Source organism: Triticum urartu, chromosome 3 (genome assembly GCF_003073215.2).
Source record: "Triticum urartu cultivar G1812 chromosome 3, Tu2.1, whole genome shotgun sequence".
Taxonomy (NCBI): Eukaryota; Viridiplantae; Streptophyta; class Magnoliopsida; order Poales; family Poaceae; genus Triticum; species Triticum urartu.
This window is the reverse complement of record NC_053024.1, coordinates 684470569-684542657: the sequence shown is the minus strand read 5'-3', so window position 1 is coordinate 684542657 and position 72089 is coordinate 684470569. Positions and strand designations below refer to the sequence as shown.

Below are 72089 nucleotides of genomic sequence, written 5' to 3'. Positions count from 1 at the left end.
TGTCAAGTGGCGATTGTAAGCCAACTATGTACCTCTTTTCTTATTCAGTACATGGGATGTGTAAAGATTACCCCTCTTGCGACATTGGCTACAATGCGGTTATGCCTCTAAGTCGTGCTCCGACACGTGGAAGATATAACCGCATTGTGGGTGTTACAAGTTGGTAATCAGAGCCTTCCCCGACTTAGGAGCCCCCTGCTTGATCGAATCGCTGGCGTTGTTGAGTCTAGAAAAATATTTTGAGTCTTTTAGGATTATATATATCGGAGAGTAGGATTCCTTTTACTCCTCGGTCCCTTCGTCGCTCTGGTGAGGCATCCTGACGTAGAGTTTTGACTCTTCTCTTCTCAAATTTCACTAAAAAAATTTAGGATCACGCGGTTATCTCGGAATTGTTTCGATGGTTTTGTGATGAGAACATTGTTCTTGGTGCCTCCTGACATTTAGGGGTTGTGGCAGTGTCCCGGGGAGTTGAGCTCCGAGGTGTTGTCATCACAATTTTATCGTTGCAGTTCTGGAATACCTAAGTTTCGCCGACATCGAAAATCTCTTTTATGCAGTTGTTGGTGACATAACCTCGACGCCACCCAGTACTGGGGCGGGAGTTCGGGAGTATTGCCAAAGCTCGTATAACGGATGCTTTTCGAAGGTTGAGGTAAATGATTTCCGAAGGTTTCTTGGTTATGTGTTGAAGGATGGATACAGCTGGATGTATGATTTGCAAGTTTTGGGTGAGATATTATGCTTCCCCTGTATCCCCAACACCTGATTGCATAACCGGAAAGGTTCAGAGTTTCATAGGTGGGAATTCATGTAGCTCTAGTATTTCTTCCGCAGATATTTGGGTTGTGATTGGGTAATCCTTACCAAGTATTTGTTCTTGTCCGTACCTTGTTGTTTTATTCATCTACCTCTATCTAAGTGGCTTCTCAATTTATGGAAGTGTGACCATTTAATTTGGAATTCATTCGTTCATTCTTGTTCGAATGTTAAGGCTATATGTTGCAATTTCGATCCATTTGATTCAGCTTGAATATATGTCTGTCAAGATGCTAACGGATGTCACCCTCTTCAGGATGGCTCCTCCAACGCGTCAGAATCCGGATCCGCCGCCACCACCTCCACCTCCGGAGGCATGACAAGCTGTGATGGCCGCTACCAACGCCAACACGCAGATGCTCATGCAACTCTTGCAAGAGCGCAACCAAGATAATCAAGGCCATGGCAACAATCAGAATCAGTTTGCTCCAGTCAACCAGTTCCTCGCAAACCAGCCAAAGACCTTCAGTAACTGTGTCGAGGCCACAAACGCTGATGATTGGCTCGTGGATATCTGCAGCAACGTCAGGCCTGAGGACTTTGTCAAGTTTGCCTCGTTCGAACTCAAAGACCAAGCTGCAGAGTGGTATCAGCAATACAAAGATTCCAGAGGAGGTCGTGTGATTACCTGGGATGAATTCCGCCAAGACTTCAAAGCTCACCACATTCCTCAGAGTGTTGTTGAGAGTAAGCGTGAGGAGTTCCACAATCTGAAGCAAGGCAGCTTGTCTGTTTACCAGTACAACATCATGTTCCAGAAGCTCGCTCGTTTCGCTAAGCAAGACGTCCCTGACGAGAAGAGCATGATTTATCAGTTCAGAGGTGGCCTCAGAGAAGATCTTCAACTAGCTCTTGTGCTTTTTGAGCCGAAAAAGTATGATGAATTCTACAATATGGCACTAAAGTAAGAGACTGCTCAGCTAAAGTGCGATGCTTCCGAGAAGAGAGTGAGGGATGCTACTCCTTCTTCCTCAACTCAAGTGGCAGCTAAGCAACAAAAGTATTGGTTGCCTCCTCCTCCGTTCCATCAGCCTTATCAGCAGAAGAGCAAAGGTGGCAATGGATCTTCCCACCCACCCAACCCAGGCTTTCAGAACAAGACTTCGTCTCATGCTCCAAGATCAAGTGCTCCGTATCACCGTCCGCTCTCGGAGGTTACGTGCAACAAGTGTCAACAGAAGGGTCACTATGCAAACAAATGCTTCAACCAGAGGCGTCTTCCTCCTCCTCCTGTGAGATCTGCCAGCACCACAGTGGTCAAGCATAATCCCAAGCATGCCAAGGTCAACTTGATGAACGCAGCTCAGGCAGAGGACTCGTCAGAAGTTATCATGGGTAACCTTCCTGTTAACGATGTTCCTGCAAAAGTCCTTTTTGATACTGGTGCATCGCATTGTTTCATTTCTAAACCTTTTGCATCAAAGTATGAGTGTGATTATCAACATTTGCCAAGATCTTTATCAATTGTGTCCCGAGCAAGCAAATGACAGCTAATATCTGCGTCCCGGATGTTACTATCACGTTGGGCGACTACAAATTTCTAGCTTCTCCTATTGTTCTTGGTGACTCGGATATTGATCTTATTCTCGGAATGGACTGGCTTTCTAAGCATAAGGCCCAGCTTGATTGTGTTGCCAGGCAGATTCAATTGACACATTCGTCTGAGGATGTAATCGTCTTTGCCGCTCATGATGATACCATTCGTCTGTTTTCTCTCAATGAGAAGGGTGAGTTGGATGCCATCTCCCAGATTTGAGTCGTTTGTGAATATCAAGACGTCTTTCCAAAAGAGCTTCCAGGAATGCCTCCTCACCGGCCAGTTGAATTCGTCATTGATCTTGAGCCTGGCACGGAACCTGTTTGCAAACGTCCTTACAAGCTTGGACCAGAAGAGTTGAAGGAGCTGAAGAAACAACTCGATATTCAAGAGCGTATGGGACTCATCCGACCAAGATCTTATCCTTGTGGTTGTGGTGTTCTTTTTGTCAAGAAGAAGGATGGGACAGACCGACTTTGTGTCGACTACCGTCCATTGAACAAGAAGACCATAAAGAACAAGTACCCACTTCCCAACATCAACGAGCTTTTCGAACAACTCAAAGGTGCTCAAGTATTCTCCAAGCTTGACCTCTGTATGTGTTGGAAATATGCCCTAGAGGCAATAATAAAATCATTATTATTATATTTCCTTGTTCATGATAATTGTCTTTATTCATGCTATAATTGTATTATCCAGAAATCGTAATACATGTGTGAATAATAGACACCAACATGTCCCTAGTAAGCCTCTAGTTGACTAGCTCGTTGATCAACGGATAGTCATGGTTTCCTGACTATGCACATTGGATGTCATTGATAACGAGATCACATCATTAGGAGAATGATGTGATGGACAAGACCCAATCCTAAACATAGCACAAGATCGTATAGTTCGTTTGCTAGAGTTTTCCAATGTCAAGTATCCTTTCCTTAGACCATGAGATCGTGTAACTCCCAGATACCGTAGGAGTGCTTTGGGTATACCAAACATCACAACGTAACTGGGTGACTATAAAGGTATACTACGGGTATCTCCGAAAGTGTCTGTTGGGTTGACACGGATCAAGACTGGGATTTGTCACTCCGTATGACGGAGAGGTATCACTGGGCCCACTCGGTAATGCATCATCATAATGAGCTCAGAGTAACCAAGTGTCTGGTCACGGGATCATGCATTACGGTACGAGTAAAGTGACTTGCCGGTAAGGAGATTGAACGAGGTATTGGGATACCGACGATCAGATCTCGGGCAAGTAACATACCGATTGACAAAGGGAATTGTATACGGGGTTGCTTGAATCCTCGACATCGTGGTTCATCCGATGAGATCATCGAGGAGCATGTGGGAGCCAACATGGGTATCCAGATCCCGCTGTTGGTTATTGGCCGGAGAGTCATCTCGGTCATGTCTACATGTCTCCCGAACATGTAGGGTCTACACACTTAAGGTTTGGTGACGCTAGGGTTGTAGGGATATGTATATGCAGTAACCCGAATGTTGTTCGGAGTCCCGGATGAGATCCCGGACGTCACAAGGAGTTCCGGAATGGTCCGGGAGTAAAGAATTATATATAGGAAGTGCTATTTCGGGCATCGGGACAAGTTTCGGGGTCACCGGTATTGTACCGGGTCCACCGGAAGGGTCCCGGGGGTCCACCGGGTGGGGCCACCTGCCCCCGGGGGCCACATGGGCTGTAGGGGGTGCGCATTGGCCTATATGGGCCAAGGGCACCAGCCCCAAGAGGCCCATGCGCCTAGGGTTCAAGGAAGGGAAGAGTCCCAAAAGGGGAAGGCACCTCCTAGGTGCCTTGGGGAGGAGGGATTCCTCCCCTTGGCCGTGCCCCCCTAGGAGATTGGATCTCCTAGGGCCGGCGCCCCCCCTTGGCCCTCCTATATATAGTGGGGAGATGGAGGACTTCTCACCCCACGCCTTTGGTGCCTCCCTCTCCCTCTCCAACACATCCTCCTCCTCCATAGTGCTTGGCGAAGCTCTGCCGGAGTACTGCAGCTCCACCACCACCACGCCGTCGTGCTGCTGCTGGAGCCATCTTCCTCAACCTCTCCTTCCTCCTTGCTGGATCAAGAAGAAGGAGACGTCACGCTGACCGTACGTGTGTTGAACGCGGAGGTGCCGTTCGTTCGGTGCTAGGATCTCCGGTGATTTGGATCACTCGAGTACGCCTTCCTCATCCCCGTTATTTGAACGCTTCTGCGTGTGATCTACAAAGGTATGTAGATGCAATCCGATCACTCGTTGCTAGATGAACTCATAGATGGATCTTGGTGAAACCGTAGGAAATTTTTTGTTTTCTGCAACGTTCCTCAACAGTGGCATCATGAGCTAGGTCTATGCGTAGTTCTCTTGCACGAGTAGAACACAATTTGTTGTGGGCGTTGATGTTGTCAACTTTCTTGCCGCTACTAGTCTTATCTTGCTTCAACGGTATTGTGGGATGAAGCGGCCCGAGAAGGGGTTCTTGCCTGTGTTGCAAGGTGTGAAATTGAGCTCAGCTCAATGTCCGACCACGGCAGAAGATATAGAAGAGATGAGTGTCATCCCCTATGCCTCAGCCATAGGTTCTATTATGTATGCCATGCTGTGTACCAGACCTGATGTAAACCTTGCCGTAAGTTTGGTAGGTAGGTACCAAAGTAATCCCGGCAAGGAACACTGGACAGCGGTCAAGAATATCCTGAAGTACCTGAAAAGGACTAAGGAAATGTTTCTCGTTTATGGAGGTGACGAAGAGCTCGTCGTACAAGGTTACGTCGACGCTAGCTTCGACACAGATCTGGATGACTCTAAGTCACAAACCGGATACGTGTATATTTTGAATGGTGGGGCAGTAAGCTGGTGCAGTTGCAAGCAAAGCATCGTGGTGGGATCTACATGTGAAGTGGAGTACATGGCAGCCTCGGAGGCAGCGCATGAAGCAATTTGGGTGAAGGAGTTCATCACCGACCTAGGAGTCATATCCAATGCGTCGGGGCCGATCAAGCTCTTCTGTGACAACACTGGAGCTATTGCACTTGCCAAGGAGCCCAGGTTTCACAAGAAGACAAGGCACATCAAGCGTCGCTTCAACTCCATTCGTGAAAATGTTCAAGATGGAGACATAGATATTTGTAAAGTACACACGGACCTGAATGTAGCAGATCCGTTGACTAAACCTCTCCCTAGAGCAAAACATGATCAACACCAGAATTCCATGGGTGTTCGATTCATCACAATGTAACTAGATTATTGACTCTAGTGCAAGTGGGAGACTATTGGAAATATGCCCTAGAGGCAATAATAAAATCATTATTATTATATTTCCTTGTTCATGATAATTGTCTTTATTCATGCTATAATTGTATTATCCAGAAATCGTAATACATGTGTGAATAATAGACACCAACATGTCCCTAGTAAGCCTCTAGTTGACTAGCTTGTTGATCAACGGATAGTCATGGTTTCCTGACTATGGACATTGGATGTCATTGATAACGAGATCACATCATTAGGAGAATGATGTGATGGACAAGACCCAATCCTAACATAGCACAAGATCGTATAGTTCGTTTGCTAGAGTTTTCCAATGTCAAGTATCCTTTCCTCAGACCATGAGATCGTGTAACTCCCGGATACCGTAGGAGTTCTTTGGGTATACCAAACGTCACAACGTAACTGGGTGACTATAAAGGTATACTACGGGTATCTCCGAAAGTGTCTGTTGGGTTGACACGAATCAAGACTGGGATTTGTCACTCCGTATGACGGAGAGGTATCACTGGGCCCACTCGGTAATGCATCATCATAATGAGCTCAGAGTGACCAAGTGTCTGGTCACGGGATCATGCATTACGGTACGAGTAAAGTGACTTGCCGGTAACAAGATTGAACAAGGTATTGGGATACCGACGATCAGATCTCGGGCAAGTAACATACCGATTGACAAAGGGAATTGTATACGGGGTTGCTTGAATCCTCGACATCGTGGTTCATCCGATGAGATCATCGAGGAGCATGTGGGAGCCAACATGGGTATCCAGATCCCGCTGTTGGTTATTGGCCGGAGAGTCGTCTCGGTCATGTCTACATGTCTCCCGAACCCGTAGGGTCTACACACTTAAGGTTCGGGGACGCTAGGGTTGTAGGGATATGTATATGCAGTAACCCGAATGTTGTTCGGAGTCCCGGATGAGATCCCGGACGTCACGAGGAGTTCCGGAATGGTCCAGGGGTAAAGAATTATATATAGGAAGTGCTATTTCGGGCATCAGGACAAGTTTCGGGGTCACCGGTATTGTACCGGGTCCACCTGAAGGGTCCCGGGGGTCCACCGGGTGGGGCCACCTGCCCCCGGGGGCCACATGGGCTTTAGGGGGTGCGCCTTGGCCTATATGGGCCAAGGGCACCAGCCCCAAGAGGCCCATGCTCCTAGGGTTCAAGGAAGGGAAGAGTCCCAAAAGGGGAAGGCACCTCCTAGGTGCCTTGGGGAGGAGGGATTCCTCCCCTTGGCCGTGCCCCCTAGGAGATTGGATCTCCTAGGGCCGGCGCCCCCCCCTTGGCCCTCCTATATATAGTGGGGAGATGGAGGACTTCTCACCCCACACCTTTGGTGCCTCCCTCTCCCTCTCCAACACATCCTCCTCCTCCATAGTGCTTGGCGAAGCCCTGCCGGAGTACTGCAACTCCACCACCACCACGCCGTCATGCTGCTGCTGGAGCCATCTTCCTCAACCTCTCCTTCCTCCTTGCTGGATCAAGAAGAAGGAGACGTCACGCTGACCGTACGTGTGTTCAACGCGAAGGTGCCGTCCGTTCGGCGCTAGGATCTCCGGTGATTTGGATCACGTCGAGTACGCCTTCCTCATCCCCGTTCTTTGAACGCTTCCGCGCGTGATCTACAAAGGTATGTAGATGCAATCCGATCACTCGTTGTTAGATGAACTCATAGATGGATCTTGGTGAAACCGTAGGAAATTTTTTTTTTCTGCAACGTTCCCCAACAGTATGGGCTATCATCAGATTCACATACGTGAACAAGATATCCCCAAGACAGCATCCAGAACAAGCTATGGTTCATATGAATACACTGTCATGTCTTTCAGCCTTGTCAATGCTCCTCCAAAATTCTCTCGCATGATGAACTTCATCTTCAACCCCTACACAAATGACTTCGTCTTGGTCTATCTCGATGACATTTTGGTATTTTCTAAGAACAAGGAGGATCATGCCAAGCACTTGAGATTGGTGCTGGACAAACTCAGAGAACATCAGTTCTATGCGAAGTTTTCAAAGTGTGAGTTTTGGCTCGATGAGGTTCTCTACCTTGGGCATATCATCTCCGCCAAGGGCATAGCTGTTAATCCTGAGAAGGTGTCTACAATTGTGAATTGGGAACCGCCTCAGAATGTGAAGCAACTCCACAGCTTCCTTGGGCTCGCAAGCTATTGCCGAAGGTTCCTTGAGAATTTTCTAAGATCGCGAAGCCTCTTTCCAACCTTCTCTAGAAGCATGTGAAGTATGTCTGGTCACCTGAGTGTGACGTCGCGTTCAACACCCTCAAAGAGAAGTTAGTCACAGCTCCAGTTCTGACCCCTCCTGATGAATCCAAACCATTCAAGGTTTTCTGTGATGCTTCCCTTCAAGGTCTCGGTGTTGTGTTAATGCAAGAGAAGAAAGTTGTGGCCTATACCTCTCGCCAATTGAAGCCCAACGAAGAGAGCTACCCCACTCATGACCTCGAGTTGGCGGTAGTTGTCCATGCTCTTTTAACATGGAGACATCTCTTGTTGGGAAGGAAAGTTGACACCTTCACTGATCATAAGAGCCTCAAGTACATCTTCACTCAGCCCAACCTCAACCTCAGGCAGACTCGTTGGGTCGAAATGATTCAAGAGTATAATCCGAGTATCGAATATACTCCAGGCAAGGCCAATGTAATTGCTGACGCATTGAGTAGGAAGGCTTACTGCAAGAGTTTGATTCTCAAGCCCTACCAAATTGAGCTTTGTGAAGCTTTCCGCAAACTTAATCTCCAAGTTGTTCCTCAAGGATTCCTTGCCAACCTCCAAGTCTCTCCTACTTTGGAAGATCAGATTCGCGAGGCTCAACTTCTTGATGCTATGGTGAAGAAGGTGAAGATTGGGATTGCCAAGAGTCAACCCAAGTACACGTGATATCGCCTTGATAACAAGGATACTCTTTTCTTCGAGGATCGAATTGTTGTTCCTAAGGGTGACCTTCGTAAAGTCATTATGAACGAGGCTCACAATTCACTCCTCTTTATTGACCCTGGAAGTACAAAGATGTACCATGACCTCAAGCAGGCGTATTGGTGGACTCGAATGAAGCGCGAGATTGCTCAGTTCGTGAATGAATGTGATGTCTGCAGAAGAGTGAAAGTAGAACACCAACGACCAGCTGGTCTCCTCCAACATCTTGCCATTCCAGAATGGAAGTTTGACCATATTGAGATGGACTTCGTGACTGGATTTCCAAAGTCCAAGCGTGGCAATGATGCTATCTTCGTTGTCATCGACAAGCTCACCAAAGTGGCTCATTTTCTTCCTATCAAAGAATCTATCATAGCAGCTCAGTTGGCAGAGCTATATACCTCCAGGATTGTCTCCTTGCACGGCATTCTGCAGTTGATATCTTCAGATCATGGAAGCATCTTTACCTCTAAGTTCTGGGAATCCTTTCAGAAGGCCATGGGCACCAACATTCGCTTCAGCACAGCTTTTCATCCTCAAACTAGTGGCCAAGTCGAGCGAGTCAATCAAATTCTTGAAGATATGCTCAGGGCTTGTGTCATTTCTTTCGGTATGAAGTGGGAAGATTGTCTTCCATATGCCAAGTTGTCCTACAACAACAGCTTCCAAGCGAGTTCGGGCAAGGCCCCATTCGAGATTCTCTACGGCAGGAAGTGTCGTACTCCTCTTAATTGGTCAGAGACTGGTGAACACCAACTTCTTGGCAATGACTTGATCACAGAGGCTGAAGAAATGGGCAAAGTCATTCTTGAAAATCTCAAAGCCGTGCAATCGTGCTAGAAGAGTTACTATAATAGAAAGCATCGTGACTTGGCTTTCGAGATCGGAGACCATGTCTACCTCCGCGTCTCTCCAATGAAAGGTACTCGTCGCTTCGGTATCAAAGGGAAGATTGCCCCTAGATACGTGGGTCCTTTCAAGATCATTGGCAAAAGAGGCGATCTCGCCTAAGAACTTGAGCTTCCATCCAACTTTGCAAATGTGCACGACGTGTTTCACGTGTCTCAGCTTCGCAAGTGTTTTAAGACTCCTAGCCGCACCATCAACTTTGAAGAGATTGATCTCCAAGAAGACCTGTTGGGGATATTACTACCAGTATGACCCGCCCAGGAGGGGCCGGGTCAGCCCTAATGGCGGCTTACAGAAGAAGCCCGATAAACATTCAAGATGATAGTTTACTAAATGTATAGAAGGCCCAAAGGCCTGGGGCCGGCTTAAGGCCTGATATTGTAAACCTCTATATGTAAGGAAAGACTTGTAAAGATAGGCATGTAAGGGAAGCCACCGAGCCGGACACGATTATGAGCCGGCTGGGACTCTGTAGGCCACCAGGCGTCAACCCGTGTATATAAGGGGACGACCCGGTGGCGCTTTAGGGCAAGAAACAACCAAGTCGATAGCCAAGCCGGCGAGTTAAGCCTCTTGGAGATCGAAACCTCCGCAATACCAATCCCAACTAGACGTAGGCTTTTACCTTCATCATAAGGGGCCGAACTAGTATAAAAAATCTCTCGTGTGTCCTTTGTCCCGATCAACCCCTTTAAGCTTCCTAGTGCGATGGCCCTATGACTAAGTCCTTGCTCTAGGACATCTGCCGTGTCAACTCCACGACAGTTGGCGCCCACCATGGGACCAGCGCACGGTGGATTTGAGTTCTTGAAGGGCAACTTTGAAGGGCTCAAGGGATACGCTGTGGGCCGGATGACCAAGCGTCGTCGCGGCAAACTCTACATCGACAATGAAGGCTGGGGCCCGAGGTCGGCTCGATCAAGTACGGGTACCGGGTCCCCTTCGGTGGAATTCACGTCTTCATCGGCCGGATCGGCGAGTCAGGTCCTGAGCCGGACGTCCACACCAACCTCATCGAAACAGCTTAGCTCGCCGGGTCCACCCGTGTTCAATCTGTCATGAAACATGCCTTCGTAGGCTGCATCCATGGCGGTGAATACTCCGAAGGATCGATGGAAGGCGGGGAGACGGCCATCTGCTCTGATACGGCATCATCAACAGGTGAGACGGACTCGTTGTACCAACTGCAACACAGCATGCTCGGGGGCTGTTCCGATGGCAGCAGTATTCCGGACCCCCTTCAGCCGCCGAATTGGGCCGGAGTCTTCATGGCGGGGACGCAGCCCAGGCAGAACTCCACCGCAGCGGCAGCAACGGCTACTGGGTCGGCAGCAGCCGGGTCAGGAGACCCCGCGCGCCCCCCGGCTCAGGTTCTAATAGACCTCATGGATAAGCTGATGACTCTGTTGACCGCTATGGTAGAACCGGCGGATAAAGCCCAGCACGACGCAGAAGTGGCACGTGCGCGGGAGGAGATGGTGCAAGCTAAAGGAAATCTAGCTGCGGAGGAGACCCGGATGGCAGCAGAACGAGCAGCTCTGGATGCTCGTGCTCAGCAGTTTCAAGCAGAAACTTTCCGGCTCTTGGTGGATCTTAATGCATCGAACGAGGTCATGAGGAGGAGGCATCAGAAGACCCAGTCGCGTCTGCCTCTAACGCTGGATCCAAGGAACCTGTTCCATACACCCAGAGCTGGGGGAGCAACCCGCCAGAGGCAAACCGGGTCACGACACCCGGTGCGCCAGTTCAGCCACGCACCATGGAGCCGCCTCGCATGAATACAACTCCTAATTGTTATGTATCAACACCCTCGGTCACTTCTCTATCCCTATGGAAAATCTCATCGCGGCATCGGCTCGTTTGGCAGCTCTCCCAATGGAAGGCGACTCACTAGCAGCAATTGAAACCCGGAGGGTAAGAGAACTACTTCAGACAGCTTTGGCCCAGCAAGATGCATAATCCTACAATCGAGACAGGATTCATTCAACTCCTCGCCCAAGCCGGAGCCCGAGTTACAATAGGCACATGGAGTCTGCAGAGATGTCAAGTAATGCTCAACGCCACAACCGGCCATATAGGCATGAGCCGGTGCGGGCTAGAGCCCTTAACTTGGCGGATCAGGAGAGCATTCGTCAAGAGGCGGAACGGGCGGCTCAGATAGCAGCAGAGCAGGCGGCTCACCAAACCTTTCCGGCTTATCCAGCAACCTCAGCTGAGGCAGGAGTGGCCACAAGAACCGGAGGCGTACCTTGCCTGGTCCCAGCCATACCCAATGAGCGGTTGCCCAAGGATTTCAAGGGGCCTCGTAAGGTGCCTAATTACACGGCTGACCTACAGCCAGGGGCTTGGATTGAGAGTTATGAGATGGCTATGGAGCTGTTGGAGGTTAGCGATGCTGCAATGGCCAAGTATTTTACCATGATGTTGGATGGAACAGCTCGGACCTGGTTGAAAGGATTGCCACCCAATTCTATCGGCTAATGGGCAGAGTTGAAGGCACGGTTCATCCAGAACTTTAAGGACACGTGTAAGCAGCCAATGTCGATTGTGGACCTGACCAATTGCAAGCAAGAGGATGGAGAATCTACAACCCATTGGGTGCACCAGGTCAAGGAGATAATACATTCATCTGATAAGATGGATGCCGGCTCAGCAGTTTTGATGTTGGAGAAAAATTGCCGCTTTGAACCTCTGAAGCAGAAGTTGGGGCGGCTGAAACATGACTGTAATGACATGGGGACGTTGATGGCAGCTCTTGTCAAGTATGCCGATTCTGATACCACCAAGGACCCGGTGTCTGATGAAGAAAAGGCAACAAAGGGAAATAAGAACGGCAATGGCAAGGGTCACCAGCATAACCTGGCGAATCAAGGAGGTAATAAACGTAAGGCTGATGAGTTTGTTGCTAATACTAATGCGCAGGGTGGTAATCAGCGGCGCAAGGGCAGGCAACCTCCTCGATCGGGCGGGTCAGGCCCCACCCTTGAGCAGTTGTTGAATGAACCTTGTCCAAAACACGGCACCCGGGAGAAACTAGCCACCCACTTGTGGAAGGATTGCACAATCATGAAGGCATTTAAAAATTCAAATGCATTTGATGGGGGTCACGGCCTAGGTGGCGGCTCAGGTGGAGGCGGCTTTCAGGGCCCGGGCGCCGGTTCAAGCGGAGGAGGTTTTCACGGTCAGGGTTATCCTTGTCATCAAGGAGGATATAATCAACAACACGACCAAGGGAATCAGCAGCAGCAATCCGGCTATTCAATGCAACCCGAAGCAGTTGAGTAGCGGACAGTACCATGTCTTTACTACCAGTTTATGCAAGAGGGACCAGAAACTCCACAAGAGGGTCATCAATGCCGTTGAGCCGGCAATTCCACGTTATTTACGTTGGTCAGAGCAGCCTATTGTGTGGAGCAGAGAGGATCACCTACCCCGGGTTGATAATCCGGGTCACTTGGCTTTGGTGGTAGCACCTCAGGTTGGTGGGTACAAGTTTACTAAGGTGCTCATGGTGTTGTGGAACGTAGTAATTTAAAAAAACATTCCTACGCACACGCAAGATCATGGTGATGCATAGCAAAGAGAGGGGAGAGTGTTGTCTATGTACCCTCGTAGACCGGCAACGGAAGCGTTGACACAACGTAGAGGAAGTAGTCGTACGTCTTCCCAATCCGACCGATCCAAGTACCAAACATATGGCACCTCCGAGTTCTACACACGTTCAACTCGGTGACGTCCCTCGAGCTCCGATCCAGCAAAACGTTGAGGGAGAGTTTCGTCAGCACGACGGCGTGATGAAGGTGATGATGTTCTACCGACGCAGGGCTTCGCCTAAGCACCGCTACGATATGACCGAGGTGGAATATGGTGGAAGGGGGCACCGCACACGGCTAAGGAACGATCACGAAGATCAACTTGTGTGTCCTGGGGTGCCCCCTTGCCCCCGTATATAAAGGAGGAAGAGGGGGAGGTGCGGCCGGCCCTAGGGGTGCGCCTGGAGGAGTCCTACTCCCACCGGGAGTAGGACTCCTCCCTCTTGCCTTGTTGGAAAAGGAAGGGGGAAGGGAGAAAGAGGAAAGGGGGGCGCTGCCCCTCCCTTCCTTGTCCTATTCGGACTAGGGGGAGGGGGCGCGCGGCCTGCCCTGGCCGGCCCTCCTCTTCTCCCTTATGGCCCATGTAGGCCCAATAACCCCCCCCCCAGGGGGGGGGTTCCGGTAACCCCCCGGTACTCCGGTAAAATCCCGATTTTACCCGGAACGTTTCCGATATCCAAATATAGGCTTCCAATATATCAATCTTTATGTCTCGACCATTTCGAGACTCCTCGTCATGTCCGTGATCACATCCGGGACTCCGAACAACCTTCAGTACATCAAAACACAAAAACCCTAATTTTATCGTCACCGAACTTTAAGCGTGCGGACCCTACGGGTTTGAGAACTATGTAGACATGACTGAGACACGTCTCCGGTCAACAACCAATAGCGGAACCTGGATGCTCATATTGGCTCCTACATATTCTACGAAGATCTTTATCGGTCAGACCCATAACAATATACGTTGTTCCCTTTGTCATCGGTATGTTACTTGCCCGAGATTCGATCGTCGGTATCTTAATACCTAGTTCAATCTCGTTACTGGCAAGTCTCTTTACTCGTTCCGTAATACATCATCCCGCAACTAACTTATTAGTTGCAATTCTTGCAAGGCTTGAGTGATGTGCATTACCGAGAGGGCCCAGAGATACCTCTTCGACAATCGGAGTGAAAAATCCTAATCTCGAATACGCCAACCCAACAAGTACCTTCGGAGACACCTGTCGAGCACCTTTATAATCACCCAGTTACGTTCTGACGTTTGGTAGCACACAAAGTGTTCCTCCGGTAAACGGGAGTTGCATAATCTCATAATCATAGGAACATGTATAAGTTACACTACTAGGAAAAGGCATGCTAGTGGCGCACCGAATTTGCCTTCTAATGGCGCACTACCGGTGCGCCACTGGCATCACGCCATTAGAATTAAATTCTAATGGCGCACCACCGGTGCGCCATTAGTATCTGGTGTTCTAATGGCGCACCACGTAGTGCGCCATTAGTATAGCCTGCAATGCGCCATTAGAATGCCTGCCAGGGGGGCCATATGTACCCATGTGCTTTGGCATTCTAATGGCGCACCAGCAGTTAATGCGCCATTAGTGTGATGATCACAGGGCGCCATTAGTGTCTTCTGTGGTGCGCCATTAGTATGAATATTAGGTTTTTTTTTGCTTTTCTGATTTTTGCACAGGTTACAAAATATATTATTGGACAGAATATAGACAGCAGCACACAGCAACATCAGATTCATCGAATACAATAGAAGATTAGTCTCCGAATACAATTCATCATATTAGTCTCTGAATTCAAAAGACCGAAAAAAGATAAAACATTACAAGTCTCAAGACCGCGAGTATCGAGTTTGCCTTCACATTACAAGTCGATATCGATCATCTAAACTACCATCACATAGAAGAGAGTTGTGGTCATCACGATGAGCATCATCGCGATCAAACTGGTCTTCATCCGGTTCCTCCAACGCTCCCTCCTCTCTCCCACTAGATAGCGGGCGTATCTACATTCGGCCTCCGCCCTAGTGGTGTACCCTTTGTAACTGTTACCGCTGAAATGGTGAACCTGTCTCCGACACTCCTCCCAGTCGTCGTAGACTCCGGGAACCTTACCCTTGTACACGACATACGACGGCATCTCTATGCACAAGCCAAACAACAGACAATACATAAGCAATATGTAAGTATGCAACAAAAGGATCGGAAGAGAAAAGCAAGACATTAATAGCACGATTCATGGTCCTACTAATAAATAGCATCGATTACATCTAAGTTGAACGACTGTCCAAACCAAAGAGACATACGAATTCATTAAAGTATAATTACAACATGAGCCAATCAATGTTTCAGAACTACACATCACTACTTTCAACTCGACTCATCGGACAGGAACGTGGATGAAGCCGCCGTCTGTCATGATGGTCATGAAATCGCGGTCATTGTCACCCTGCATTTGTAGCATTTCATCTATCTCACTGTTGGACGGTTGATATCTGAGGAAGAACTGCCCCGAGGTATGAAGGACATCTTGATGGATGATGTCCGCAAACTCCGACTGGATGCGAAAGAATTCTTGTCTGAGGTCCGCGTCCTGGACTGCCGACAAGCTCGCGGCCCAATCTTTGAGATTATCTGGTAGCAGAAGTTGATGATGGTCCCTTACGATCGCCCGCATGTGATGGAGGGCGTAGTAGGCATCCTTCTGACCGCCAGAAGGCTGCTTGATGCAGCAGAACTTCGTATTGTGTGAGAACATGTGCTTGCCGTACTTACGAACTGCCCTGGTGAAGGTGCCTCCAGATTTGGTGTAGCCGGGGAGAACATCATCAAGAACTTTCTTGACATTTGTGTAGTCTATGTTGGAGTTACGGTTCGGGTCGAAATACATGGCCATGGAATATTTCGGGCTTAAGAGGATGAGTGTGCAATGTGTGTCACTGCACAGAACACGGAATGTTAGAAAAAAAAGAACGATCGAAATCTAAGAAATCATATGTTACGGGGCGGTTAAGGGATGACTTACTCGGGAAAGTAAGCCACAAGGAAGTTATCCTTATCTGGGTTTGCCAGAATGACGCCTTCGAGGTGTGAACTCGCAACTTGGCGGTCCCCAGCGCTGCTCAAGTGCTTGGCACGCATGTAGAAGGGGTCGACTATCACGATGTCCGGGGTCGTGTCTCTAATGATCCGCATCTCCATACTAAGTGAAAACAGCTGAACGAAGGTGTAGTGCAGCTGATGAAGGTTAAACATAGCAAAGATGTCATCAAACCGCAGGACGATCGTACCCCCGATGTCGCCATCCACAAAGCCCTTGCCCCCTGGCACCTTGGCCACGAAAACCGGGTATGCCACATCCTTCTCTCTGAGACGCCGCTTCTCCAAAGAAAGAACACTATCGTGCAGACTCCGCATAGCACCGGTTGCAGCATTCAGCATATTTGGCGGTAGCATCGCCCTACCCGCCACATGCACCCTCCTCGAGATATCCTTAGGTGAAGGTGGCCCGTCCTGAGCACGGATCGAACTCGGTGCCGGCTGGCTCGCACCGGCGCCCTTGTTAGTCTTTCGTTTCCGTCCCTTCTTCTTGATCTCCTGTAATGGGACCGAGTTCTGCTCACAGACCGCCTTCTTGAGCGTGTTGGGGCTGATAATATTTCACACCTCAGCTATCTGAGGCTCGGTGAAGGCGGGAGCTGGAGGCGTGTCCTGAGAACTGAACGCCAGACGACGCCTGTTGCAATTGGATTTCTCCGCCGTACCAGCTAGATCGCGGTCGTCTTGGTTGGGTTCTTGAGAAAGAGGCCCGCAGAACTCGTCAGCGTACCCATGTTCGGCAAAGTACTTATCAACTTTGGTAAATGTACCGTCGTCGTTGTCGTCGCCGTGCGGATCCTATGCCATAGGGCTGTCCGGATCCTATGCGATAGGGATGTCCGGCAGGTCCGGTAGCGTTGCGGCGTTCTTGCCATGGGTTGGCGCCGGCACGACTGGCGGTCTTGTCTGTGGGGTGGTGTCCCCCGCCCCCAAACGAATCTGGCTCTTCGGCCAAAGCAGGGGCCAGTTTACGCAGGCGCTGAGGGTCATCTCATCTTCTTCGTCGGCCCCAGCGGGTCGAATCAGAGGTAACAGCTCATCGCAGCCTGGCAGCACCCGAACCACTTCAACCCTATACATTGTGGGGGGCATCGGATTACCGTGGAACAGGGGATTGCCCGGTTGAACGATTCTGCCCTTGGCGACATCGACCAACTCGGCGCCCACGAAGTGCAGAAGAGTGCAAGGAACGTCGGCGGTGCCCTGCGAAAACATGTACAGGGCGTGAGGGATGCCCAGTCAAAGGCAAGGAGATGAAGTCATCGGCCGAGAGGCTTAGTTACCGTGATGCCGTCGAGCTCGGCTAATGTCGAGGCACCGTCAACGGTGGGCGTGCAACTGACGGAGGGGGCGCTTGTTGGCGATGTGCCGGCCGGCGTACACCCGGGTGCATTAAGCTCCAATGCCCGTGCTGGCGCCGGAGACACGAATACCGCCTCCGCCGGAGACACCAATGGCGCCGCCGCCGGAGACACCAATGGCGCCGCCTCCACGCTGTGCGAGTTGCTAGCCGTGAAGCTGGGAACCGGGGGAGGCCCATGTTGGCCGCCCGCAATCCACGTCGTCAGCCCATGAATCAACGTAGGCACCATGGCGTTGAGCGTCGTTCCAAGTTGTTGTTGCACTTGCTCTTGGACAAGCTCCGGAATCTGCGCCACTTGTGCCTTGAGTTCTTCAACCTCGCGCGTCTGGCTTTCCGAGCTGGTCTTTTTCTCCTTCTGCACACCAGCAGTATAGTATGACCCCCATTTTGTGGACAAGCCTTTGCCGGCCACACGACCAGCTGACGTCGGCTTAGTGAGCTTATCCTTGTTTTTCATTATGTTCAACGCCCTATTTAAAGGGGTGTCGAAAGGGGAGCTCTTAGACGACCCCGCGCTACTGCTTTCAGTGTCCTGCGAAAGGAACGTGAACCATTTAGAAATATTGGGGATTAATTAGAGTGCAACCATATGGAGCTAATTACGCGGGGGTGTATTCCTTACCAGAAGAAGCTCAAGCGCCCTGGTCTTCGGATCCGTGGTAAGCTCCTTTGTTATCGGGTCCTCCTTGTACCGGGCCCTGACATAGTTCCTGGTCTGCTTGTCACCGCTGTATTTCTTGAAGCGGGGCGGTAGGCCTTGCTTGGCACGCTCCGCGTCCTCCTTGTCCCATATAGGCTCCGCCACTCTGTAACCGTCGGGACCGAGTTTGTGTTCCCCTAAGTTCAACTCCCGCATTTCTTTCCCCCACTGACTTGATTCGGAGGTTGCACTGCTCTCGCACTTGATCTTGAACTCCTTGTACTCGTCTTTGCTCATCAAAGGATATTTTGCCTTGATCTTCTCATAACTATCACCTTTATCAATCATTCTCTTCACCGCACTTTTCCAAGTAGACAGGGCCGTGCTCATATTCGTGAGGGCGGCACTGTTCACTTTATTCCCTGAGAGGCGTGTGTTTTCAAATTCCGCGAGGAACTTGTATCGTTCGTGCAGCTTCGTGAAGAGGAGGTTGCGCAAATTCCCTCGGTCCTTATGCCTAAGGTTCTCGGTGTTGATCGAGACGGTGCTCCGGAGAATGCACCCGAGCTGAACTGAGTACCCCTTGACTATATGTTTGGGCTCCGTTGGATTCCCGTCGGAGTCCACTTGAGTGAATTCCTCCTTGAGGGTGCGGAGCGCATTCGGGCGCCGGTCCTTCCTTTGCTTCTTTGGTTGGCTGCCATCTGTGTGTGCACCGCCATCATCAGTGGTGGCATCCTCGGCGGCACCATCAGTGGTGTCATCCCCGACGCCACTAGGGGTTGTGTAATCAGGATCGGTGTCTTCCGCGGCGTCCTCATAGCGGTGAGGTTGTTCCTCCATCTCCTGGGACAGCTCTCAGAATTGCTTGCCGCCCGAACCACCGGCCTCATCGTTGTGGGCCATGTTTCGCTCTAAATAGGAAAAAAGTTGGTCAAAAAGTTGGTTATTGTCAAGGAACAAGATCATGGTCTCATCATTTAGGGTTTGTCGACACCGAGGCACCCTAAAAGCCTAAGCTTTCATCATTTAGGGTTTGTCGACGCCGAGGCACCCTAAAAGCCTAAGCGTACATCATTTAGGTTCTCATCGACACCGAGGCATCCGGGGCAGCCAAGTTAAGTTTTCATCATTTAGGGTTTATCGATGCCGAGGCACCCTAGGTTGGGCCTAATCACTTGGCACTAATCACTTGGCTCTATTGCCACCTATGTTGGGTTTATCATCTAGGGTTTATCGATGCTAAGGAGAATTCTAAGTTGGGCCTAATAACTTGGCTCTATTGCCACCTATGGTTTAATGCAGCAAGAATGGCAGGGCAGTTGATCCTACTTAACTAAGTACTAAGATACCCCGGCCCATGCATTAGTCGCAAGTACCCCATATGTCCTATTGTAGGATCGAAAGTATGTCTAGAGGGGGGGTGATTAGACTACTTGACCAAATAAAAACTTAACCTTTTCCCAATTTTAGTTCTTGGCAGATTTTAGCTATTGTAGGACAAGTCAAGTAATCATCACACAATTCAAGCAAGCATGCAAAGAGTATATTGGCAGCGGAAAGTAAAGCATGCAACTTGCAAGAATGTAAAGGGAAGGGTTTGGAGAATTCAAACGCAATTGGAGACACAGATGTTTTTCCCGTGGTTCGAATAGGTGGTGCTATCCTACATCCACGTTGATGGAGACTTCAACCCACGAAGGGTAACGGTCGCGCGAGTCCACGGAGGGCTCCACCCACGAAGGGTCCACGAAGTAGCAACCTTGTCTATCCCACCATGGCCATCGCCCACGAAGGACTTGCCTCACTAGCGGTAGATCTTCACGAAGTAGGCGATCTCCTTGCCCTTACAAACTCCTTGGTTCAACTCCACAATCTTGTCGGAGGCTCCCAAGTGACACCTAGCCAATCTAGGAGACACCACTCTCCAAGAAGTAACAAATGGTGTGTTGATGATGAACTCCTTGCTCTTGTGCTTCAAATGATAGTCTCCCCAACACTCAACTCTCTCTCATAGGATTTGGATTTTGTGGAAAGAAGATTTGAGTGGAAAGCAACTTGGGGAAGGGCTAGAGATCAAGATTCATATGGTAGGAATGGAATATCTTGGTCTCAACACATGAGTAGGTGGTTCTCTCTCAGAACATATGAGTTGGAATTGTGTATGTGTTCTGATGGCTCTCTCCACGAATGAAGAGGAGGTGGAGGGGTATATATAGCCTCCACACAAAATCCAACCGTTACACACAGTTTTCCAATCTCGGTGGGACCGAATCAACAAACTCGGTCGGACCGAAAAGGTAAACCTAGTGACCGTTAGAGATTTTCGGTGGGACTGACATGCAACTCGGTAGGACCGATATGGTTAGGGTTTGGGCATAACGTAATCTCGGTGAGACCGATTACACAAACTCGGTGAGACCGAGTTTGGTAATAAGCTAACCAGAGAGTTGGTCAGGTAAACTCGGTGGGACCGATTTGCTCTTTCGGTGAGACCGAAAAGTTACAAAAGGGAAACAGAGAGTTTACATTGCAATCTCGGTGGGACCGATTCGCTCTTTCGGTGAGACCGAAAAGTTACGAAAGGGAAACAGAGAGTTTGCAATCCCATCTCGGTGAGACCGAGATCCCTATCGGTAGAACCGAATTGCTAGGGTTTGGCAGTGGCTTATGACAAGTGAAACTCGGTGGCGCGGATAGAAAGAATCGGTATGACCGAGTTTGGCTTAGGGTTTAGGTCATTTGTGGAAGTGGGAAAGTAGCTGAGGATTTTGGAGCATATCATTAAGCACATGAAGCAAGAGGCTCATTAAGCAACACCTCATCCCTCCTTGATAGTATTGGCTTTTCCTATGGACTCAATGTGATCTTGGATCACTAAAATGTAAAATGAAGAGTCTTGAGCTTTAAGCTTTAGCCAATCCTTTGTCCTTAGCATCTTGAAGGAGTTCCCACAACCTTTAGTCCATGCCACTCCATTGTTGAACTTATCTGAAACATACTAGATAGAAACATTAGTCCAACAAGAGATATGTTGTCATCAATTACCAAAACTACCTAGGGAGCACTTGTGCTTTCAATCTCCCCCTTTTTGGTAATTGATGGCAACATACATCAATGCTTTAGATAAGGATATAAAGAACAGAAAGTAAAGCTTTGGAAGGACATGCAACAAGCATAGGCTCCCCTTACATGAATGCAATCATATGAATATAAAATATAGAAGCATGTGAGAGCACAATCATGACAGAGTAGGCAAAGTGTTACATGTATCTTGGCCATATGCATTAGAGTAAAAGATTATCAAGGAAAATACCTTCATGCTCATGAGTCCTTCTTGCAAATAGTATGTACATAAGCAAGAAATATATCATCGCTTTGAGAAGTATGTGACAAGTAAGAGCTCCCCCTAAATTTGTGCATATTTAAAATTTGCTTTGGACTGCAAATGCACAAAGAGTTAGAGTCATGGGTTACTCTTCCATGTCACATACATCTTGGTGGAGCGCTTAAAATGATAAGAATGAAATACATGCACTCATCACCAAGAATAGTGAATGATCACATAAGATAGATAAGATGATAATATTAAGCAAACATTAAGTGTAGCTTATGATCAAACACACAAAGTTCAAAAAACCACCAAATAAAACAAGAGAGAATAAAAGCAACACTCTCTCTCGAAGCCTATGATCTATACATTTTCTCCCCCTTGGCAACAAGTTACCAAAAAGTTCCTAGAAAATGCATAGTGCTAAGTCGACACTCAGGCTTGATCTTCAGGTGGTGGTGGAGTCCAGAGCACTCCAAGGACGAAGCCTTCTGTAGACGTGGTCGGAGTAGAGGCTGAAGTGGACGTTGGAGCTGGTGGAACTGAGGCTGTAGCTGGTGCAGATGTGGTGGCTCTGGGGTCAGCAACTGGCACTGCAGACGACCTCGGACCTCGTGGCACTCTGGCAAAGGCATCAGTTGTAGTCTTGCCTCTCCTCTCCTGCATGTCATCCTGGAGCTGCTCCACTGCAGTCTGAATCTCTGTCACTTGGACATCCAAGTCATAGAACTTTTGTTCCATGATCCTCTCTAAGCTTGCCTGGTTCTGAGTTAGGGTGGCTAGTCCTTGCTCAATCCGCAGGGTGGATGCAATCAAGTAACCAAGCTGCTCTTGTTTGGTTTTCAGGAAATATTCAGATGCCTCCTCTTGAGTAGGTATCTTGGCAGCTTTCTCCTTCCTCGCCTTCTCCTTCTTGGCTTGTGCTTGGGCAGATGATGGCTCATTCTCAGTCATGACCACTTGATTATCTTCAAAGTCTGGACGGAAGGGTAGGTGTTCCTTGTCCAATAAGTATATGCCCGTGCCCATCTTAGAGTTGATGAGCTCCTGAATCTGTGGGGCATATCCACAGCTCCTCTTCTGGTCTGCTGCTGTCCTCTTGATTGTTTCAATCATAAGGCTCATGACTTTGAATTTCTGTGGCACGTCAAATATATGAAGCAAGTTGATCGCGTGGCCCCTGATCATCTTGTGATCTCCAGACTTGGGCAATAGGGTGTGCCTAAGAATCCAGTTGATGGTTGGCAGCCCTGACAGAAGATAGTGTACTGAGCCAAACTTGAACGTATCAAGTGCTTCATTTGGAATCTCCTTGTACATGTTTGACATTGAGTTATGGTCCATCTTCTTCTTGGCATAAATGTCCAAGTCATCATCATGCTCTTCTGGGGCATTAATCAGCTGAGCCCATTCAGCAACTATAGACTGGTACCTCGTACCCTCTGACATCCATACAATCCTGCCATCTGGATAGAAATGGGATGTGGAGTAGAACTGCATGATGAGTTCCTCGTTCCACTTTGTGAGCTTCTGCCCAACAAAGTCCTCTACTCCACATGCCTTGAAGCTGTCCTGCACTCCAGGGTAGTAGTCTTCGTTGTCCTTTATGTATTGCCAATCAACCCATCTCATATCACAGACAATTGGCTTCTTGTCTAGCAGCACTGTCTCATAAAAGTCTTGCTGCTCCTTGGTGTGAAACCTGTAGTCAACTTCAGTACTTCTCCTTGAAGCATACGGGTCTGCTTCTCTCCACTTCCGGAGCCCTAAATCTCTCCTGAGTTTCATATCCTCAGCCACAGGATGAGCATCGTTGTGGTCTGGGATCTTGGGCTTGAGCTTTCTAAGAACATTCTCTTCTTCTTCTTCTTCTGCAGCTTCAGGCACTGGGGCCTTGTGTTGGGTTTCGTAGTAATTTCAAAAAAATTCCTACGCACACGCAAGATCATGTGATGCATAGCAACGAGAGGGGAGAGTTTTGTCTACGTACCCACGCAGACCGACTGCGGAAGCGCTGACACAACGTAGAGGAAGTAGTCGTACGTCTTCACGATTCAACCGATCAAGCACCGAATCTACGGCACCTCCGAGTTCGAGCACACGTTCAGCTCGATGACGATCCCCGGACTCCGATCCAGCAAAGTGTGGGGAAGAGTTCCGTCAGCACGACGGCGTGGTGACGATCTTGATGTACTACAGCAGCAGGGCTTCGCCTAAACTCCGCTACAGTATTATCGAGGACTATGGTGGCTGGGGGCACCGCACACGGCTAAGGAATAGATCACGTGGATCAACTTGTGTGTTTCTGGGGTGCCCCTGCCTCCGTATATAAAGGACTAGAGGGGGGAAGGCTGGCCGGCCAAGGGTGGCGCGCCAGGAGAGTCCTACTCCCTGTGGGAGTAGGATTCCCCCCCCCCCAATCCTAGTTGGAATAGGACTCCTTGAGGGGGGAAAGAGAGAGAGGGGGGCCGGCCACCTCTCCTAGTCCTAATAGGACTAGGGGAGGGGGGAGGCACGCGGCCACCTTGGGCTGCTCCTTTCTCCTTTCCACTAAAGCCCACTAAGGCCCATATAGCTCCCGGGGGGTTCCGGTAACCTCCCGGTACTCTGGTAAAATCCCGATTTCACCCGGAACACTTCCGATATCCAAACATAGGCTTCCAATATATCACTCTTTATGTCTCGACCATTTCGAGACTCCTCGTCATGTCCGTGATCACATCCGGGACTCCGAACAACCTTCGGTATATCAAAATGCATAAACTCATAATATAACTGTCATCGTAACCTTAAGCGTGCGGACCCTACGGGTTCGAGAACAATGTAGACATGACCGAGACACGTCTCTGGTCAATAACCAATAGCGGGACCTGGATGCCCATATTGGCTCCTACATATTCTACGAAGATCTTTATCGGTCAGACCGCATAACAACATACGTTGTTCCCTTTGTCATCGGTATGTTACTTGCCCGAGATTCGATCGTCGGTATCCAATACCTAGTTAAATCTCGTTACCGGCAAGTCTCTTTACTCGTTCTGTAATACATCATCCTGCAACTAACTCATTAGTTGCAATGCTTGCAAGGCTTATGTGATGTGCATTACCGAGAGGGCCCAGAGATACCTCTTTGACAATCGGAGTGACAAAACCTAATCTCGAAATACGCCAACCCAACATGTACCTTTGGAGACACCTGTAGTACTCCTTTATAATCACCCAGTTACGTTGTGACGTTTGGTAGTACCCAAAGTGTTCCTCCGATAAACGGGAGTTGCATAATCTCATAGTTATAGGAACATGTATAAGTCATGAAGAAAGCAATAGCAACATACTAAACGATCGGGTGCTAAGCTAATGGAATGGGTCATGTCAATCAGATCATTCTCTTAATGATGTGATCCCGTTAATCAAATAACAACTCATTGTTCATGGTTAGGAAACATAACCATCTTTGATTAACGAGCTAGTCAAGTAGAGGCATACTAGTGACACTTTGTTTGTCTATGTATTCACACATGTATTATGTTTCCGATTAATACAATTCTAGCATGAATAATAAACCTTTATCACGATTATAAGGAAATAAATAATAACTTTATTATTGCCTCTAGGGCATATTTCCTTCCGTCTCCCACTTGCACTAAAGTCAATAATCTAGATTACACCGTAATGATTCTAACACCCATGGAGCCTTGGTGCTGATCATGTTTTGCTCGTGGAAGAGGCTTAGTCAACGGGTCTGCAACATTCAGATCCGTATGTATCTTGCAAATCTCTATGTCTCCCACCTGGACTAGATCCCGGATGGAATTGAAGCGTCTCTTGATGTGCTTGGTTCTCTTGTGAAATCTGGATTCCTTTGCCAAGGCAATTGCACCAGTATTGTCACAAAAGATTTTCATTGGACCCGATGCACTAGGTATGACACCTAGATCGGATATGAACTCCTTCGTCCAGACTCCTTCGTTCGCTGCTTCCGAAGCAGCTATGTACTCCGCTTCACATGTAGATCCCGCCACGACGCTTTGTTTAGAACTGCACCAACTGACAGCTCCACCGTTTAATGTAAACACATATCCGGTTTGCGATTTAGAATCGTCCGGATCAGTGTCAAAGCTTGCATCAACGTAACCTTTTACGATGAGCTCTTTGTCACCTCCATATATGAGAAACATATCCTTAGTCCTTTTCAGGTATTTCAGGATGTTCTTGACCGCTGTCCAGTGATCCACTCCTGGATTACTTTGGTACCTCCCCGCTAGACTTATAGCAGGCACACATCGGGTTTGGTACACAGCATTGCATACATGATAGATCCTATGGCTGATGCATAGGGAACATCTTTCATATTCTCTCTATCTTCTGCAGTGGTCGGGCATTGAGTCTTACTCAACTTCACACCTTGTAACACAGGCAAGAATCCTTTCTTTGCTTGATCCATTTTGAACTTCTTCAAAATCTTGTCAAGGTATGTTGTTTGTGAAAGTCCAATTAAGCGTCTTGATCTATCTCTATAGATCTTTATGCCTAATATGTAAGCAGCTTCACCGAGGTCTTTCATTGAAAAACTCTTATTCAAGTATCCGTTTATGCCATCCAGAAATTCTATATCATTTCCAATTAGTAATATGTCATCCACATATAATATCAGAAATGCTATAGAGCTCCCACTCACTTTCTTGTAAATACAGGCTTCTCCGAAAGTCTGTATAAAACCAAATGCTTTGTTCACATTATCAAAGCGTTTATTCCAACTCCGAGAGGCTTGCACCAGTCCATAAATGGATCGCTGGAGCTTGCACACTTTGTTAGCTCCCTTTGGATCGACAAAACCTTCTGGTTGCATCATATACAACCCTTCTTCCAGAAATCCATTCAGGAATGCAGTTTTGACATCCATTTGCCAAATTTCATAATCATAAAATGCGGCAATTGTTAACATGATTCGGACAGACTTAAGCATCGCTACGGGTGAGAAGGTCTCATCGTAGTCAACCCCTTGAACTTGTCGAAAACCTTTTGCGACAAGTCGAGCTTTGTAGACAGTAACATTACCGTCAGCGTCAGTCTTTTTATTGAAGATCCATTTATTCTCAATCGCTTGCCGATCATCGGGCAAGTCAACCAAAGTCAATACTTTGTTCTCATACATGGATCCCATCTCAGATTTCATGGCTTCAAGCCATTTTGCGGAATCTGGGCTCACCATCGCTTCTTCATAGTTCGTAGGTTCATCATGATCTAGTAGCATGATTTCCAGAACAGGATTACCGTACCACTCTGGTGCGGATCTCACTTTGGTTGATCTACGAGGTTCGGTAGTATCTTGATCTGAAGTTTCATGATCATTATCATTAGCTTCCTCACTAACTGGTGTAGGTGTCACTGAAACAGTTTTCTGTGATGTACTACTTTCCAGTAAGGGAGCAGGTACAGTTACCTCGTCAAGTTCTACTTTCCTCCCACTCACTTCTTTCGAGAGAAACTCCTTCTCTAGAAAGTTTCAGAATTTAGCAACAAAAGTCTTGCCTTTGGATCTGTGATAGAAGGTGTATCCAATAGTTTCCTTTGGATATCCTATGAAGACACATTTCTCCGATTTGGGTTCGAGCTTATCAGGTTGAAGATTTTTCACATAAGCATCGCAGCCCCAAACTTTCAGAAACGACAACTTTGGTTTCTTGCCAAACCATAGTTCATAAGGCGTCGTCTCAACGGATTTTGATGGTGCCCTATTTAACGTGAATGCGGCCGTCTCTAGAGCGTATCCCCAAAACGATAGCGGTAAATTAGTAAGAGACATCATAGATCACACCATATCTAGTAAAGTACGGTTACGACGTTCGGACACACCATTACGCTGTGGTGTTCCGGGTGGCGTGAGTTGCGAAACTATTCCACAATTTTTCAAATGTACACCAAACTCGTAACTCAAATATTCTCTTCCACGACCAGATCGTAGAAACTTTATTTTCTTGTTACGATGATTTTCAACTTCACTCTGAAATTCTTTGAACTTTTCAAATGTTTCAGACTTGTGTTTCATTAAGTAGATATATCCATATCTGCTTAAGTCATCTGTGAAGGTGAGAAAATAACGATATCCGCCACGAGCCTCAATATTCATCGGACCACATACATCTGTATGTATGATTTCCAACAAATCTGTTGCTCTCCCCATAGTACCGGAGAACGGCGTTTTGGTCATCTTGCCCATGAGGCACGGTTCGCAAGTACCAAGTGATTCATAATCAAGTGGTTCCAAAAGTCCATCAGAATGGAGTTTCTTCATGCGCTTTACACCGATATGACCTAAACGGCAGTGCCACAAATAAGTTGCACTCTCATTATCAACTCTGCATCTTTTGGCTTCAACATTATGAATATGTGTGTTACTACTATCGAGATTCAACAAGAATAAACCACTCTTCAAGGGTGCATGACCATAAAAGATATTACTCATATAAATAGAACAACCATTATTCTCTGATTTAAATGAATAACCGTCTCGCATTAAACAAGATCCAGATATAATGTTCATGCTCAACGCTGGCACCAAATAACAATTATTTAGGTCTAATACTAATCCCGAAGGTAGATGTAGAGGTAGCGTGCCGACTGCGATCACATCGACTTTGGAACCGTTTCCCACGCGCATCGTCACCTCGTCCTTAACCAATCTTCGCTTGATCCGTAGTCCCTGTTTCGAGTTGCAAATATTAGCAACAGAACCAGTATTAAATACCCAGGTGCTACTGCAAGCATTAGTAAGGTACACATAAATAACATGTATATCACATATACCTTTGTTCACCTTGCCATCCTTCTTATCCGCCAAATACTTGGGGCAGTTCCGCTTCCAGTGACCAGTCTGCTTGCAATAGAAGCACTCAGTTTCAGGCTTAGGTCCAGGTTTGGGTTTCTTCTCTTGAGTAGCAACTTGCTTGCCGTTCTTTTTGAAGTTCCCCTTATTTTTCCCTTCGCCCTTTTTCTTGAAACTAGTGGTCTTGTTGACCATCAACACTTGATGCTCCTTCTTGATTTCTACCTCCGCAGCTTTCAGCATTGCAAAGAGCTCGGGAATAGTCTTGTTCATCCCTTGCATATTATAGTTCATCATGAAGCTCTTGTAGCTTGGTGGCAGTGATTGAAGAATTCTGTCGATGACGCAATCATCTGGAAGATTAACTCCCAACTGAATCAAGTGATTATTATACCCAGAAATTTTGAGTATATGCTCACTGACAGAACTGTTCTCCTCCATCTTGCAGCTATAGAACTTATTGGAGACTTCATATCTCTCAATCCGGGCATTTGCTTGAAATATTAACTTCAACTCCTGGAACATCTCATATGCTCCATGACGTTCAAAACGTCGTTGAAGTCCCGATTCTAAGCCGTAAAGCATGGCACACTGAACTATCGAGTAGTCATCAGCTTTGCTCTGCCAGACGTTCATAACATCCGGCGTTGCTCCTGCAGCAGGCCTGGCACCCAGCGGTGCTTCCAGGACGTAATTCTTCTGTGCAGCAATGAGGATAATCCTCAAGTTACGGACCCAGTCCGTGTAATTGCTACCATCATCTTTCAACTTTGCTTTCTCAAGGAACGTATTAAAATTCAACGGAACAACAGCACGAGCCATCTATCTACAATCAAACATAAACAAGCAAGATACTAATCAGGTACTAAGTTTCATGATAATTTTAAGTTCAGTTAATCAAATTAATTAAAGAACTCCCACTTAGATAGACATCCCTCTAATCCTCTAAGTGATTACGTGATCCAAATCAACTAAACCATAACCGATCATCACGTGAGATGGAGTAGTTTTCAATGGTGAACATCATTATGTTGATCATATCTACTATATGATTCACGCTCGACCTTTCGGTCTCCGTGTTCCGAGGCCATATCTGTATATGCTTGGCTCGTCAAGTCTAACCTGAGTATTCCGCGTGTGCAACTGTTTTGCACCCGTTGTATTTGAACGTAGAACCTATCACACCCGATCATCACGTGGTGTCTCAGCACGAAGAACTTTCGCAACGGTGCATACTCAGGGAGAACACTTCTTGATAATTTAGTGAGAGATCATCTTATAATGCTACCGTCAATCAAAGCAAGATAAGATGCATAAAAGGTTAAACATCACATGCAATCAATATAAGTGATATGATATGGCCATCATCATCTTGTGCTCTCCATCTCCAAAGCACCGTCATGATCACCATCGTCACCGGCGTGACACCTTGATCTCCATGGTAGCATCGTTGTCGTCTCGCCAAGCTTGTGCTTCTACGACTATCGCTACCGCTTAGTGATAAAAGTAAAGCATTACATCGCGATTGCATTGCATACAATAAAACGACAACCATAAGGCTCCTGCCAGTTGCCGATAACTCGGTTACAAAACATGATCATCTCATACAATAAAATTTAGCATCATGTCTTGACCATATCATATCACAACATGCCCTGCAAAAACAAGTTAGACGTCCTCTACTTTGTTGTTGCAAGTTTTACGTGGCTGCTACGGGCTTAAGCAAGAACCAATCTCACCTATGCATCAAAACCACAACGATAGTTTGTCAAATAGACTACATTTTAACCTTCGCAAGGACCGGGCGTAGCCATACTTGGTTCAACTAAAGTTGGAGAGACAGTCGCCCGCAAGCCACCTATGTGCAAAGCACGTCGGGGGAACCGGTCTCGCGTAAGCGTACGCGTAATGTTGGTCCGGGTCGTCTCATCCAACAATGCCGCCGAACCAAAGTATGACATGCTGGTAGGCAGTATGACTTATATCGCCCACAACTCACTTGTGTTCTACTCGTGCATATAACATCAACATAAATAACCTAGGCTCGGATGCCACTGTTGGGTTTCGTAGTAATTTCAAAAAAATTCCTACGCACACGCAAGATCATGTGATGCATAGCAACGAGAGGGGAGAGTGTTGTCTACTTACCCACGCAGACTGACTGCGGAAGCGTTGACACAACGTAGAGGAAGTAGTCGTACGTCTTCACGATCCAACCGATCAAGCACCGAAACTATGGCACCTCCGAGTTCGAGCACACGTTCAGCTCGATGACGATCCCCGGACTCCGATCGAGCAAAGTGTCGGGGAAGAGTTCTGTCAGCACGACAGCGTGGTGACGATCTTGATGTACTACAGCAGCAGGGCTTCGCCTAAACTCTGCTACAGTATTATCGAGGACTATGGTGGCTGGGGGCACCGCACACGGCTAAGGAATAGATCACGTGGATCAACTTGTGTGTTTCTGGGGTGCCCCTGCCTCCGTATATAAAGGACTAGAGGGGGGAAGGCTGGCCGGCCAAGGGTGGCGCGCCAGGAGAGTCCTACTCCCTCTGGGAGTAGGATCCCCCCCCCAATCCTAGTTGGAATAGGACTCCTTGAGGGGGAAAGAGAGAGAGGGGGGCCGGCCACCTCTCCTAGTCCTAATAGGACTAGGGAAGGGGGGAGGCGCGCGGCCACCTTGGCTGCTCCTTTCTCCTTTCCACTAAAGCCCACTAAGGCACATATAGCTCCCGGGGGGTTCCGGTAACCTCCCGGTACTCCGGTAAAATCCCGATTTCACCCGGAACACTTCCGATATCCAAACATAGGCTTCCAATATATCAATATTTATGTCTTGACCATTTCGAGACTCCTCGTCATGTCCGTGATCACATCCGGGACTCCGAACAACCTTAGGTATATCAAAATGCATAAACTCATAATATAACTGTCATCGTAACCTTAAGCGTGCGGACCCTACGGGTTCGAGAACAATGTAGACATGACCGAGACACGTCTCCGGTCAATAACCAATAGCGGGACCTGGATGCCCATATTGGCTCCTACATATTCTACGAAGATCTTTATCGGTCAGACCGCATAACAACATACGTTGTTCCCTTTGTCATCGGTATGTTACTTGCCCGAGATTCGATCGTCGGTATCCAATACCTAGTTCAATCTCGTTACCGGCAACTCTCTTTACTCGTTCTGTAATACATCATCCCGCAACTAACTCATTAGTTGCAATGCTTGCAAGGCTTATGTGATGTGCATTACCGAGAGGGCCCAGAGATACCTCTTCGACAATCGGAGTGACAAAACCTAATCTCGAAATACGCCAACCCAACATGTACCTTTGGAGACACCTGTAGTACTCCTTTATAATCACCCAGTTACGTTGTGACGTTTGGTAGTACCCAAAGTGTTCCTCCGGTAAATGGGAGTTGCATAATCTCATAGTTATAGGAACATGTATAAGTCATGAAGAAAGCAATAGCAACATACTAAACGATCGGGTGCTAAGATAATGGAATGGGTCATGTCAATCAGATCATTCTCTTAATGATGTGATCCCGTTAATCAAACAACAAATCATTGTTCATGGTTAGGAAACATAACCATCTTTGATTAACGAGCTAGTCAAGTAGAGGCATACTAGTGACACTTTGTCTGTCTATGTATTCACACATGTATTATGTTTCCGGTTAATACAAATCTAGCATGAATAATAAACCTTTATCATGATTATAAGGAAATAAATAATAACTTTATTATTGCCTCTAGGGCATATTTCCTTCAAGGTTGGCACACGTTCATCGTGATTCTCCGGTAGAAACTTTGGGCACTCTTTGAGGTCCTTTGTGTTGGTTGAATAGATGAATCTGAGATTGTGTGATGCATATCGTATAATCATACCCACGGATACTTGAGGTGACATTGGAGTATCTAGGTGACATTAGGGTTTTGGTTGATTTGTTTCTTAAGGTGTTATTTTACTACGAACTCTAGCGTTGTTTGTGACACTTATAGGAATAGCCCAACGGATTGATTGGAAAGAATAACTTTGAGGTGGTTTCGTACCCTACCATAAATGGTTTCGTAGTTCTCCGCTATTAGTGACTTTGGAGTGACTCTTTGTTGCATGTTGAGGGATAGTTATGTGATCCAATTATGTTAGTATTGTTGAGGGAACTTGCACTAGTGAAAGTATGAACCCTAGTCCTTATTTCCTATCATTGCAATATCGTTTACGTTCACTTTTATCATTCGTTACCTTGCTGTTTTTATATTTTCAGATTACAAATACCTTTATCTACTATCCATATTACACTTGTATCACCATCTCTTCGCCGAACTAGTGCACCTATACAATTTACCATTGTATTGGGTGTGTTGGGGACACAAGAGACTCTTTGTTATTTGGTTGCAGGGTTGCTTGAGAGAGACCATCTTCATCCTACGCCTCCTACGGATTGATAAACCTTAGGTCATCCACTTGAGGGAAATTTGCTACTGTCCTACAAACCTCTGCACTTGGAGGCCCAACAACGTCTACAAGAAGAAGGTTGTGTAGTAGACATCAAGCTCTTTTCTGGCGTCGTTGCCGGGGAGGTTAGCGCTTGAAGGTATATCTTTAGATCTTGCAGTCGAATCTTTTTGTTTCTTGTTTTAGCACTAGTTTTGTTTATAAAAGAAAATTACAAAGAAAAAAATGGAATTAAGTTTGCCTCATACGCTTCATCTTTTTAATATCTTTCGTGAGTATGATGGGAGGGAAAATTGTTCTCAAGTGCTAGAAGAAGAATGCATTAGAATGTTTGGAACTAAATATTTGAATGATGAGCATGATTGAAATGTTGTTAGTACGAATTCTTTGAATATCCATGACGCTAATGATGATTGCACTAGTTATGATGAAAATGTCTCCTATAAACATGTCAATTTTTGTGGAGTGCATTGGGTTTGTAAGTACACACCAAATAGAGCAGATAGATATTGCAAGAAGCATAAGTACTTAGAAACTAAATTGTTGCAAGAAGAGCTAGATGATTGTGCTGAAAATTTAAATTTTCTTGGCCATACTTGTGAGCTTTGTAATGAACGTGGTCATTTAATTATCCGATGCAAATTGTTTCATGATCTAATCGTGTCCAAAAATTGTGATGACTTGATTTCCCTTGCACATTATAATGAACTTAGTTTGCTTATGGGCTACGAAGAAATGAAACGTATAACTAAGGATATTCCAAAATTTGCCCTTAATAGAGTTCTTCATTTTGACCTAGAGGAAATTTATATGTATTGTGCGGTGAATTGCATTGAAAATCCTTATATTGCCAATTACATAAAGAAAAGAAAACAAATAGAAGATGAAGAGAATACTAATGAAAGGGAAGAGACTTCCCAATATCCTCCTATTATTTCTTATGATGAATCAGGTAACGAGGAGGAGCCTCATATTCAACCAATCTCATTAATAAGGAGCTCCAAAAAGAGGATTGAACCCACACATGATGTGGTGAAGAAGAAGAAAAGAAAAAGGAAGAGAGGTAAAAAGATATCTCTCCCAAATAATGCTGCTCCTATTACTATTGTGCCTCATGAAAATATAATTGTGGAAGATAATGATACTTCTTATGATCTTGAAAATCTTTTTGGCACTTGCTTGGACGAATATGATAATTGCTATACTATTGGTGCTATCCATACTATTAATTATGAGAGTGATTATGATTATGATATGAAAAGGCCCAAGCTTGGGGATGCTATGTTTGATGAAAATGATGTTTTTGAGAATATATTTGCTGCAATTAATGTTTGTCCCAAGCTTGGGGATGCTACGCTTAATGAAGATGATATTTTTAGTATCCCAAGTTTTGATATGCAAATTTATAATTATAATAACATGCCTCCTACTTATGATAATTATTGTGATGATACATATGCTATAAAAAGTAGTGAGGATTATATTTATAAAACTTGTCATGATTATGGTTACCCCTTTTCTGAACATTACTCTTTTAATGTGGAAACAATTTATAGTATCCAAGTCTCTTATGATACTCCCACTATCCCGAATGAGAAGAATTTTGCTTATGTGGAGAGTAATAAAATTTTATGCTTGTAGATCATGAAAAGAATGCTTTAGGTGTTGGTTATATTGTTGAATTCATTCATGATGCTACTGGAAATTATTATGAGGGAGGAACATATGCTTGTAGGAATTGCAATAATATCAAGTTTCCTCTCTATGTGCTTAAAGTTTTGAAGTTATGCTTGTTTTTCCCTCCTATGCTAGTTGATTATTGTTCCCAAGTTGTTTTCTCACAAAATCCCTATGCATAGGAAGCGGGCTAGGCTTAAATGTGTTAGTCATATTCTTCATGATGCTCTCTTTATGTTTCAATTCTTATCTTTTATGTGAGCATCATTGAAATCATCATGCCTAGCTAGGGGCGTTAAACGATAGCGCTTGTTGGGAGGCAACCCAATTTTATTTTAGTTCCTTGTTTTTTGTTCCTGTTTAGTAATAAATAATTCATCTAGCCTCTGTTTAGATGTGATGTTATTGTTTTAATTAGTGTTTGTGCCAAGTAGAACCTTTGGGAAGACTCGGGGAAAGTCTTGTTGATCATGCTGTAAAAAACAGAAACTTTAGCACTCACGAGAATTGCTGCCATTTTTATTTGAAAAGTGCTATTTAGTTAATTATTTTTTCAGATGATTAATAGATACATTCCTCAGGTCCAGAAATTTATTTGAGAATTTTATGAGTTCCAGAAGTATACGTTTGATCCAGATTACTACAGACTGTTCTGTTTTTGACAGATTCTGTTTTCGATGTGTTGTTTGCTTATTTTGATGAATCTATGAGTAGTATCGGATGATATGAACCATAGATAAGTTGGAATAAAGTAGATATTACACCAATATGAATTTAGAATGAGTTCACAACAGTATCTAAGTGGTGATTTATTTTCTTATACTAATGGAGCTTATGAGTTTTTTGTTAAGTTTTGTGTTGTGAAGTTTTCAAGTTTCGGGTAAAGATTCGATGGACTATGGAATAAGGAGTGGCAAGAGCCTAAGCTTGGAGATGCCCAAGGCACCCCAAGGTAATATTCAAGGACAACCAAGAGCCTAAGCTTGGGGATGCCCCGGAAGGCATCCCCTCTTTCGTCTTCGTTCATCGGTAACTTTACTTGGAGCTATATTTTTATTCGCCACATGATATGTGTTTTGCTTGGAGCGTCATGTTATTTTATTTAGTTTTGCTTGCTGTTTGAATAAAATACCAAGATCTGAAATTATTAAATGTTAGAGAGTCTTCACATGGTTGCATAATGGTGTGTCCGAACGTCGTAATCGTAACAAGAAAATAAAATTTCTACGATCTGATCGTGGAGGAGAATATTTGAGTTACGAGTTTGGTCTACATTTGAAACAAAGCGGAATAGTTTCACAACTCACGCCACCTGGAACACCACAGCGTAATGGTGTGTCCGAACGTCGTAATCATACCTTACTAGATATGGTGCGATCTATGATGTCTCTTACTGAATTACCGCTATCGTTTTGGGGTTATGCTTTAGAGACGGCCGCATTCACGTTAAATAGGGCACCATCGAAATTCATTGAGACGACGCCTTATGAACTGTGGTTTGGCAAGAAACCAAAGTTGTCGTTTCTTAAAGTTTGGGGCTGTGATGCTTATGTGAAAAAGTTTCAACCTGATAAGCTCGAATCCAAATCGGAGAAATGTGTCTTCATAGGATACCCAAAGGAGACTGTTGGGTACACCTTCTATCACGGATCCGAAGGCAAGACATTCGTTGCCAAGAATGGATCCTTTCTAGAGAAGGAGTTTCTCTCGAAAGAAGTGAGTGGGAGGAAAGTAGAACTTGATGAGGTAACTATACCTGCTCCCTTATTGGAAAGTAGTTCATCACAGAAACCGGTTTCTGTGACACCTACACCAATTAGTGAGGAAGTTAATGATGATGATCATGGAACTTTAGATCAAGTTATTACTGAACCCCGTAGATCAACCAGAGTAAGATCCGCACCAGAGTGGTACGGTAATCCTGTTCTGAAAGTCATGCTACTAGATCATGATGAACCTACGAACTATGAAGAAGCGATGGTGAGCCCAGATTCTGCAAAATGGCTAGAAGCCATGAAATCTGAGATGGGATCCATGTATGAGAACAAAGTGTGGATTTTGGTTGACTTGCTCGTTGATCGGCAAGCAATTGAGAATAAATGGATCTTCAAGAAGAAGACCGACACTGACGATAATGTTACTGTCTACAAAGCTCGACTTGTTGCAAAAGGTTTTCGACAAGTTCAAGGGATTGACTACGATGAGACCTTCTCACCCGTAGCGATGCTGAAGTCTGTCCGAATCATGTTAGCGATTGCCGCATTTCATGATTATGAAATTTGGTAGATGTATGTCAAAACTGCATTCTTGAATGGATTTCTGGAAGAAGAGTTGTATATGATGCAACCGGAAGGTTTTGTCGATCCAAAGGGAGCTAACAAAGTGTGCAAGCTCCAGCGATCCATTTATGGACTGGTGCAAGCCTCTCGGAGTTGGAATAAACGCTTTGATAGTGTGATCAAAGCATCTGGTTTTGTACAGACTTTTGGAGAAGCCTGTATTTACAAGAAAGTGAGTGGGAGCTCTGTAACATTTCTGATATTATATGTGGATGACATACTACTAATTGGAAATGATATAGAATTTCTGGATAGCATAAAGGGATACTTGAACAAAAGTTTTTCTATGAAAGACCTCGATGAAGCTGCTTACATATTGGGCATTAAGATCTATAGAGATAGATCAAGATGCTTAATTGGACTTTCACAAAGCACATACCTTGACAAAGTTTTGAAAAGGTTCAAAATGGATCAAGCAAAGAAAGGGTTCTTGCCTGTGTTACAAGGTGTGAAGTTGAGTAAGACTCAATGCCCGACCACTGCAGAAGATAGAGAGAAGATGAAAGATGTTCCCTATGCTTCAGCCATAGGCTCTATCATGTATGCAATGTTGTGTACCAGACCTGATGTGTGCCTTGCTATAAGTCTAGCAGGGAGGTACCAAAGTAATCCAGGAGTGGATCACTGGACAGCGGTCAAGAACATCCTGAAATACCTGAAAAGGACTAAGGATATGTTTCTCGTTTAAGGAGGTGACAAAGAGCTCATAGTAAATGGTTACGTTGACACAAGCTTTGACACTGATCCGGACGATTCTAAATCACAAACCGGATACGTGTTTATATGAAACGGTGGAGCTGTCAGTTGGTGCAGTTCTAAACAAAGCGTCATGGGGGATCTACGTGTGAAGCGGAGTACATAGCTGCTTCGGAAGCAGCAAATGAAGAAGTCTGGATGAAGGAGTTCATATCCGATCTAGGTGTCATACCTAGTGCATCGGGTCCAATGAAAATCTTTTGTGACAATACTGGTGCAATTGCCTTGGCAAAGGAACCCAGATTTCACAAGAGAACCAAGCACATCAAAAGACGCTTCAATTCCATCCGGGATTTAGTCCAGGTGGGAGACATAGAAATTTGCAAGATACATACGGATCTGAATGTTGCAGACCCGTTGACTAAGCCTCTTCCACGAGCAAAACATGATCAGCACCAAGGCTCCATGGGTGTTAGAATCATTACTGTGTAATCTAGATTATTGACTCTAGTGCAAGTGGGAGACTGAAGGAAATATGCCCTAGAGGCAATAATAAAGTTATTATTTATTTCCTTATTTCATGATAAATGTTTATTATTCATGCTAGAATTGTATTAACCGGAAACATAATACATGTGTGAATACATAGACAAACAGAGTGTCACTAGTATGCCTCTACTTGACTAGCTCGTTGATCAAAGATGGTTAAGTTTCCTAACCATATACATGAGTTGTCATTTTATTAACGAGATCACATCATTAGGAGAATGATGTGATTGACTTGACCCATTCCGTCAGCTTAGCACTTGATCGTTTAGTTTGTTGCTATTGCTTTCTTCATGACTTATACATGTTCCTATGGCTATGAGATTATGCAACTCCCGTTTACCGGAGGAACACTTTGTGTGCCACCAAACGTCACAACATAACTGGGTGATTATAAAGGTGCTCTACAGGTGTCTCCAAAGGTACTTGTTGGGTTGGCGTATTTCGAGATTAGGATTTGTCACTCCGATTGTCGGAGAGGTATCTCCAGGCCCACTCGGTAATGCACATCACTATAAGCCTCGCAAGCATTGCAACTAATTAGTTAGTTGCGGGATGATGTATTACGGAACGAGTAAAGAGACTTGCCGGTAATGAGATTGAACTAGGTATTGAGATACCGATGATCGAATCTCGGGCAAGTAACATACCGATGACAAAGGGAACAACGCATGTTGTTATGCGGTCTGACCGATAAAGATCTTCGTAGAATATGTAGGAGCCAATATGGGCATCCAGGTCCCGCTATTGGTTATTGACCAGAGAGGTGTCTCAGTCATGTCTACATAGTTCTTGAACCCGTAGGGTCCGCACGCTTAACGTTCGTTGACGATATAGTACTATATGAGTTATGTATGTTGATGACCGAATGTTGTTCGAAGTCCGGGATGAGATCACGGACATGACGAGGAACTCTGGAATGGTCCGGAGATAAAGTTTGATATATGTGATAGTAGTGTTTGATCTTCGGAAGGGTTTCGAAATTCACCGGAAGGGGTTCCGGATGTTTCCCGAAATGTTTGGGCACGAGAACACTTTATCTGGGCCAAAGGGGAAAGCCCACGAGGCTTTTGGAAAGTGCAAAAGGAAGTTTTGCGGACACCAGAGGCTAGACGCTAGGAACCCTGGCGTCTAGGGGGTAGACGCCGGGAACCCTGGCGTCTAGCTCTGGAGTCCGAGAAGGACTCTTGCCTTTCGGGTGAAACCGACTTTGAGGAGGCTTTTACTCCAAGTTTAGACCCCAGGGCTCAACATATAAATAGAGGGGTAGGGCTAGCACCAAAGAGACATCAAGAAACACCAAGCCGTGTGCCGGCAACCCCGTCCCCTCTAGTTTATCCTCCGTCATAGTTTTCGTAGTGCTTAGGCGAAGCCCTGCGGAGATTGTTCTTCACCAACACCGTCACCACGTCGTCGTGCTGCCGGAACTCATCTACTACTTCGCCCCTCTTGCTGGATCGAGAAGGCGAGGACGTCACCGAGCCGAACGTGTGCAGAACTCGGAGGTGCCGTGCTTTCGGTACTTGGATCGGTCGGACGTGAAGACGTACGACTACATCAACCGCATTGATATAACGCTTCCGCGAACAGTCTACGAGGGTACGTAGACAACACTCTCCCCTCTCGTTGCTATGCATCACCATGATCTTGCGTGTGCGTAGGAATTTTTTTAAAATTACTACGTTCCCCAACATAAATAGCATGGTAATTTTCTTAAAATCCTAAATATGCTAGGTATTCAAGAATAATAAAATTCTCTTATGAGTGTGCTGAATACTATGAGAAGTTTGATACTTGATAATTGTTTTGAGATATGGAGATGGTGATATTAGAGTCATGCTAGTTGAGTGGTTATGAAGTTGAGAAATACTTGTGTTGAAGTTTGTGATTCCCGTAGCATGCACGTATGGTGAACCGTTATGTGATGAAGTCGGAGCATGATTTATTTATTGATTGTCTTCCTTATGAGTGGCGGTCGGGGACGAGCGATGGTCTTTTCCTACCAATCTATCCCCCTAGGAGCATGCGCGTAGTACTTTGCAATAAGTATATGAGTTCTTTATGACTAATGTTCAGTCCATGGATTATGTGCACTCTCACCCTCCTCTCTAGTACCGCGCAACTTTCACCGGTACCATAAACCCACCATATATCTTCCTCAAAACAGCCACCATACCTACCTATTATGGCATTTCCATAGCCATTCCGAGATATATTGCCATGCAACTTTCCACCGCTCCGTTTATTATGACACGCTTCATCATTGTCATATTGCTTTGCATGATTATGTAGTTGACATCGTATTTGTGGCAAAGCCACCGTTCATAATTCTTTCATACATGTCACTCATGCATCATTGCACATCCCGGTACACCGCCGGAGGCATTCATATAGAGTCATATTTTGTTCTAAGAATCGAGTTGTAATTCTTGAGTTGTAAGTAAATAGAAGTGTGATGATCATCATTATTAGAGCATTGTCCCAGTGAGGAAAGGATGATGGAGACTATGATTCCCCCACAAGTCGGGATGAGACTCACGACTAAAAATAAAAAAAGAGGCCATAAAAAATAGAAAAGGCCCAAATAAAAATAAATAAATAAATAAATAAATAGGCCATAAAAAAGAGAAGTCCCAAATAAAAAAATGAGAGAAAAAGAGAGAAGGGACAATGTTACTATCCTTTTACCACACTTGTGCTTCAAAGTAGCACCATGATCTTCATAGTAGAGAGTCTTCTATGTTGTCACTTTCATATACTAGTGGGAATCTTTCATTATAGAACTTGGGTTGTATATTCCAATGATGGGCTTCCTCAAAATGCCCTAGGTCTTCGTGAGCAAGCAAGTTGGATGCACACCCACTTAGTTTCTTTTTGAGCTTTCATACATGTATAGCTCTAGTGCATCCGTTGCATGGCAATCCCTACTCACTCACATTGATATCTATTGATGGGCATCTCCATAGCCCGTTGATACGCCTAGTTGATGTGAGACTATCTTCTCCTTTTTGTCTTCTCCACAACCACCATTCTATTCCACCTATAGTGCTATGTCCATGGCTCACGCTCATGTATTGCGTGAGGATTGAAAAAGTTTGAGAACACCAAAAGTATGAAACAATTGCTTGGCTTGTCATCGGGGTTGTACATGATTTAAATATTTTGTGTGGTGAAGATGGAGCATAGCCAGACTATATGATTTTGTAGGGATAGCTTTCTTTGTCCATGTTATTTTGAGAAGACATGATTGCTTTGTTAGTATGCTTGAAGTATTATTATTTCTATGTCAATATGAACTTTTTCTTGAATCTTATGGATCTGAATATTCATGCCACAATTAAGAAGAATTACATTGAAATTATACCAAGTAGCACTCCACATCAAAAATTCTGTTTTTATCATTTACCTACTCGAGGACGAGCATGAATTAAGCTTGGGGATGCTGATACGTCTCCAACGTATCTATAATTTTTGATTGCTTCATGCTATATTATCTACTGTTTTGAATATTTATGGGCTTTATTATACACTTTTATATCATTTTTGGGACTAACCTATTAACCCAGAGCCCAGTGCCAGTTTCTGTTTTTACCCTCCTTTAGGGTTTCAAAGAAAAGGAAAATCAAACGGAGTCCAATTGACCCGAAACTTCACGGAACTCATTTTTGGAAGGAAAGAAGCCCAAAAGACTTGGAGTGCACGTCGGGGGATCTGCGAGGAGGCCACGAGGCAGGGGGGCGCGCCCACCTCCCTGGGCGCGCCCTCCACCCTCGTGGGCCCCTCGTGGCCCCTGACGTACTTCTTCCGCCTATATATCTCCATATACCCTAAGAACATCGGAGAGCAGAATAGATCGGGAGTTCCGCCGCCAGAAGCCTCTGTAGCCATCGAAAACCAATCTAGACCCGTTCCGGCACCCTGCCGAAGGGGGGAATCCTTCTCCGGTGGCCATCTTCATCATCCTGGTGCTCTCCATGACGAGGAGGGAGTAGTTCTCCCTCGGGGCTGAGGGTATGTACCAGTAGCTATGTGTTTTATCTCTCTCTCTCTCTCTCTCGTGTTCTTGAGGTGATACGATCTTGATGTATCGCGAGCTTTGCTATTATAGTTGGATCTTATGTTTCTCCTCCCCCTCTTCTTTCTTGCAATGAATTGAGTTTTCCCTTTGAAGTAATCTTATCGGATTGAGTCTTTAAAGATTTGAGAACACTTGATGTATGTCTTGCCGTGCGTATCTGTGGTGACAATGGGATACCACGTGATTCACTTGATGTATGTTTTGGTGACCAACTTGCGTGTTCCGCCCATGAACCTATGCATAGGGGTTGGCACACGTTTTCGTCGTGATTCTCCGATAGGAACTTTGGGGCACTCTTTGAGGTCCTATGTGTTGGTTGAATAGATGAATCTGAGATTGTGTGATGCATATCGTATAATCATGCCCATGGATACTTGAGGTGACATTGGAGTATCTAGGTGACATTAGGGTTTTGGTTGATTTTGTGTCTTAAGGTGTTATTCTAGTACGAACTCTAGGGCTGTTTGTGACACTTATAGGAATAGCCCAACGGATTGATTGGAAAGAATAACTTTGAGGTGGTTTCGTACCCGACCATAATCTATTCGTTCGTTCTCCGCTATTAGTGACTTTGGAGTGAGTCTTTGTTGCATGTTGATGGATAGTTATGTGATCCAATTATGTTAGTATTGTTGAGAGGACTTGCACTAGTGAAAGTATGAACCCTAGGCCTTGTTTCCTAGCATTGCAATACCGTTTACGCTCACTTTTATCATTAGTTACCTTACTGTTTTTATATTTTCAGATTACAAATACCTTTATCTATTATCCATATTGCACTTGTATCACCATCTCTTCGCCGAACTAGTGCACCTATACAATTTACCATTGTATTGGGTGTGTTGGGGACACAAGAGACTCTTTGTTATTTGATTGCAGGGTTGCTTGAGAGAGACCATTTTTATCCTATGCCACCTACGGATTGATAAATCTTAGACCATTCACTTGAGGGAAATTTGCTACTGTCCTACAAACCTCTGCACTTGGAGGCCCAACAACGTCTATAAGAAGAAGGTTGTGTAGTAGACATTAGTGTTGAATATTGTAGCCTAGTTGGTCTTATCTGAATCAAACCAAGAGGTGTGGATTGATCAAACTTAAACCACATCATTAGGCCATGTTTGATTAGTTCATAGGGGATCAATCAACAGAAAGTGAATGGACCAAGATGAAATCTTGCCCGGCTGAAACAAATAAGTATTTTCACCAGTTCTCGAACAAGTATTTTCAGATGGAGGGAGTACATTATTTGGGTAAGATAAAAGCTCATAAAAGAAGCGCTTATAATTAAGTAGCATCATGGACCAGAATAAGCATAGTATCCACACATATGTTTTGACTAGCAAATATGCTCATGTGTTGCATCGGGAGAAAAAAAATCGTCCGTCATACACACATCCGACGACATCAGCAAATCCCTCAAAATCTTTCACGATGTTGCACGGCAAACAACATGATAAGTGGTGTTGCGCAATAAACATAAAGGTGAGTTGATTTTTGAAGTGTATTTAAGGTGTTTCTAATTTATTAGACAATAAAAATATCTACCTAGTTGTCGCTGTATGTTTACACTTTTGTTCTCGTTCCTCTTTAGTGATGCCCAACAAATATTGCATTATTATGAAAATAGAGAAGTACATTTTAGTACACAACGATAACTTGTGCATAAGAGCATTATTTTTGTCTCAAACTAATGAAACTATCACATGTATTCAATTTAAATGGTATAGGAACATATACAATAGGCATTTACAAAATATCCCATATAAGGAAGGTATTAATTAAGGTTACATTCTAAACCTAATTTTAGAAATGATTAACATGCACGATAACAACATATTTGAAATCTACACATTTTCTTGAGAAATTGTCATATATAATATGTTAGATTTCGAGTTAGGATTTGAAAGATATGATTTTTTTAAATATACCTGATAAAAATAGAAAGAAAAATAGGCTAAGCTAGAATCAAAGATGGATATCCCAGGTGGAGGCGTGAAACTCTAGCCAGTAGGTGACATGGTGGGTCGGCTAGTGACAAACTAAAATATTGGTGGAGCAACTTGCAAACCGTTTTTTCTCACTTATAGGTGACATGGGGGTTAATTGTTGACAACTTTTGGGGCAATCTTATGACGAATGGTAAGAAATAATAGTCCCTTTATTATTATAGCAAACGGGCCGTGCGTTGCAACGAAAGAAAAACAAATCATAATCTCAAATGGCCATGGTCCCATTTTGCTGCATCACCGAGATTCACTATCACTCTCAATTTCGTGAAATCATGAACATTTTTTCTGAAATCATGAATATTTTTCAATTCATTAATACTTTTACAAATTTTCGAACAATTCTAAAATCAAGAACATTTTATACTAATTGCAAACATTTTTTTCGAAAATCGTGAACATTTTTTTAACAATTTTCTTGAATCGGCCAACATTACGAGAATGGACGAACATTGTTTTGGAAATTTGTGGAACAATTTTTGAAAGTCACAAACATTTTTATTGATTTAAGAAACATGTTTTGAAATGCATTATCATTTTTTGAATGAATAAACCATTTTGTAAGTCACAAGCACATTTTGAAATTTTAAGATATTTTTCTATTCATGAATAGAATTGGCTAAATTTTATTCAATTTCATTAACATTTTTTAATACACGAACTTTTTAAAATGATGACATTTTTTATTTCATGAAAAATTTGTTTCAAATTTTCATACATTGCTTGAATAAGCAATATTTTTATAAAATCATGAACATTTTTTATTCCATGTAAAAAATTATGATTTATTAAATATTTTAGTTGAAAATTGAATTTTTTTGATTTGGTTTGGAACATTTGAAGTCCCAAATTATTTAAAGTAAAAAACGAAAATGAAAAAAAAAGAAATTTAAAAAGCAGGCTGCCCGGACATGGGCCGGCCCAAACAGGCGCGCTGCATCTTCTCCCAGCATGCAGAGCGTAGTATAGGAGGTCCCTACTGCATGGGCCGGCCCAGGCAGGGGATTCGCCTGTGTGAAACACTTTTTATCACTTATAGGTGGCATTAGTGGGTAGTATTTTATAATTTTTGAGGCAATTTCGTGACGTATCTTTAGAAGCAATAGCCCCTTTATTACTAGACGATGCCCCGCGCATTGATGCGAAAAACATGATAAACAAATGCGTAATAGGTGCCAAAAACTAAAACTATTGCAGAAAGAAATATAGGATTGCTCTCGGTTTATATTTTAAAAACAATAAATCATATGAAGCATTTGACAAAATAGAAACTATTGGATTGAAGTAAACGGGGTGCTATTTTAGACAAAAATTTGTAACATGATCTACATATTGTTGCTCTATGCGTCCAATGTATATAACAATTATGCCCACACAAAAACTAGTGAAACTATGAGTAGATTAGTGCACAAATTGTAAATTATGACCACATGCATGACTTGCATGATGTGGCATGGTTACATGAAGAGGAAAAATAATACTTATGGCCACATGCATGATTTGATGATGTGGCATGGTTGCATGAGGAGGAAAAATAGGTAGTGGGTTGCAGCTATTTAGGAATAGAAGATTAGGTATATAGATAGATATATATTAGTACAGAGTGAGCAGAATATGTAAATTCTCTTCCATGCAAAGACTTCGAGTTGTAGCCAATTCGCCCCGAAGATCACCACCGCCCGCTGCGATGCCAGCTTCACTACCATGTCTGCCATTGCTAAATTGTTGGCTAGATATCCGTCGGTCGATCTGCTTGCAATTCGGGTGGATATCTCACAATACACTTATGTAAACCTCAATTTCCTTACGCTCTGTTTGGATGCCTGTATTGAAGGGCTTCGTATTGAATTGGTTGGAATACCAATTCAACAAGGAAACTGTATTGGACATGAATACAAATTCACTTGTTTGGTTGTTCTTGTTCATTGAATTGGCTCATGGAATCCCAGTGTGGTTTCAATACCACATATTATTTGGATGGAAAACTCTGGAATTGCATAGTAACATGAGTATAAAGATTATGTTGTGTTCTACATTCATCAAAACAAAATTTATACAATGTATGCCAATAATTGATATATGGCAATAAAAAATAAAAAATATTCTAGAAATGCATCATGACAGCAAATAGTATTTTTACACGATGGCATAGTTAAGTTACATCATCGAGCCATTGAAAACGACAAGGCAACATAGTTAAGTAACATCATCGAGCCATTGACAACGACAAATACACGGGGTTTACACTCAAAACTACAAATCTAAGAGTTGGATTGGTTTATTGATACTGAACACAACAAAGGTCAAATTTCTCTCCGAGCAGCGGCCATACATGGATCTGCCCAGGAAGCATGTCACTGCATTTGGAAAACAAGTTAAAATCAATAACAGCCAAACGGTACTACTGTGTGCGATGACTTTACAATGCTATATGTGTTATCATTCATACCTGCCATGCCTATACTCAACATGTGAGAAATAATCTCCAGTCTTAGATTTTGTTCTGCATAAAGAAGAACAAGATATTACAGTTGTCCTCAGCTGCTAGTAATATAGAAGCACCATCAAGAAACAGAGTCATTTGCCTGCTATGCTGGCGGGTAAACACGAATATGTGCTACTACTTGCAGTACCCGGCCCCTACCTAGTACCCCCAAAAGTGACACTCCCAAGCTCTCAACTCAAATCACCAAGCATCTATCTAGTATAATTAACAATATGCTACTCATTTGACTTAATTGATGCAGCATCTATACACTGTCCATTTACATTGTATAGAGGTTGCATCAGTTAAATTCGGATCGAAGGGAAAAACTTCGTTCTAGAATATAAGATGCATCAATTTTTATGAAAATCAAACATACGTATGTTTAACCAAAATTACAGAATAAAATTTCAAAGTATACAATACAAAATAAATAAAATATGAAAAATACTTTTTATGATGGATCTAACTATACAAATTTGATGTTGTAGATATACTATTTTTGGCGGGGATTTGATGTACAGACATTGTAGATATTGATTTTTTTCTTAAAACTTGGTCAAATATGCACAACTTTTGACTTTTAAGAAAACTAATAATACACATTGTATTTCGGAATGGAGGAAGCATAGGCTACTGCCTATATACGTTGATTTTTCAGGGATGACATGGTAAAAGTAGGACCCACATTCTTGTGCCAGCTCCTTTTCACCCTTGTAGCTCTGCCACGGCCCCTGCCTGCCTTGCATTTTTTGACTCTGTTTTGCTATCGAGGGACTTTAGTTAAGCAGACACCAAAGTTTGTTAATGAAAAATGAACTTGGAGGGTCTTGAGCTCACCATCAATTTTTGTCTTGATTTGAAATTTGCTCCCATGCATGAGCATGATATGCTGTATACCTTGGAACTATAGCTCTTGCCAAGAGGTGCTATATGTAAAATATATACGGTGTGCCACATCAGTGCTCATCTACTTCAACATACTGAGCTCACTAGATTGGCACATCTATCTCAACATAGTAAGCTCACTGCTCTACCTCAACGCACTTAGCTCTCTGAAGCAGTGCATCTACCTCCAGCTATATGCATATATTCTATAACTCCAACAAAAACGTGTGCGATATGACACAATATACTCCAATGTACTGAGTAGTTCGAATCTCTCACGGTTAGCATAACACCCAACTAAATTAAGAAAAGCATCAAATTTAGCAACGACAAGATAAGCATAAGCTCAATTAATATTGCTCAGAACGCAGAGCATCCATTCCTTCTATCGCATGACAACAAAAGGTAAAACTGAGCGGCAGGCCGCAGGTGAAGGGAAAGTGGATCTACGGGCTCATCGATAAAGCTTGGTGGGCATAAGCATCCTAGCCGCCATAAACAGAAGAGGGAAAGAGAAACCCTAATGGGGATGCAAAACTTTAGTAATATTAAAACTTGTCTTAATCTGATAGGAGTATAATCTAGGGAAAATATATGGAACATAAAGATTTATCTCCTAGTCAGGTATCGTCTCAAAACCTAGTTCTTGTCTCCACTACACACTTGTGTCTTAATAAATCTATAGCATAAACCAGGAGAAAGGTCCTCGAATCTGTCTGTGTTGGCCACATGGTTCAACTTTCGGCCCGGCGAGCATTTCTCATCTGAATGGATCAAGGTCAACTCGGCCGGCCAGGAACATGCATATAGAGTATCGACGAGGATTCTTATGGCTCGCATCGCATCCCACCCCGTCGGCGCGCCACAGTAGGAGCGAATGAATAAGTAGGAGGATACGATAACGCGAATATGTGCCACCACGCACTCGAATCACCAAGCGTACGTGCACACATCTAGTATTATATCTTTTTTTAACACATCTAGTAGTATATCTATATAACTAACAATATCTACAAGTGGGTTATATTCCTGTCTCGAGCGTGAAAGAAAGGTCTCAAGAATCACTTCACCTTGTTGTGTTGCCAATGTTAAAGGCCACTGCCACCTAGGCTGCCTATATTGATTTTTTCAGCAGTGACATGGCAAACGGGCCGTAGCAGCAGCCCAATTTCCCCTTTCTGGCTCTGCCCTGCTTCCTGCGTTCTTGACTCTGCTTTGCTCTCGAGGGTTTTGGGTTCCATCGCAGGCAGGCACCAAAGTTTGATGGTGGAAATTGAAATGAATACGCCATGCCATCAGCAGTGTCTTTCAAATGCAGCGTGCCACATCAGCACAAGTACCATACCGAGCTCATTGGACCAGTGTGCATCTACCTCATCAAACTGAGCTCACTGGATTAGGTATCTACATCAACACACTGACCTCTCTGAATCACTCCGGTCATCGATGGAGTATTCTATAGCTCCAGAAAAATGTGTGCAATATGATACTATATATAACGGCCTTAGCACAACAGCTAGCTAAATTAAGCAAATCATCAAATCAAATTAAGCAACACAAGATAAGCATAAGCGCATTTGATATTGCTCAGGATGCTCTTCCTTACAAAGCATCCTTTCCTTCTGTCATATGACAACAAGAGGTACAACTGAAAGATCATGACCGTTAATATGTTTGATGACCTTTCCAAAATTATGTAGCTGCACTGCACGCACTATATGATCCCTAGCGATCACACATAACTGCACGCACGCACAGCCACTGCCCACTGCTGTCCCTGACTCTTCAGTTCAGAGCCAAAGGGCGCCGGCCTGGCGGAGGAGCGGCACCAGCTGGCCACTGAGGTGCAGCGTCATGACCTTGTCGGTGGGGCCGACGAGCCTGCCGCCGATGAAGACCGCAGGCACGGGCGGGCTCCGTCCGACCATGCCGGCGAGCGCCCTCTCGACGTCCTTCCCGCGGGGGTCCTTGTCCAGCTCGTGCACCACCCAGCTCACGCCCAGCTCCGTGAAGAGCGTCTTCACCGCGTGGCACATGCAGCAGTTGCTCACCCCGAAGATCACCACCGCCCGCTGCGACGCCAGCTTCGTCACTCTTTCCGCCATTGGAGATCGAGCGAATTGGTGGCTAGCCTGTATGCTGTTGTTCTTCAAGCTTTGTGATTGATATATTCTGGTCAGCTCGCTTCACTTGAGCTTGATGTAGGTTGCTGGTTTCTTGGAGTGGATGATGGTGATGACCCAACGGTGCTTATTTATAGATGACTGCGGCGGGTGAAGAGGGAGTGGTCGGCGTAGTGTTGCAGGCTTGATTGAGGTGCAGGGGAATCACTATGAGAGATGTGGCTAATCGGGAAGAATATATGTTCTCTGTCTAAAGGTTCTATTCTACCACCTTTTGTAATCTTTGCTTTTGAGAATTGGGACAGGCCAAAATCATACAGTTGGCTACGACCACGAGAGTGGCTGATCCTTGATATTTATTTTTAAATAGTGTCTCGAATAAGTAAAGATGAAGAAGAATCAAGATTTGGGACAGGCTGAACTGTTGTTGTTAGTACCATACATAGAAAAATGGCGTGAAGAATCAAGATTCGAGATAGGCTTAACTTTTGTGGTACCAACTGAATCAATGCTTCAGCTGATGATTCAACAGGTTCCTGATAAGCTAGGTTAGATACAGTCTAATTCCTAGTTTTTTGCCATTTGTGCGTGAGAAGTAATACCATCGGCGTGGAGTTTGTGGACATGATGTAATACCATCGGCGTGGAGTTTGTGGACATGATGCATCACATCTAAAACCCCTTTATCTAATCGATACCACAAAATTAAGTAGAAAACACGCCTAACGATCTCAAAACTAGTGATGGATTGGACAAAAATATTTTGGAAAAAATAAATAACTTTTAATGTGAAAGATGGATATCACAACTAACTTTCAACATGCTCACCTTGTTGTATCATTTGAGCCATACCTGTCCAGAACACAAATGAAGCTTCCCTACCACAAGTTGTACTTTCAGTCATTCTGTTCCAATTGCTGCTCCTCATTTTTACTTACCTGTCTTGCGAAGGAATTTTTACACTACTGATCGCCATGATAAAATCTTCATCACCAGCAAGTCTTCATATTGGAAAATATCTTGTAAACACTGCAGTCAAGCTTAGAAGATTCACTGCAGTTCTGGTTGATATCTCACAATACGCTTCTGTGAACTTCAAGTTCATTTAATGAAATGACAGATGTTATTAAGATGACTCTTGCACCACTGCAGATAGAGTTGCACACATTGTTAGACAGTCATGACAAATTCAATGCATGCATAAACACGTTTCAAACTAAAGAGTGGCATTAAACACAGTGAAACAACATACATTAGTCAAAGGAGATGCAATCAAACCCATCTAGATTATTTTTCTCTCATCAATTTCCGTTACCTCGTCAGCAACATACCTTCCTATTACAGAAGTCATACCCAGTGATGATATTACAAAGATCAAACACAAGGGGCGTCGCTCCTCTTATCATGCCCTACATCCCGTGCCGGGAAAACAGGCGGATAGATCATCATAAAGGGAGAGATATCGGGTTGACTATTTCGAATTCCTTGACTTGACTGTACTTTTATCCTTTCTAGACCAGGTTTTAGTTAAGCAACCAGCCAACCACTGAAGATTGTAAAATCCAAACAAGAAAATCTTAAGTTCAGCATGTACCTCTTTTCCTTTTATGGAAATTTCATTCACATGTATATACACGACACTGTTCCTATGGTGATTTTGTCATTGTATCAAAGGAGAGATGGCAAGAAAACTTTGTTCAGGATGGGATGATAGGCTATGTCATGAGGGGCAGTGCCTTCAACAAACATGGGTAAAATAAAAGAAACAAACACCACCTCAATCTTATGCATGGATACCAGGACCACATTTCACTTTCAAACTAGTTAGTGTGCGAACTTGATAGTGAAAAACACTTGTTCACTTTGTTACAGAAGCCTCGACGTATCTGTTAAGTTCTCCATCATAGGGATGAAATTACCAAAAAGAACGTAGAATGAAAAACACTTGTTCACTTTGTTACAGAAGCCTCGACGTATCTGTTAAGTTCTCCATCATAGGGATGAAATTACCAAAAAGAACGTAGAATGAAAAACACTTGTTCACTTTGTTACAGAAGCCTCGACGTATCTGTTAAGTTCTCCATCATAGGGATGAAATTACCAAAAAGAACGTAGAATGAAAAACACTTGTTCACTTTGTTACAGAAGCCTCGACGTATCTGTTAAGTTCTCCATCATAGGGATGAAATTACCAAAAAGAACGTAGAATGAAAAACACTTGTTCACTTTGTTACAGAAGCCTCCATGTATCTCTTTTAGACCTTTATATCAATTTTGCTATTTAAACCCACTAAGTTTGTGGTTACTGAACTGCGTTGAAATGTACTTATTTTCTAATCTGCGGCGGAAAATCAGCAACAAAAGTGTACAAAAAAAAGGATCACGGCAGGCACAAAAACATTTATTGGACAAACAAGTGATCCACTGCGATGCCAAATGCAGCCTAGCTAGGTAGATCCTTAGTACCGAGCTCGTGCAATCCGAGCTCACTGGACCAGTGCATCTACCTAAACATACTAACCTCCCTGAATCAGTCCATCTACCTCCAGTTATGTACTACCATTATATAGCTCCAAAAAAAGGTGTACGATATGACACTATATTCTCCATTTACTAAGGAGCATTATATATACCGTAGATTCTCTCAAAGTTTTAACACAACAACCAGCTAAATTAAGCAAAGCATCAAATCAAATTAAGCAACGAAAAGATAAACAAAAATCCTTTAATATTGCTCAGGATGCTCATCTCTTACAAAGCATCCATTCCTGTCATATAACAACAAGAGGTAAAACCACTGTTTTAAATAGCGGCAGTCCTCTAAATCACCAATAACGGCGCTATCGCGGGGCTATAGCCCACTATTGTCTATTCAAGACGTTGGGTAAAACTGAAAGATCATGCCGTTAATATGTTCGATGACCTTTCCAAAATCAGTAGCTGCACTGCACACACTATATGAACACTAGCTTAATACCTCAATTTTGAGGCTGAGATAACACGTAACTGCATGTACGCACCAGCCACTGCCGTCCTTAATTTTCAGAAGTTCGACAAAAACGTGTGCGCTATGACACAATATACTCCAATTTACTGAGCAACGTTATATATATACCGTGGATTATTCTCTCTCACGGCTTTAGCACAACAGACAGCCAGATTAAGCAAAGCATCAAATTAGTTTTTTTTAGAACGAAGGCTCAAGGAGAGCCCGGCTTTGAATTAACAAAGCCATCAACCGGCCAGGAGATACAAACACCCACAGTTACAACGAAGCATAGCAAACAAGCAAAAGAAAAGGAAAACAAAAAAAAAAGACGGCAGATACAAGGTGATGCCCGAAACAACTTCCTAGCCCCAACACGTACAAGCAAACAGGAAATAAGCAGTACAGACTAGCTTGATGTTGCCGAAGCCCTTCAATGCGCGAGTGGAGCACCATAACCCTGACAGAGAGCAAACTTCAGGGGGAGTTACAGCCCAGCAAATATGGACATGCCCTCATCTACTCCGATAGGTGGACGCCGTCCTCGTACTGACCCTCTCCACTTCCGAAGGGGACCCCTGCCCCTCGCCCTGGATCGAAGGGCGCCGTACCGTTGGCAAGTGGCAATGTTCCCCTGAGCAAGGATTGGTACAAGCTTCCAGGTCACCATGGGAGATTCTCAGCACGACCCACCTGCTGCGCTAAGAACACCAAACGAAGAGCCTCATCAAGACACAATAACCCACACCCAAGGAAGAGAAGCTGTTGTTGAGCGAGGTTGAAGAAGAACTTGCAAGCAGAGGATCCAAGGCAGCCAATGCAGATAGCAGGACAGCACCCGCTGGAATCAGCACCAAGTTCAAGCCTTCCATGCCCTGTTGCTGCCAACGGGGAAAGAACCCTATCTTCATCCCGTCCATGCCATGGCACTGAGAGCCGGCGAGCAAACAGCCACAAGTCAGGCAACAGACAACCAAACAGCAGAGCACTGCCCCAACAAGAAGACCATGGCGCCACCTCCACCTGCAAAGCCGCCACACACTTGACAACCACACCCATCGCCCCTGCACACCCCCAACTCACCCAAGGCGGCACCTTCAGGAAGATGACGACGCGTCAAACGCCGCTGCCGCCCAGCCTGCGCCCAAAGCATCAAATTAGTTAAGCAACGACAACAAGATAACAAGAATAAGCTCTTTTAATATTGCTCAGGATGCTTATCTCTTACAGAGCATCCTTTCTACTGTTTTCATGACAAAAAGAGGTACAACTGAAAGATCATGACTGTTAATATGTTTGATGACCTTTCCAAAATTATGTAGCTGCACTGCACGCACCATATGATCTCTAGCGATCACACACAACTGCACGCATGCATCAGCCACTGCTGTCCTTGAGCCTTGACTCTTCAGAGCCAGAGGGCGCCGGCCTGGCGGAGGAGCAGCACGAGCTGGCCGCCAACGTGCAGCATCATGACCTGGTCGGTGGTGCCAACAAGTCTGCCGCCGATGAAGACGGCCGGCGCAGGCGGGTTGCGTCCGACCATGCCAACGAGCACCCTCTCGACGTCCTTCCCACGGGGGTCCTTGTCCAGCTCGTGCACCGTCCAGCTCACGCCCAGCTCTGTGAAGAGTGTTTTCACCGCGTGGCACATGCAGCAGTTGCTCGCTCCGAAGATCACCACCGCCCGCTGCGACGCCAGATTCGTCACTCTGTCCGCCATCGCTGATCGAGCGAATTGGTGGCTAGCTGTAGGCCATTGTTTCTTTGGGCTTTGTGTCCGGTTGATCTGATCAGCTCACTTCACTTGAACTTGGTGTAAGCTGTTGTTTCTTGGAGTTGGATGATAGTGATGACCCAGCGTGCTTATTTATAGATGACCGCGGCGGGTAAAGAGGAGGGAGTGGTCGGCGCTGGATTGCACACTTAATTGAAGTGCAAGGGAATCGCTATGAGATGTGGCTAATCGGGTAGAATATATCTTCTCTGTCTAAAGGTTCTATTCTACCACCTTATCTAATCTTTGCTTTTGGGAATTGGGAGGGGCCAAAATCATACAGTTAGCTATGGACAGTAGAGTTTCTAACCATTGATATTTTTTAATAGTCTCGAGTAAGATAAACAAGAATCAAGATTCGAGACAGGTTGACCTTTTGTTTTTAGTATCACACAGAAAAATGGTGTAGAATCAAGATTCGAGATAGGCTGAACTTTTGTGGTATCGACTGAATAGATGCTTCAGCTGGTGATTCAACAGGTCCCTGATAAGCTAGATTTGGATACACTCTAATCAGCTGCTTTTGCCATTTGTGCATCAGAAGGAATACCAATTGTGTGGAGTCGTGGACACAATGCATCACATCTAAACCCCTTTATCTAATGGATATCACAAAATTAAGTACAGAACTAGCTACAGATCACACCTAACGATCTCCCTTAGAACTACTAGTAGTGAACTAGTGATGATGGATGGATTGGACAATATTTTTTTGGGATAATATAAAAGTTCTAATGTGAAAGATAGATATCACAACAAACATTCAACATGCTCACCTTGTTGTATCGTTTGAGCCATCCCTCCTGAACACAAATGAAGCTTCCTTGCCACAAGTTGCAGTTTCAGTCATTTCTGTTCCAGTTGCTGCTCCTCATTTCTACTTACCCATTTTCTCAAGTATTTTCACACGACTGATCGCCATGATAAAATCTTCATTACCGACAAGTCTTCATATTGGCAATATCTTATAAACACTGCAGTCAAGCTTAGAAGTCATGCCCAGTGAAGATATTACAAAGGTCAAACACAGGGGGTCATTCCTTATCTACAATGCAAAGGCAGAGCTACTTCTATTTCGGCTAAAAAAAAGTCATCATTATTGACAAGTCTTCATATGTGCAATATCTTATACACACTGCAGTCAAGCTGAGATGATTCAGTGCAGTTCAGGTGGATATCTCGCAATACACTTATGTAAACTTCACGTTCTTCTAATGAAATGACAAAGGTCATTAAGATCAATCTTAGATGACTACAACACCTAGTGTTCTACGGATGCAAGTCTGCGACATGGACTCTACACGTTTGCATTGCTAAGCTCAGTATCTGCTAATCAAGTTGGTAACCAGTACATGCAAGAATCTACTATATTTTGTATATATCTGACAAATAACAGATAAGAGTTGCACACATTGTTTCGACAGTCATGACAAATTCTATGCATGCAAACATGTTCAAACCAAGGAGAGGAATTAAACACAGTGAAATAGCATACATTAGTCAGAGAAGATCCACTCAAACCCATCCACAGAATTATGATTTCTCATCAATTTCCGTTACCTCAGTAAGCTATGTAATATGGGATAGTGCTTTCAACAAATAGGGGCACAAACTTCCCAAAAAAGACCGCCAACCTTATGCATGGATAAAAGGATTACACAGAGTCAAACTTAGCTAGTGTTCGAACTTGATAGCGAAAACACATTTTCACTTTGTAAGAGAAGCCTTGACATATCTCTTAACTCCGTGATAGGGGTGAGATTACCAAAAGAACGCAGAATAAAAAGGTTAATCTTGACCTACCATATCTTTTAGACCATTATATCAACTTTTTATTCTGCGTTTGTGGTTAATGAATTGCGTTGCAATGTACTTATTTTGTAATCAGCGATGGAAAATTAGCAACAAAAGTATTACAAAAAGAGTTAAACAAATAGCACCCAATCGAACTCCGCCTATGTTGTCTCAACATAGCCGGTCCCAAGCCTTGGTAAAGGAGGAGGTTTGTGATAGGCTTGGCGAGGCAACATCAAAAGTCAGCCACTCTTATGGAGATGAAACCCAAAAGATTTTCATTGGGGTGTAACCCTCTCAGTGTCGCGCCACATCGAGACCCGGGTGTGGTGTCAAATGGGCAAGCCCCCCCCCTCCCAGTGGCGCGACGTATCTTCATCTGGATACGGTGGCAAGTGACCGAGGATCAGGTCGTCGCATCCTTAGTGACGCGCTACATTGACGCCCGGCTGTATTGGAAAATGAGCAAGGATCTTTGGTCGCATCCTTAGTGACGCGCTACATCGACGCCCGGCTGTAACCCTCTCAGCGTCGCGCCACATCGAGACCCGGGTGTGGTGTCAAATGGGCAAGCCCCCCCCCCCCTCCCGGTGGCGCGACGTATCTTCATCTGGATACGGTGGCAAGTGACCGAGGATCAGGTCATCGCATCCTTAGTGACGTGCTACATCGACGCCCGACTGTATTGGAAAATGAGCAAGGATCTTCGCATTTGATTCGACAAGTGCGAAGGGTATGGAAGCTAGCCGAGACTAGGAGGATCCGCTTAGGTAGCTGTAACGTAGGGTCCTTGACAGGTAAGCTTCGGGAGCTAGTGGATACAACGGTGAGGAGAGGTGTTGATAACCTTTGCGTCCAAGAAACCAAATGGAGGGGGCAGAAGGTGAAGGAGGTGGAGGATGAAGAGCTTAGTAGGGCAGATAAACAGTTGGGTGAATCTCCTTCCACAAGTTCCACCCCCTAGGGTTCCCTCCCTCCCTCCCCCGCTGCCACCTGCGAGGCGCCGGGGAGGGCCCCAAATCTCCGCCGCCGAACACCCCTCCGCCTCCCCCCTCCTCCCTCGCCACCGCCAAAGGGCGCGGCTAGGCGAAGCCCAGTCGTCTCCGACGGCGGCGGGGCCTTCTCGTCCCTCGCGCGTGGGGTTGGCGCGGATCCGATCTCACGGGCGGGGCGCAGCGCTCGGTGTCAGGCATGGCGGCGCCCCGGAGCAGGCCGGTGATGGCGGCGTGGCGTCGGGCGGCGGATGGCATGGCGGTGGTGCGGGCTGGTGTGGCGTCGGCGGCGGTGTTCCGGCAGCGCCTCGGCGTCACGTCCGGCGCCACGGGTTGCGGCTGACCGGGTTGCGGGTGGCCTCTTGCCGTGGTCTCTGGTTGGGGGCGGCGCGGCAGCGGAGGTGGTGAGCTGCTCCCTCCCAGTCGGGCCCTCATGGCTGGGTGGCGGCGCTCGGCTCGGGCGAGTCCCCCTGGTGGCGTCTCTGGGCAGCGGCGGCGACAGCTCGTCCACCCTCCCTCTCCGGCATCTGGCGGCGGCCGATGCCTTCCGATGCCCTGGGCCTTCGACGCGGGGGTGGAGATCCGTTTTCGGGGTGGGGGGGGGGGGGAGCTGGAGCCGGCAAGGCATCGGTCATGGCCATGGGCCACTTCTCCACCTTCCCCTTCCCCCGGTCGTTGTATGGTCGCGGCCCTTCCCGAGGCAGGCTGGCCGTCGGCGATTCTGGAGGTGGTTGGGGTTGCCAATCTGAGCAAAGGCGTGGCCTTTGGTTACTACAGGGTGGTCTCATGGAGGGGCGGCGGCCCTAGCGGTGGGAGCCGTGCGTTGGTCGTGGGCGGGCTGTGCGGCTCGGATGCGGGCAGGCAACCATGGCCGCTTGGGCGGCATGGCTACGTGTGTTGACGGACCGGGGCGGCGGAAGAGTTGAAGCACCAGGGTACATCACCTACCCAGTCTGTGTACTGGTCGACGGTGACGGCGTCCGTGGACGTCTTGTGCTCCTTGCAGAATCCGTCGTGGTGCTTCTACCCCTTCCATCTTACTCCGGGTGAAAACTCGATCCTCGGATCGGACGGTGGCGACGTTCGTGGTCGTGCCCTTCCTGGAGGCACCGTCTTGGAGTCCTCGGTCCGGCATGTCCGTTACACATCCTCCTGGAAGATCGCTCCTTGTGGTGGTGTTCTCCGTCAGCTCTAAGCGGATTCTTTTTGCTCATCTTTTAGGTGCTTTGTAGTCGTTGTGGTTGTGTGTCGGTGCCCGGCATTCATGTATCTTGCCTTGGGTGTGTGGTGTGCGTTTGTATTAGATGCTTTGTTGTTGTGGTTCACGCTTTATAATATAAAGCGGGGGGGAAACCCTTTTTCGTAAGGAGGTGGAGGATACCGACTTCAAGCTGTGGTACACAGGGACGTGTGCAAACAGAAATGGCGTAGGCATCTTAATCAACAAGAGTTCTGGGAAGGCCTTGAGGACATGATTAGGAGTGTTCCAATTGGAGAGAAGCTCTTCATAGGAGGAGACCTCAATCGACACGTGGGTATTTGATATTTTTTAATATTTTCTATGGCGACCAGAGCAGCTGATCTTTGATATTTTTTAATAGTGTCTCGAATAAGTAAAGATGAAGAAGAATCAAGATTCTTGACAAGCTGAACTTTTGTTGTTAGTATCACACATAGAAAAATGATGCGAAGAATCAAGATTCAAGATAGGCTTAACTTTTGTAGTATCAACTGAATCAGTGCTTCAGCTGGTGATTCAACAAGTCCTGATAAGCTAGATTTAGATCCACTCTAATTTCTAGTTTTTTGCCATTTGTGCGTGAGAAGGAATACTGGTTGTGTAGAGTTGTGGACATGATGCATCACATCTAAAACCCCTCCATTTAATGGATGCCACAAATTAAGTAGAAAACTAGCTCCACATCACACCTAACGATCTCCCCTAGAACTACTAATAGTGAACTGGTGATGATGGATGGATTGTACTTTTTTTGCAAAAAAAAAGCAAGTTTTAATGTGGAAGATGGATATCACAACTAACTCTCAACATGCTCACCTTGTTGTATCGTTTGAGCCTTCCCTTCTGAACACAAATGAAGTTTCCTTGCCACAGGTTGTACTTCCAGTCATTTCTGTTCCAGTTGCTGCTCCTCATTTCTACTTATCTGTCTTCCAAAGGTTTTTTTTTACACCACTGGTCGCTATGATAAATTCCTTATCTTCAATGCAAAGGCAGAGCTCCTTCTGTTTCGGCCCAAAAGAAAAAAACTTCATTACTGACAAGTCCTCATATATGCAATAACTTATACACACTGCAGTCAAGCTTAGAAGATTCAGCGCAGTTCGGGTGGATATCTCGCAAAATGCACTTCTGTAAACTTCACACCTTCTTTTAATGAAATGACAAAAGTTATTAAGATCAATCTGACATGACTGCAACACCTGGTGTTCTACGGCTGTGAGTCTGTGACATGAACACTACACATTTGCATTGCTAAGCTCAGTATCTGCTAATCAAGTTGGTAACCATTACATGCAAGAATCTACTGTATTTTGCATCAGGATATAGCATATAGAGTTGCACACATTGTTTCGACAGTCATGACAAATTCTATGCATGCTAACATTATTCAAACCAAGGAGAGAAATTAAACACAGTGAAATATCATACATTAGTCAGAGTCCAATCAAACCATCCAGATAATTTTGATTTCTCATCAATTTCCATTACCTCGTCAGCAACATACCTTCCTATTCGGGATGCGATGATAAGCTATGTCATGAGGGATAGTGTTTCAACAACTAGAGGTACAAACTTCCCAAAAAAGACTGCCAATCCTATGCATGGATACCAGGATTACATTACACTGTCAAACTAGCTAGTGTGCGAACTTGATAGTGAAAAACATTTTTTTCACTTTGTTATAGAAGTCTTGACATATCTCTTAATTTCTCATGATAGGGATGAGATTACCGAAAAGACCCTAGAATGAAAAGAAGGCTAATCTTGACCTACCATATCTCTTAGACCTTTATATCAACTACTATCTAAACACCCCAGTTTGTGGTTTCTGAATTGTGTTGCATGTACTTATTTTGTAATCTGCGATGGAAAATTAGCAACAAAAGTATACAAGAAAAGGGTTAAACAAAGAGCACCCAATCGGTGTGTCTGTACTTATGACGACAGCATGTATTTGGAGTTTCTGTGGGGTTTGTAAAGCGACATGGAGGTCACCCTGGCCCATGAAGTGCTCTACCTCCAATCATCGACATCATTCGCTTAAAGTAGAAAAATATTTATTTGACAAACAAATGATCCACTGCGACGCCAAATGCAGCCTAGGTAGATCCTTCTTCTTAGCTCATACCATACCTAGCTCACTGGACCAGTGCATCTATCTCAACATACTAATCTCCCTGAATTAGTGCATCTACCTCCAGTTATCTACTACTGTTATATAGCTTCGAGAAAAATGTGTACGATATGACATGATATTCTCCATTTACGGAGGAGCATTATATATACCGTGGATTCTCTCATGATCTTAGCACAACAGCCGGCTAAATTAAGCAAAGCATCAAATTAAGCAACAATATGATAAGATAAGCATAAGCTCCTTTAATATTGCTCACAATGCTCATCACAAAGCATCCATTGCTTCTGTCATATGACAACAAGTGGCAAAACTGAAAGATCATGACTGTGGAAGTGGAAATGAATGAAGGGGAGCCTTGGCGCAGCAGTAAAGCTGTTGCTTTGTGACCATGAGGTCATGGGTTTCTGGAAACAACCTCTTATAGAAATGTAAGGAAAGACTGCGTATTGTACACCCAAAGCGGTCGGACCTTTCCCCGGACCTTGCTCAAGCGGGAGTTACGTGCACCGGGCTGCCTTTTTTTAAAGTGGAAATGAATACAGAAACCCCGGTAATGAATATGGAAGCATATACTGCCGGAAACGAACACCGAGCGAATACAGGGCGGACACGGAAACATAAGCAGGTGTTGGTCGGAACTTAATAACCCTAACCATAGAAAAACACAAGCACAGTAATAAACTTGATCAATTATTAACATGGCTACCAAATAATATAATTAGGTTAGCGACTCAGTATAGTATTATAGTAGTACTGGAGAATTGCATAGGGGAGGGTCTAGTTGACTACATGCATGGTCGTGGAATTGGGCCTCCCATGGGTCATTTTGCTCACCGTGTCATTGTGTTTTGTTTGGTGGTTGTGCTGTAAAGCAGCCATAGTCTCATAGTAAAGATGGAAATTTCATATTCACGAAAACAGAAAGTTCCGTTTCCATGCCTGTTCCGCCAGAAAACAACGTTCTGTTTTGTTTCCATTTCCGCGTAAAAAAAATCCATTTTTCGTTTCCATTTTGCAAATTTCCATTTCCATATTTTCTTTCCATTTTCGTTTTTCCACCAGAAAAGCGGAAAGTTTCCACTCCATTTTCATCCCTAACCGTTGATATGTTTGATGAGCTTTCCAAAACTATGTAGCTGCACTGCACGCACTACATGATCACTAGCTTGGCTCGATTTTGAGGCTGCGATCACACATAACTGCACACACGCATCAGCCACTGTTGTCCTTGACTCTTCAGAGCCAGAGGGCACCAGCCTGGCTGAGGAGCGGCACAAGCTGGCCGCCAAGGTGCAGTGTCATGACCATGCCAGCAAGCGCCCTCTCGACGTCCTTCCCCCAGGGGTCCTTTGCCAGCTTGTGCACCGTCCAGCTCACGCCCAGCTCCGTGAAGAGCGTCTTCACCGCATGGCACATGAAGCGGTTGCTCACACCGAAGATCACCACCACGCGCTGCGATGCCAGCTTCGTCACCCTGTCCACCATTGCTGATCGAGCCAATTGGTGGCTGGCTGTAGGATGTTGTTTTTTGGGGCTTTGTGGTCGATCATCTGATCAGTTCAGTTCACTTGAGCTAGATGTAGGCTGTTGTTTCTTGGTGTTTTATGATGCTGATGACCCAACGGTGCTTATTTATAGATGTGTCTGATTGGGTAGAATATATGTTCTCTGTTGGAAGGTTCTATCTACCACCTTTTGTATCTTTGCTTTTGGGAGGGGCCAAAACCATAGTTAGCTATGGCCAGGAGAGTGGCTAATCTCTGATGATATTTTTAATGATGTGCTCAATAAGTAATTTTTTAAAGAAGAATCGAGATTCAAGACAGGCAGAAGTTTAGCTATTAGTATCATATCTATGGAAAAAAGGATGGTGGTACCGAACGAAATCACTGCTTCAGCTGATGATTCATCAAGTTCCTGATAAGCTAGGTTTGGATTCTTTTTTCTGGACACCATTGGGAATTTGGGATAAAACTCCATCTAATGAATTCTAGCACCTCGTGTACTCTTTGCTTTTGTGAGGGAGCAAAGTGATATAGTTAGCTATGGTCAGGAGTGTAGCTAATCTTTGATATTTTTTTTTTGTAATGATGCCTAAAAATGAAGAAGAGTCAGGATTCGAGATAGGCTGAACTTTAGTTATTACTATCATATATAGAAAAATGGATGGTGGTATCATTCAAATCAATGCTTCAGTTGATGATTAATCAGATTTCTGATAAGCTAGCACTCTAATTTACTGTTTTTGCTATTTGTCCGTGACGAGGAATACCATTGTTGTGGAGTTTGTGGACACCAAGCATCACTTCTTGTTCTGGCTGCCAGTGGGATAAAACTTCATCTAATGGCATCTATCAAATTTTCCCTTAGAACTGAAGTAGTGAACTAGTGATGATGGGTGGATTATAGCTTGTAGACAAGTCAGTTTTAATAAAAATGGACATCACAACACATGCATACCGTCTTATCGCTTGAGACATCCCTGTCAAGAATACAAAAGAAACTTCCTTGCCAAAAGCTATATTTTCAGTTATTTCTCTTCCATTTGCTGCTTGCCATTTTTATTTGGCCACCATCCAAAGTTTTCCTAGGCAACCGATCATTACCAGAAAGCAATCATATATGGAATATCTTATACAAACTACTGTCAGCTTAGAAGATCAGTGCAGTTTTGCTGGATATATTTCAATAAACCTCTGCAAACTTCAGGTTTTTTAACTGAAATGAAACACATGTTCTTAAGACCCAACATACATGACTGCAATATCTATTGTTTTTAGGAAGAGAAATAACTCAAAAGTACATACCTCTCTATTGCAGAACTCATACTCAGTTTAGATAGTACAACAATCAAACACAGGGGAATCATTCTTCACGTCTCACGTTCCGCGCTGGGAAGATAGGCGGCCAGATCATCATAACAGGAGAGACACGTACGTGGCCAGCAGTCGCACGTTTATACCCACATTCATCTGCCCCCCTCTGATTGACCTTCTCAACCACCCTGCTCCTCAGATGAACATAAAAGAGAGCACCACTTGCTGGGTGATCTAAGAACAGAAAGTCAGCATTGTCCCCAACCGTGACAACATCAAGGCAAACATCGTGAGGAACCCAACTGTCCTCCGCGCGAGGTGTGCATGCCTGACCCACACTGACACAAAATGTGTCGACCAGCAGCCAGCCTGCCCCATCATTGCCCGACATCCGATGGAGCCACACACTGAGCTGAAACCCGTCTGCACTGACGAGATAGAGACCGGAATCTTCCGCACATGAGAGCATATAGTTGCCCCGCACTCCAACTGGTAGCTCCAGGGTGAAAAGGATCCTGGTGGCTAAATCTAGACCCAAGGTGTACCCTAAGTTGGTCACCATGAAGACTTTGCCATGGATGGGTGGTAGCATTTCATGGAAGACGATGTCATCAGGGAGCTCTATCTCTGCCGAGCCCCTGGCAGGGAGGCCAGAGCTGCCAGATCCAAGGACGCACACCTCCGCATACACTTTTGGCCAGTCCTTCCACAGATTCACCAAGGTGATGCCGTCGCGGCCCCCATCCTCGGGTAGGAACATCTCAGTGAATCCCGTTTGAGTGCCCTGCACCCAGCGGTCACGGTGGGGCCGGATCTGTGGGAGGACGGTTGAAGACTCACCGGCGAGAAGCGACACCACGAGGGGGTGATCGAATCTGCCGGCGTGGAAGACCTCGATGATGAGGCGACCATTCCGGCAGTTCTTGATTCGCGGGCATCTGCGAGCGAAGGCGGCGTCGCAGGAGGAGGTCGCGCGGCGTATGGGGACGGCGAGCTCCGGGGGCTGCCGCGGGAGAGGCACGAAACGATACCTGCCGGGGTAGCCGACGCAGACGCCGAGGAGGCGGGGCGGGTTGCGCTCGCGGAAGCGGCGGAGGAAGGCCGGGTCGGAGGCGTGGTGGAGCCACCGCTTGGAGACGAGGGCGGCGTGGACGAGGCAGGTGGGGAAGCCGAGGCGGAGGAGGATCTCGTGCAGGAGGTTGTCGTCGCCAAGAACCGCCGCCGCCGATGCGAGCGCGGCGGCCGCCGGCAACCGTCGATCTCCGTCCATAGTTTTGGCCAGCAAAAGTTTGGGGGATTTTCCGGTGGGAGGGGTTTGGTTTGGAGGGGTTTCGGTGGAAGCGGAGCAGGAAATATGTAGGCAGAATGGATACGCCACGGCTGGATCGAGCGTTTCCTTCCCTTTTTTTTTTTTTTGAAAATGCGTTTCCTTCCTCTTTCTTCTTGATCCATTTTCCGGTGTTGGATTATACAGGACACTAGTAACGGTTGGTTTGTGCCCTCGTGTCATCCCTTACGCCATTTTTTGAAAGAGAACACGAAACATTCCATTAAGAACCAATGCTGGACAAGTCGCCAGCAACAGCGTCATTTACAAAGTCTGGACACTCATCAAGCCAAATCTCACTTATGCCAGCTCCTAGTTTAGTACCATACGCTGCTAAACAGTGTGCCACTACATTACAAGTTCTAGGACAAGACACAACAGTTACATGATTGAAGCTTACTCTCAGCTTAAATTTAATATCTTTGAAAATAGCTCCTAATGTAGAGAGATCATAGTCTTCATTGTTCACTGCTGACTGAAGTTGCACAGAGTCAGTCTCCATTATGACACAGTGACAACCCATCTGAATAGCTGCGTTTATGGCATGCAACATTGCCATTGCCTCCGAATGAAGCGCATCCGAAACTTGCCCCAAATTTCCTGCACCAGCTGCTATTACCATACCACAATCGTTCCTGATAACAAAGCCCCAACCTCCAGAATTTGATTCCTTCAGGTAGGCGCCGTCAGTGTTGATTTTCAAGATCTTCAGTGGAGGTCTGGACCATCTTTCTTTTTGTTGTTGCTCTTGTATTCTCCCTTCTTGCCTTACCTTAGAAAATTGCATAAAAAGATAGTTAATAGAATGACATATTTCATCAGAAGGTTTAATTTCATTTCCTGCATTTGCTCTATTCCTCTCATGCCACCAACGCCAGAGAAGCAGGCATGATTTAATTTTTTCTTCTTCATTGAGGTTCAATATTTTTTCCATACAGCTCAGTGCATCAGTACAATCTAGAATTTGTAATCTGACATGCTCCAACTGAGCTTTCCTCCACACATCCTTTACCCTCTTACACTTAATGAAACAATGGCCACCATCCTCATCCAACCGAAAACAGATTGGACAACGGGTGTCAACTTGCATACTCTTTGCTGGAGCTTCATGCGCAGTGGTAAGGTATTTGTGGACATGCGCCATAAGAAGTGAAGAACCTTGTTGGGGAGGGGAAGCGACCACAACTTTGGCCAATTAAAACCACATGTATCTTCATCTGTACTTGAGGAAGAAGTTAGTCCTGAAATAGATTCACGAGCCGTGGTGTCTACAGCAACTCTATAAGCTGATTTCACCGAAAATATACCTTTTTTATCATAATGCCATGCTATGAAATCATCTTCATGTGTATGAATTGGGATTTGTAGAATAATATTTGCATCTTCAGGGAGAAAGGTTTGTCTAACTAAGTCTTCATCCCAATTGTTTGTGGTAGGATCAATTAAATCATTTACTTTAGTTACAACATTTCCACCCCTCTGTGTGATGACTCTCCTAGTACTTCCTCTTGGAATCCAGGGATCAGACCAAATATTGATGTTGCTACCACTGCCTACTCTCCATATGATCCCTTTCTTGAGCAGATCTACTCCTTTTAGTATACTGCGCCATGTGTAGGATATGCCGCTTCTAGGCCTGGCTTGAAGAACTGAGCCATCTGAATAGTATCTTGCTGACAGGACCTGCACACATAAGGAAGCTGGGTTTTGAATGAGCCTCCATGCTTGCCTTGCAAGCATGGCCAGATTGAAGGCATGGAGATCCCTAAATCCCAAGCCTCCTATTTTCTTCGTCTTCGTCATCTTCTCCCAGCTAGCCCAATGTATTTTATTCTCTTTATCCACTTGGCTCCACCAGTATCTATTTATCATATTGCTCAACTCTTCACATAGGGTCTTGGTTAGATCAAAGCAAGCCATGGAATACACCGGGATTGCTTGTGCTACCGCTTTAATGAGGATTTCTTTCCCGCCTTTCGATAGGAGTTTTTCCTTCCATCCTTGGATCTTTTTCCACACCCTCTCTTTTACATACTCAAAGGTTCTTGCTTTGGCCTTACCCACATAGGATGGAACACCAAGATATCTTGGGAATAGACCTTGAGAGGTAACTTGCAGAATGCTTTTCATTTTTTCCTTCAACCCTTGAAAGATAAATCCTCAATACTATCCCTTACGCCATTTTGGCCTCACACGATGCATCTCATCCTCGAGTATTCCGCCGGTCCATTTTTCACCATTGGATTACGACACTAATAATGGTTGGATTGTGCCCCCGCATCATCCCTTACGTCATCTTCGTCTCACACGTGCGTCTAGTCCTCTTTGCATCGTCTCACACGACACACGCACATCTCAAGTTGTCAACCTCTTGCACGAGCAAGCACCAACGCCCTCGTGCAGGTCACAGTTGGACCCCGTGATGTCGTCGCACATCAGGACCTTAGGGCGCCGTTGCGCAGAAGGTCTTCCCCACCATCGCCATGTTTGCATCACCGTAAAAAGGGAATCGCTGGCCACCAGTCCACCTCTACAGTCGCATCATCGCCGCCTGCCCCGGCCGCACGCATTGCCGACTGTGCTTGTAGCACCAGAAACTCCTATCGCAACACTTGTTGCTGTCGTTGCAGCACAGGCACACGCCATAGCCTGGTCTCCGGTTGTTGCAGGGTCGCCACAGGTTGCAGCTTTAGGACACATGTCGTGGCACGGTCCGACACCGATTATAGCCTTTTCTGTTGGAAATATGCCCTAAAGGCAATAATAAATTGGTTATTATTATTTTTCCTTGCTCATGATAATCGTTTATTATCCATGCTAGAATTGTATTGATAGGAAACTCAGATACATGTGTGGATACATAGACAACACCATGTCCCTAGTAAGCCTCTAGTTGACTAGCTCGTTGATCAATAGATGGTTACGGTTTCCTGACCATGGACATTGGATGTCGTTGATAACGGGATCACATCATTAGGAGAATGATGTGATGGACAAGACCCAATCCTAAGCCTAACACAAGATCGTGTAGTTCGTATGCTAAAGCTTTTCTAATGTCAAGTATCATTTCCTTAGACCATGAGATTGTGCAACTTTCGGATACCGTAGGAGTGCTTTGGGTGTGCCAAACATCACAACGTAACTGGGTGGCTATAAAGGTGCAGTACGGGTATCTCCGAAAATGTCTGTTGGGTTGGCACGAATCAAGACTGGGATTTGTCACTCCGTGTAACGGAGAGGTATCTCTGGGCCCACTCGGTAGGACATCATCATAATATGCACAATGTGACCAAGGAGTTGATCACGGGATGATGTGTTACAGAATGAGTAAAGAGATTTGCTGGTAACGAGATTGAATAAGGTATGAGGATACCGACGATCGGATCTCGGGCAATTATCGTACCGATAGACAAAGGGAATTGTGTACGGGATTGATTGAATCCTTGACATCGTGGTTCATCCGATGAGATCATCGTGGAGCATGTGGGAGCCAACATGGGTATCCAGATCCCGCTGTTGGTTATTGACCGGAGAGTTGTCTCGGGCATATCTGCATGACTCCCGAGCCCGTAGGGTCTACACACTTAAGGTTCGATGACGCTAGGGTTATAGGGAATAGATGTACGTGGTTACCGAATGTTGTTCGGAGTCCCGGATGAGATCCCGGACGTCACAAGGAGTTCCGGAATTGTCCGGAGGTAAAGATTTATATATGGAAAGTCATTATACGGTCACCGGAATAATTCAGGGAGTTACCGGTATTGTACCGGAACCACTGAAGGGGTTCCGGAGGTCCACCGGGAGGGTCCACCTGCCTCGGAGAACCCTATGGGCTGTGTGTGGAGAGGGACCAGCCCCTTAGTGGGCTGGGCGCCTCCCCACTAGGATCCAGGCGCCTAGGGTTTGGGGGAACCCTAAAGGGGCGCCCCCCTTGCCTTAGGGGGCAAGGGCAAACCTCCCTGGCCGCCGCCCCTTCTCAGATTGGATGTGAGGGGGCCAGCCCCCCTCTCCCTTGCCCCTATATATATGTGGGGGTAGACCTGGGAATAGTTTGGACTTGAAACCTTAGTTTCAATTTGGTTTTCCTATTGGATTGTGTTTGGTTGGTGTAAATGGGCTGAGAATTTAAAACAGTCTGGTGTGGTTTGGAATTTATCAAACACTGGATTTGACTAGTTTGATCTAGACACAAATGAGTTGATCTCAAACCGTTTCAATTTGTCGACATAACCCAGTCTCTCGACTAAATTGTACGAGACGGCCAGCTTCAGTTCACTACACTCCAGCTTACGTACTACATAGTTCAATCTATTCCATTCATTAATGTCCTGATGGAGTACGAGCGACCAGAGGAGGATCGCCAAGGCTACGACCAGTCGGCGGCAAGCCGGTGCCGGAGCTCTCCGTAGACCATGGTCGTCGACGTGGCCGGTTTCGACGCCTCCGACCCAGACTCCCTTGCCAGCGCCGACTGTCTGTCTGACGAGCGCACAGCCACTGTAGACTGGAGTGTCTCATACATGTGGGCGGCAATGGCATCGAGAGTGAACCTCATCGACGCAGTGCACTAGCCCGCCTCCGGCTGCGGACCATGTGCGCTGGTCGGTGCACTCGCCGCCTCGCCCGTGTACATTCTTGTCACCAAAAGCTTCCCGGTGCATGTCAGCTGCTCGCGCCGGCTCCTTGACATCCTATCCCTCGGACTAGGTGTTCTGGTGCCCAGTGCCCACGCTCGAGCGCCGCCTCCACCTCACGGCGCTACTATCCGTCGAGGATGACCTACTACTTGAAGCTGAAGATCAACTACTATGCGCGGCGCCCATAGCCAGAGCTGTTGGTCGGTGTGGAAGCGCACGCGAACGCTAGTGCGCTGTTCTCCATCCTCACGGGCCTGGTTGACTAGCACGCCAGCTTCTTGTGTCCATGGTTTTAGATTGCAGTTTCAACCCACAAACGGAAAATGGTTTGGTTTGGTCTGGATTATGGTGGTTAAAGTTTGAACTGGATTGGTCTGAATGAAAGAGGCTGAGTGGTATATATGGTTTGGGCTGGTTTCAATCTGGTTTTGAAACTATTCACAGGTTTATGTGGAGGGTAGGAGGGCAGCCGCAACTAAGTTCTAGCGCAGCCCTCCCTTTTCCAAGTCCTCCTCTTCTCTCGCGGTGCTTGGCGAAGCCCTGCAGGATTACCACGCTCCTCCTTCACCACCACGCCGTCGTGCTGCTGCTGGATGAAGTCTTCCCCAATCTCTCCTTCTCCCCTTGCTGGATCAAGGCGTGGAAGACGTCACCGGGCTGCACGTGTGTTGAACGCGGAGGCGCCGTTGTTCGGCGCTTAGATCGGAATCAACCGCGATCTGAATCGCTGCGAGTACGACTCCTTCATCCGCGTTCTTGCAACGCTTCCGCTTAGCGATCTACAAGGGTATGTAGATGCACTCCCCTTCCCCTTGTTGCTAGATTACTTCATAGATTGATCTTGGTGATGTGTAGAAAATTTTAAATTTCTGCTTCGATCCCCAACAGTGGCATCATGAGCTAGGTTTATGCGTAGTTTCTATGCACGAGTAGAACACAAGTTGTTGTGGGCGTCGATTTTGTCAATTTACTTGCCGTTACTACTCTTATCTTGATTTGGCGGCATCGTGGGATGAAGCGGCCCGGACCGACCTTACACGTACTCTTACGTGAGACAGGTTCCACCGACTGACATGCACTAGTTGCATAAGGTGGCTAGCGGGTCTATGTCTCTCCCACTTTAGTCGGATCGGATTCGATGAAAAGGGTCCTTATAAAGGGTAAATAGAAATTGGCATATCACGTTGTGGTTTTGGCGTAGGTAACAAACTTTCTTGCTAGAAACCTATAGCAGCTGTTGGGGAACGTAGTAATTTTAAAAATTTTCTACGCACACGCAAGATCATGGTGATGCATAGCATCGAGAGGGGAGAGTGTGATCTACGTACCCTTGTAGACCGACAGCGGAAGCGTTAGCACAACGCAGTTGATGTAGTCGTACGTCTTCACGGCCCGACCGATCAAGCACCGAAACTACAGCACCCCCGAGTTCTAGCACACGTTTAGCTCAATGACGATCCCCGGACTCCGATCCAGCAAAGTGTCGGGGAAGAGTTCCGTTAGCACGACGGCGTGGTGACGATCTTGATGTACTACCGTCGCAGGGCTTCGCCTAAGCACCGCTACAATATTATCGAGGATTATGGTGGAAGGGGGCACCGCACACGGCTAAGAATATGATCACGTGGATCAACTTCTGTGTCTATGGGGTGCCCCCTGCCCCCGTATATAAAGGAGTGGAGGAGGGGAGGGCCGGCCCTCTTTATGGCGCGCCCTAGGGGAGTCCTACTCCCACCGGGAGTAGGATTCCCCCTTTCCTAGTCCAACTAGGAGTCCTTCCATGTAGTAGGAGTAGGAGACAAGGAAGGGGAAGAGGGAAGAGAAGGAAGGAGGGGGCGCAGCCCCTCCCCCTTGTCCAATTCGGACTAGGCCTTTGGGGGGCGCGCGGCCTGCCTCTCCCTCTCCCCTAAAGCCCAATAAGGCCCATATACTTCTTCTTCCGTATTCCCGTAACTCCCCGGTACTCCGAAAAATACCCGAACCACTCGGAACCTTTCCGATGTCTGAATATAGTCGTCCAATATATCGATCTTTACGTCTCAACCATTTCGAGACTCCTCGTCATGTACCCGATCTCATCCGGGACTCCGAACTCCTTCGGTACATCAAAACTCATAAACTCATAATATAACTGTCATCGAAACCTTAAGCGTGTGGACCCTACGGGTTCGAGAACAATGTAGACATGACTGAGACACGTCTCCGGTCAATAACCAATAGCGGAACCTGGATGCTCATATTGGCTCCTACATATTCTACGAAGATCTTTATCGGTCAGACCGCATAACAACATACGTTGTTCCCTTTGTCATCGGTATGTTACTTGCCCGAGATTCGATCGTCGGTATCTTAATACCTAGTTCAATCTCGTTACCGGCAAGTCTCTTTACTCGTTCCGTAATACATCATCTCACAACTAACTCATTAGTTGTAATGCTTGTAAGGCTTATGTGATGTGCATTACCGAGAGGGCCCAGAGATACCTCTCCGACAATCGGAGTGACAAATCCTAATCTCGAAATACGCCAACCCAACATGTACCTTTGGAGACACTTGTAGAGCTCCTTTATAATCACCCAGTTACCTTGTGATGTTTGGTGGCACACAAAGTGTTCCTCCGGTAAAGGGGAGTTGCATAATCTCATAGTCATAGGAACATGTATAAGTCATGAAGAAAGCAATAGCAACATACTAAACGATCGAGTGCTAAGCTAACGGAATGGGTCAAGTC

The 72089-nt window shown here is 45.4% G+C and overlaps 4 protein-coding genes across 5 annotated transcripts; all 4 read right to left on the bottom strand.

Moving 5' to 3' along the window:
• Positions 1 to 49119: 49119 nt before the first annotated feature.
• On the bottom strand, positions 49120 to 49773 carry LOC125549132 (putative glutaredoxin-C2). Its single transcript, XM_048712615.1, has one exon. The coding sequence runs from the start codon at positions 49629 to 49631 to the stop codon at positions 49317 to 49319; it is 315 nt and encodes a 104-aa protein (XP_048568572.1). The 5' UTR covers positions 49632 to 49773; the 3' UTR covers positions 49120 to 49316.
• A 3047-nt stretch (positions 49774 to 52820) lies between these two features.
• Positions 52821 to 54494, bottom strand: LOC125549131 (putative glutaredoxin-C2). Of its 2 annotated transcripts, none has more exons than XM_048712614.1 (2): positions 53940 to 54494; positions 52821 to 53773 (listed from the first exon to the last, which is right to left on the bottom strand). In XM_048712614.1, exon 1 carries the CDS (start codon positions 54356 to 54358, stop codon positions 54044 to 54046), a length of 315 nt encoding a protein of 104 aa, XP_048568571.1. In that variant the 5' UTR covers positions 54359 to 54494; the 3' UTR covers positions 52821 to 53773; positions 53940 to 54043. The 2 variants fall into 2 exon arrangements, with proteins under 2 accessions (XP_048568571.1, XP_048568570.1); XM_048712613.1 differs by having other exon boundaries at positions 53973 to 54494.
• Positions 54495 to 61696: 7202 nt separating this feature from the next.
• Positions 61697 to 62111, bottom strand: LOC125549130 (putative glutaredoxin-C2). The gene has a single exon (XM_048712612.1). It carries the CDS (start codon positions 62061 to 62063, stop codon positions 61815 to 61817), a length of 249 nt encoding a protein of 82 aa, XP_048568569.1. The 5' UTR covers positions 62064 to 62111; the 3' UTR covers positions 61697 to 61814.
• Positions 62112 to 63385: 1274 nt separating this feature from the next.
• Positions 63386 to 64720, bottom strand: LOC125549129. The gene has a single exon (XM_048712611.1). It carries the CDS (start codon positions 64662 to 64664, stop codon positions 63444 to 63446), a length of 1221 nt encoding a protein of 406 aa, XP_048568568.1. The 5' UTR covers positions 64665 to 64720; the 3' UTR covers positions 63386 to 63443.
• Between the last annotated feature and the right edge of the window lie 7369 nt (positions 64721 to 72089).

Coding starts and splice junctions, on each gene's coding strand:
- LOC125549129 (XM_048712611.1), bottom strand. CDS start 64,664: ATGGACGGAGATCGACGGTTGCCGGCGGCCGCCGCGCTCGCATCGGCG.
- LOC125549131 (XM_048712614.1), bottom strand. CDS start 54,358: ATGGCGGACAGAGTGACGAATCTGGCGTCGCAGCGGGCGGTGGTGATC.
- LOC125549132 (XM_048712615.1), bottom strand. CDS start 49,631: ATGGCGGAAAGAGTGACGAAGCTGGCGTCGCAGCGGGCGGTGGTGATC.
- LOC125549130 (XM_048712612.1), bottom strand. CDS start 62,063: ATGGTGGACAGGGTGACGAAGCTGGCATCGCAGCGCGTGGTGGTGATC.